This window comes from Haemaphysalis longicornis, unplaced genomic scaffold, assembly GCF_048455015.1.
Source record: "Haemaphysalis longicornis isolate Haplotype H1 unplaced genomic scaffold, Haemaphysalis longicornis Haplotype H1 scaffold_11, whole genome shotgun sequence".
Classification (NCBI taxonomy): domain Eukaryota; kingdom Metazoa; phylum Arthropoda; class Arachnida; order Ixodida; family Ixodidae; genus Haemaphysalis; species Haemaphysalis longicornis.
This window is the reverse complement of record NW_027526214.1, coordinates 13232289-13304377: the sequence shown is the minus strand read 5'-3', so window position 1 is coordinate 13304377 and position 72089 is coordinate 13232289.

Genomic DNA, 72089 nt, shown 5'->3' with positions numbered 1-72089 from the left:
TGCCCTTTTACCTTCGGACCTCAGGACCCTACAAGTAGCCTAGGTTGAGGCTGAGTGCCCGATCTGTCTCGCCTCAGCCATAAAATACAATGGCTGGAATAAATAACAATTATTTCAAGCTATATGATTTCAAGGATCTGACGATGCATAAGATAAATATGAGTTAAGTCTTCACCTGCAACGAAATGCACGACGCGGATATTGTAATGATTCACCCATCATCTATTCTTTCTTGGTGATTTCGTCGTAAGAAGTCAGATCATTTCTGAGCACTGTCCTCAGCGTTGCTTCGAAGCAGCAAAGAACCTGACGCGCTCGAGAGCTTTGTGGAGCGGCCTATTTCGGCTTCGTGGTTGTAGGAAGTGTGAGAGAGTTTGATTTTTACTACTAATAATGGAATGGCTTGAGCAGCTGTTTTATTTTTTGGAGTAAATATTGTTTTCGAAGTGGAAACAGTTTTTAACCGTCGGACTAGTTATGTTTTGTATATACCTTTACTGCATGGCACCAAGGAGCTGTAAAATTTGTGTTTACTAAAGCATCTCGTGATTTCTGCAGGATTCCAGCTTGCCGAGTCAGTGGTGTTGTTTATTTCTGAGTGAGCAGTTTGCATTCATGTATGCTTTTTTTATGTATAATTCCGATGCTTTTTTGCTGGTGGAAAGTGTGCCATGTGGGAAACAAGCACCATGCTCCCAAATATATTGTAGATTTGCAGTACTGTGGCTGAAGCTATGTGACTCTTAACTGGGCTGAATTGTGGCCCGTTCACACTTGCAACGGAGCTAACAAAAGCGACAAACTGATGCGATTTCTTTCGCTCCTGTCGCCCGGCATCGGTTTGATCCCGTGACAAGAGCGACTGCTCACAACCAATACTTTTTATGCCATCACTTTTGACACAGAAAAGAGGAGGCAAGAGTTCCCGATGTCATATGCTGCTGTAGCACTCACGTACAGTGCGTTGTCGAAATCAAAACTTCTGGTGTAGTCTAGTCCTGAGCGAGTGAATAACAGGAAAAGCATAAATATGTCGCCACCATCGGTCGTGTCAAATGATTGTGTGAACACTTGGGGTGGTGGTTGCTCCAGTATCATCACCCGCTTTGAGGCTTCTGTCGCAATTGTGAAGGGGCCTTTGGGCTTAGAGCACTGTACGGATGGTGTTTAGGGGTCTTTAGAGTTAAACAAAGCCACTTGCCGTATTTACTAGAATAAATATTGCACTAGCGTAATGATCGCACACCTGATGCTCGTAGTTTAAAACATGACTTTTTTTGACGTGAAATCTTCGCACTCTGAACTTGCCACGGTCATAATTCGAATGTGCGTCAAGTCTAGCTCACGATAATCGTGCTTACCTATGTTTTCTTCTTTTGAAAGCGGACATGGCTATATTGTGGCCGGAGGCTTGCCGATATTGCGATATCGGCAAGCATGAGTTCATTATTGGGGTAGAAGAAACTCAATAAATGCACATAATGTGCTCACAAGACAAACAAAAACATGCTCAGCTTGCTGCGACGGCAGCCGTGTTATGTTTGATGTACCGCACTTTGACAGCAGCCGACAGTTATTGGTCCACCTCTTCTGACCTCGCAGCGAACTCGTTCTGTTGCGTTCCGTAATTCATAAGAAAACTGCAATTGCGTCACTTTGCGGCGCGGCTTGTGGTGTTCCGTTGAGGTTTTGTTATGTTTCGTTTATTTAGTACTAATTTATTTGTTTATTTGTTTATTTTTTGGTTTTTGTTTAAATATTTATTTATTTATCTCTTTATTTATTCTTTTTTATTTATTTATTTATTTTTTTATTTTTTATTCATTTTTTGTTTCGTTATTTATTATGATCATGAGACCCATCTTAAAAATTCTCGCCTGAAACTTGCTTGCATTTTCTGCTCTGCAACGTTTCTTGCGAAAAATGTACCTGGCATAATAAACGCACACCTAAATATTCAAAATATTTTTGAGAAAAAAGTTGTCATCATTACAGCAGTAAACACAGTACGTGTGGGCCCTCCAAAGCTTTATTGAGACATTTGCCGCTCGTTGTCAGTAGCCGGATTTATTTGTCTAGAACAGGCCTGCGCGTAGACGAGGTACCCCTCTAGGTGCCACAGTCCCTGTATCATGGTGCCTCTCTACAGGAAACATTGCGAGCGGTGAAAAGTATGTTGTTGTTTTGACTCCCAAAATTCGCATTTAGAATTTGGGGGCAAAGATAAGAACGGTTGAAACACTTCAAAAATAGGAAGGGGGGATGTAAACGAAATATTTTGTGTAATATACACAACACCCTTACCTTAAAAGCAACCATATATGTCCGAAAACAAGCTCTGTGCCAGAGGCACCGAGGAGCTCGTGTTCATAGATGACCAAACGCTGTTTTCGATACACAGGACGCTACTACTACTACAACTAAACATCTTATTGCTAGATGTAACAAAAAGTGCTCCCGCTAAACAAAGTTCTCATCAAAACAATTTTTGCAAGTACTGGGTCTCGCAGGCTAGCCTGCGTGAGTTAAAGACCGTTTACAGTATTTACGAACGCACCTGTTATGTATGTATGCTTTGCGCCCCATTGGCGTGCAGTCGCTGAAGAACTGAAGCAGCGAAGCGCGCATTTTTGTTGTCAGATAGTATTGCTAACTTGACGAAAAATTATTTGCATACTTGGTTCAAGAAAATGGTATAAAAAGTTTGCTCTTGTCACGCCGTTAAACAGTGACCAGATGTGAGAACGTCCCTCGGCGTTTTGGGTGTGTGACATGTTTTCACTTAACTGTGGCTGTTTGGAATTCCTCAATGCGTGGCAGTGGGAAACGTTCCCTCTCATTTCTTGTTGGCACCGTGTGATAGGGTAACACATTTGGTTCATTTACGTGACTATGGCTACAAAACTGGTTATTATTGGTTGCTGCCCTAATCGGTCGCTCAGCTAAAAAAGCTAGTTGGCTTGTATTGTTGACTAGAGTGTCACGAGTGCAAGTACATCATCTGCACTCGCAGCAGTTGCCTTTCAACACAGCGTGCTGAAAGCATGAATACAGGCATTAACCCGCTCATTCACTTCTCTGCCATAAGATTTGTGACATCGCCAATCGTGAACCATGAAAAAAGTTCGGTGGACTCGCCTCAGCGTTTTCCTAAAATTATCACTGAGGCAATGACATGTAAATATAAAAGTTATGCGAGACTGTTGCTCCGCCCGTTCTTTTTAAAAGGCAGGAATTTCATCTAGCAAACATCCAATTCAGTTGCAACTTAAAATATTCAAATTTCTGTATTCCATTGGTCTTTCTGCTCAGATTACATCGATGCGGAGGCCACCTTTCCTCCAAGCGAGAGGCGTTGCTCCCCAACCAGATGTTTGAGCAGTTGAAGACCGTAGAATTATAAAATGGCCAGCAAGGAAACAGCCAGGGAATTTCAACAAAAAGCGGCCCTTCCTTTGTATGCAGGTATGCAGGCAGTTCTTGGGGAGTTTTAGTATTGTGGGTAGCGCAGACAATGAAGTAAAACATATTCATTGTGTTGTTTTATAGAGCAAATGGTTATCAGGATATTCTCGAAAACAGTGGCTCCGATCCACGCGGGTAAACTGGTTGCAAAGCAAAGCTTTAAACAACAGCAAGAACAATTTCTCATGGGCCGTCAATTGAATTCACATACGTGGCTCTACAAAGAATGAAGTCAGAGGTTCGGCCAGCTGTTACTTGGAATTCGTTGGGGCGCCGTCTCTAACGTAGAAGCTGTGTCGGGAAGGCCGGGCTAGAGTGGTGGTAGCCACCACTTAAGCACGGCCGTGCGTCGGGAGGACAAAATGTGGGAGGAGTGTCTTTGTAAGGGTGAGAGAGTGAAATCTAGCTATTCTGATATTCTAGGCTGGGGCTACACCACCACGCGGCACAAGCGCAGGCATCAAAAATATTCGGCATGTGAGCGTGTTGATTCCCATTTAAATAAGATTAAACTAGTCAGTTTTGTAAGTTAGAGAATTGCGACACAGATGAGAGAACACTAATAATAGCTATTTATAAGAACCAGATGCTTTTTTCATCTTTTGCAATTGCTGTTGAAACATTCACGAATTTAGAAAACGGAGTTCCATTTATGGCAAGCAGTGCACGAAAGGCAGTGTCTTTAGCGGCCAAATGTCTGTTTGTGGTCTTTACATTTTGTTTTTGGTACTGAAAACCCGTCTGTGGCGTATTTGTGCCACACGACCACCTATTTTTTTCGGGTGCGGGTTACGCTGGAAATGCTCTCGAACAAGTTAATCAAGCCGTGCGAAGGCACGGCACAATGGACGCGAAGCAGCACCAAAATAGGCCCAAAACAACTGTCACTAAAGCAGACGACAAAGCCGCAGCGCCGGCGCCGCAACCGGAGATCAGGCACTTCCGCGCGGGGAACACTTAGTAAATTTACTGCACCTTCTCTACTGTGCTTTGTGAGTAAAACATTTCCATCCACATTTTAATTCTCGTGCTAAATTGTGTTTTATGACGTCGGTGAGGACGTACGCTATAAGTATTAATATCGGTCGAGCCGAAATAAAGGATGACTCCCTTTCCTTGCTGCCAAGAATTGGAAAAATAACATACACCGCGTCGTCCTTTTAAATCTGCAAGTACTTTTTTTGTGGATTTACTCGTCTGAGCTGTCCGAAAACTTGTACGTGATCATTTGCGTCTGCTCCACACAGTTAGTCATCCTCGGTGCCGTAAGGACAACTGCATATAAAGCACCTTTTAAACACTCCCACACTTCTCTTGAGCGACAACAAAATAGTACCATAGCACACGCTCACTGACAGCGACAGAACACCACAATGAGAGTATTTCACTTCATCGTCTCCGCTACCCACCGTGGTGAAATTCCCCTTGAGCTTCCTGCATATCTGCGTCTAAACTAAAACCGCTTCTTGTTTAAATCACCTCGCTGTTTCCTGGGTGGCCATGCCAGTTTACCAGTCTTCCACTGCTCCAACACATGCTTGGGGAAAAACGCCTCGCGCTTGGTATAAGGGTGTACTCTGAGCAAAAGAATTAGAAAGACCAATGGAATGCAGAAATCTGAATAATTTTATGCCGAAGCTGGAAGAACGAGGGGGGGGGCGGGGGTGGTGGTTCGATGGAAAAGGAAAAGAAATGGACTGGGGATATTATTGAGCCCATCTGGGGGCTCACCGGCATACAACCCAGTCCGGGAGGTAGGGAATATAAAAGGGGATGAATAAAATAGGGTAGAGAAAAAGGAGATAGCTAAAGTGAAAAGTTGAGGCGCCGCGAGGAGAAGAAGCGTTGCCACAGTCACTGGGGGCCACCGAGCAAAGTACACATCACAAACACAGGTCCTGGCGTCATGCTGCGTCCGGGAGAAGTTCTCGACGGGAGCGGTGGAGCGTAGAGGTGAGGCTGTGCTGCAATGAGTCGTGCGCGGAGGTCCGAAGTTAGGGGAGCTTGCTGAGTGAAGTTCCAGGCAGACGAGCGGTTACTGGCGAGCGGGAGCAGGCGCTCGACGGCCCCACGCAGCAGAGCGCGCGCCGGCCGAAAAAACACTCCTGGCTCGCGACGCGTGGCCGGCATATTCGCGATACCGCCCCGGCCGCGCAGGAGCGAACGAAAAACACGTCCGCAACCCACGACGACCAAAGCCAAACCCAAGTTTAACAGCTCTCCCAACTTGTAATAAATGATCAATGATGTCTTGTCTGGTGAAGAAAATAATGCTTCTTCCATTTTTTCTCCCATTTGTTCTCTCATTTTTTCTCCCAACTATTCTCCGATTTTTTTTTACGTAAAGAGCGCATCACTTAGTGCTGTGAGGAAGACGGGATTTCACTCTCGACTTTACGTGATGACAACCATTTTCTTGAAATCCTCTACTGATTGGCTTCTGCTTACATAACATTGAAAAAAAGCCAAGAAAAAGGCATCTTCTGAGGCTGTCTTGGTATACTGGCACATCCAGATGGTACTGTTATCACGCGCTGCCCCTCAAAGCCACGCATAGCCGAGCATTCCTGTGATGTGCAGCCACTTGGGAAGAGGAACAAAAAATACATTTTTCGTAAACAAAGTTACTGGCTGCCTCCTCTAAGCAGATAGACGATAGTGCTCATAACCTTTATTTTCGTTTCCTGTTTTTTTTGGGGTGTCTGCACATTTGTGCTAGTAGTAAGTAGGTATGTTAGGCTTTCAAATTTGCCCGCATGCATATTTTGACAGCACTTCTTTTATACAGGAATGATTTTATTGTAATCAAAACAGAAACAAAGCTGAGCACGTGTTCTAAGGCATCTTATTTGATGTTTGCTAGCTGACATTCCTGTATTTGAAAAAAAAAGACGGACTGAGCAACAGTCTCGCATAACTTTTATATTTACATGTCCCTGCCTCAGTGACCTTTTAAGGAAAACGCTGGGGCGAGCCCACCGATCTTCTTTGATGGTTCACTATGGGCGATGTCACAAATCGCAGTGCACTGAAGTGAATGAACGGGCGTATGCCTTTTTTTATTCTTTAAGCACTGAGTGTTGAAAGGGAACTGCTGCGACTGCAAGTGCTGTACTTGCACTCGTGACACTCTAGTCTACGATACAAGCACACTAGTTTTTTTAGCTAGTTGGCAGCACCCACTAAGAACCAGTTTTGCAAAAATAATTGCCAAAATGAAGAAAATTGTTTCCCTATCACGCGGTGCCACCTGGAGCTGGCAGGAAACATTTCCCAATGCTAGACATTGATGCCTAGCACTAAGCCAAAGCTCAGTGAAACCATGTTACATGCCCAAACAACCAACGAGCTTGCTCACATCTCTTGACTGTTTATCATTTTTGAGGGACTGTACGCAAAGGTGGTGGAATGCATTCAAGCATAACTAGTGCATTCCTAAATACTGTAAAACCCCTTGAGTTCATGCAAATCAGCCTGCGAGACACGAAGCTTCGTACCACACAGTAAGTCGTCGTCCTTGGTGCAGTACAGTGAACCGCTTATGAAGCGCTTTTAAGGCACTCACAAACTTCACTTTTGCAAGAATAAAATAGCTTGTGCATGCATAGCACACGCTCACTTGCAGTGACAGCACCGGAGATGAGCAACGACCCAAGAATGGTGGCGCGTCCAATTGATGCCATTGTCGATGGTGCCTTGAGGTTTCGCTGGGCCCGATGGGCTGTCTGGTTGCGAAATGACAACTAATATTAGGGCAATAACCGGTGAATAGTTCGAAGAGTGACCTTTCGGGAAAAGTATGGCTAAAAAATGTCCACCTATATTCCGACTTATACGGTATTCAGGAAAGGTGCATAAAACGAAAGTGATTATGTCCACTAGGGCTGCTACAAGTGATGAAATGTAGGTTATAGGTGCCTTTTGTACGGTCTACCTACCTAGATGGCATCGCGTCATGGTCAAAGAGTGCTGTCCTTGCCTTGCTTTGTTTTTGACCAAAATTGCACCTTGCTTCCTTTGGCTACTGTTGATAGTGATCGCTCGCACAAGGTTTGATATGCTCAACCAACAACGTCATGCGCGCAGCGATGTGGCTTACGCCATGGAGCCATTGTCTTGCAGACAACCCCAACGCGATTGACGTGCATCGCCGGTGGTACGAGCATATTCGACCCCGTCTGCAAAGTTGGTGCCTGAAAAACAAGCTTTATGAGAGCAAGACGTTTACATATATATATCCAAAACTAGACACAGCGGAGAATATTTTATGGCAACCTATGTTAGTATGCCGAATTCTGGCCTCCATACATGCTTTGGGGAATGGGCAAGGGTGAATGTTCGACACCTCTTTTGAGCGACTATGGTTCGAATCTTGGCAAAATTGACCCGTAGTTTTTTTGGTGAGGGTCTCATCAGTTTCTCTTTTTCACGGTATGTACCTGCTCCTTCTTTTTCAATCTGCGAGTAGCTTGCGCCCTAACGTCAGTACGAAGGTAGCGCTGAAGTTTGCTTTAGTTCATGCGTCGATTTAATGAAGCAAACTGCACATGTCTTCAAGGTAGAAAATCAAATATCAAGGAAAGAAGTTGCTGAGAGGGCGTTTGTGAAGCACATGCCCGCTGTCTTGTTATTTGGTGTCCAGGACATGAAATACAGTTTGCAGTAATTCAATATCCGCCTGAAAAATTCTAGCATTGCATACAGACGGCAAGTGTTTTAAAGATGAATCTCATTTCCCTATACGTCCAGTTAAACAATTGAAAATGATTGCTCATAAACAATCAAAAACTTTTGGAAGGATATTAGAGTTTATACTGATTGTGTCTAGCAATTCAAGTCCACAATGCGGCTGACAAGTCACATGGCCGGTATCACGCGGTTATCTGCCCTCTCCTGCGTGTCAGCGGATTGCCGCTGAACGAAGCCGACCTTCACGCGACTAGAGATTTTGCGTGCATATTGCTGGGCCTTAACACTCAGCTGTCGTCTTTAATGTCTACCTTAACCGTGATGGTCAGCCATTTGCAATGTCAGTGAATCAAACAAAATAATAAACACAATAGAATGCCTTGATATAGTGTTCCCACAGAATCATAAATTTTAAATGTCAAACCATTCATTCTATAACGTGGCTTTTTTCTCCGTTTTTATTCTAAAACATTTTATACCCTTTTCTATTTACATAGGTCTTCCCTTCCCTTTCCCAGAATGAAATGGTGCTCACACCACTGTTGCCACTTCATTATTCATAGGTGTACTCTTAAGGAAAGTGGTCAATTATTGCAAATAAATGAATATAGCACAGGGGGACGAGGGACACACAGAGTAGACAGGACACAATGCTACTAACAACTCTTTGTTTTCAATGAGGGTCAGTCGATTCTATGCAGGTGTGAACACAAAAATGAAAGCGACAGCACAAACAATATGATCCAAAAAGTTGAGCGCAAAAGTGTGTGACATGAAATGCGACTGTAAAACGCGGCCAGTACTTGGTAAATAATGGGAAACAGCGCAAAAACAAAACTTGGACAAGAAAGACAAACGGGACGAAGCGCTACTAGCAACTTCAGTTGCTAGTAGCGCTTCGTCCCGTTTGTCTTTCTTGTCCAAGTTTGTTTTTGCGCTGTTTCCTATTATGAACCTATACCAACAAGCCCAACTCGCAGTTCTTCTAAATGTACTTGGTAAATTTTAGTGATTCGATAACAATTGCAATTCGTTATGTGTTAAAGAATGGAAGCGCTGGTTATGCATTGGTCATTCAGAAAACTAGTCTATGAGCCTTGATGTTTTCACTTGTCGACTGATCTCTACTTCACGCTACTGTTTAGGAGTCCAATTAAAAGTCCCTGGCACGCACAATCCCTTCAATAAATGCCCCAAAAGTCGATTAACTGCCTTTTGTGTGCAAAAGAATAACTCATGATCATCAGTCTATCCATTGCAATGCGTGCCAAGTGTGCATCAAATATATTTTGCACGTTGCAAATAAAAAATGCCATTTTCGTAATGTTGTGCATTGCAGGATTTTTCATTTGTTGCAGGACAGTGCCTGTTAGCCACACAATAGTCGTCTTACTGAAACTAACACAACCATTGTAGCTTGACGCAGTGATCAGTTCACTAAAGAAACCATTAGGACCCACCATCTGCTTTCTTTCGATAACAAATGCATTAGTACTGCTTCCATATCCACCTGCAATTGTTATCCGATCAAAAGGTTTCACCATGCAAGAGCGCGTTTATAACGCCACCTTTTCATATTACCCAACTTCACCCTCATCTTTGTAGATTTTAAGTTGCTCGTCCTTTCTTTGATTGCTCATTCCCTGCATTTGCAACTGTTTGAAGTCAGCTAAATCACATTAGGATAAGGAGCTGTTTCTTTGCGCTGTGCCCTCCCTATTCGATATCCCTTCTCCCTCCTGAAGCTAATTTCGTAATATTTTCCCTGAAAGTAACCTTCAACAGAAAATGAGATCGCGACACTATAACATAGTGGTCAATTATTACTACTGAAAACAAACACGCTTGCTCACTCCCTTCTCTCGTTGCTTCTTTTGATAGAGGGCTATGCTTTCAGTTGAAAGAGTAGCAGTACCAGTAACACAAAGAGCTCTTAAAAAATAAGAAGTGATTTGCACACTCAAGGACTCAACTCGCAGCAGTTTGACCAGTTGGAAACCATGGTCGAGTCTTTTCAACGCATGAAGCATGGGCAGTTAGCGATGCATGCATGGGTACTTTCTTTTCAGAAGGGGACATCCGAATTACAGTGAGGACTTCTCTTTTACTTATATGTGTCAATGAACATGCTCGTTCGATACAGACACTAACTTTTTTTCTATACGAGGAATGTAGGAGACGAGATGTGTATGAGGATTATTTAAAAGATGAAGGTCTGTCACTGGGCTCTCTGTAACTGTCAGCATATCAGGCTTGAAGTGAACACCTTGCTCGCTAGAAAATTTACATATTGTTACGTGCCAAAGACGCATAAGTTTGAGCTATTTATAAGTCAGAAGAAGCTGGGAAGCACTAGATAAGCCAGCAGCGTGAGTCCGGGCCCAAGCGTTGTCGTTCTCGTCGTCTTCTATCAGCGGCGCAGCGCCCACCGCATGTTTGGCGCGAACAGGGATTGCCCTGTCACATTACGCCCGGCAGAAGAGGCACCGTCTCGGTTCTGTCTAAGGAGAATCGGTCGGCGGGGGCTGATATGGCTTGAGGTGGGCGAGATGGACAACACTGGTAGGCGGGACACTGGAGGACGAGGCCCAAGCAGAGACGGTAGGAGCAGCCTCATACGTCACATCTGTGACGCTACGCAACACTTTGTATGAACGAGAATAGGGTTGGAGCAGTTTTTCGGAGAGGCCAACACGACGTGCAGGGGACCAGAGCAGGACGAGGGAACCCGGAGGGAAGTGGAGCGCACGGTGACGTTCGTCGTACCGTGTGTTTTGTGAGACTTGCGAAACAAGTAGGGTGGTCACGAGCCAGTTGACGAGCTTGATGGGCGCGAGTGATAGCATCGCGAGCGTATTCAGAGGAGCTTGCAGGAAGGATTGAGTACAAAGGCAAAGGCGGTTCACGGCCAAACAATAGATAAAATGGGGAGAAACCGTACGTGTCATGGCGGAAGGTGTTGTACGCGAAAGTTACGAATGATAATGCAAGGTTCCAGTCTCGGTGGTCAGAAGACAAGTACATAGACAACATGTCGGTCAGCGTCCGGTTAAAGCGTTCGGTGAGGCCATTAGTTTGCGGGTGATAGGCCGTGGCAAGCTTGTGTTTCGTCGACAGATAGCGGAGGATGTTGTCGATAACTTTGGACAGAAAGTTTTTCCCGCGGTCAGTTAGAAGCTGGCGGGGAGCGCCGTAGTGCAGAAGGACGTCGTAGAGAAGAAAGCCAGAGACGTCAGTCGCACAGCTGTGTGTAAGAGCGCGGGTGATGGCCTACCGCGTCGTGTAATCTGTCGCAATGGCGAAGAACCACCGGTTTCCCGCTGACGACAGTGGGAAGGAACCAAGTAAATCGAGACCCACACGGAAGAACGGCTCATGAGGAATATCGATGGGTTAAAGTTCTCCAGAAGGGAGTGTGGAAGGCTTTTTCCGACGCTGGCAGCTGTCACATGAGGCAACGTAGCGGCGTACAGATCGGTAAAGGCAAGTTTTTCCCGCGGTCAGTTAGAAGCTGGGGGGGAGCACTGTGGTGCAGAAGGACGTTGTAGAGAAGAAAGTCAGCGAGGTCAGTCGCGCAGCTGGTTGTAAGAGCGAGGGTGATGGCCTACCGTGTCGTGCAACCTGTCGCAATGGCGACCCACCAGTTTCCCGCTGACGACAGTGGGAAGGAACCAAGTAAATCGAGACCCACCCGGAAGAACGGCTCATGGGGAATATCAGTGGGTTAAAGTTCTCCAGAAGGAAGTGTGGAAGGCAATGTAGCGGCGTACAGATCGGTAAAAGCCAGGCCAGAAGAGCATACGCCGCACTAGATCATAAGTTCTGGTTATCCCTAGGTGGCCTGCGGTGGGTACGTCGTGTAGCTGTTACAGGGCGATCGAACGCAGGTGGCTGGGCGCAATGAGGAGGAGGTCCGCACCGTTAGCACGGAAGTTATTGCGGTATAAGACGCCATTTTATAGGGTGAAGTTGCGCGTGGAAAAAAGGGGTGATGAAGAGGTAAGTCGTTGAATGAGGGAACGGAGCGACGGGTCACGCGCTGCTTGTCACCGAGGTGGAGAAAGTGAGATATTGCGAACACGCAAGCGACATCACTAGGTAAGGTGGCCTCAGGGGTCTCAACAGGGTGACGTGAGAGGCTGTCAGCGTCTTTATGGGAGCGACCCAAGTTATAGATGACGGAAAACATATACTCCTGCAGACGTAATGCCCAGTGACCAAGCCTTCCGGTGGGGTCTTTCAAGTTGGTAATCCAACACAGCGCATGGTGATATGTGATGACTTTAAAATGTGTGCCGTAAAAGTAGGGACGAATTTTTGCGAGGGCCCAGACAAGAGCAAGGCACTCGCGCTATGTAATGGAAAAATCGGTCGGACTTTGACAGCAAAGGTTGGCGTTCGCAATCACGCGGTTTTGGCCGGCTTGCAATTGGGCCAATACGGCGCCGATCCCATGGCCGCTTGCGTCGGTACGAACTTCGGTGGGAGCGGAAGCGTCGAAGTTACCCAAAATTGGCGGTGACGATAAGAGGGAAATCAAAGTGCTGAATGCTTGGGCTTGATCGGGACCTCAAGTAAAAGTGGCACCGTTCTTCAAAATGTCCGTGAGAGGACGAGCGACGTGGCAATATGTTCTATAAAACGGCAAAGATAGGAGCCAAGTCCGACAAAGCTGCGGACATCGTTAGTCGAGTGCGGCCTAGGGAAATCGGTGAGGGCTCGACCTTTGTCGGGGTCGGGCTGAACTCCAGAGGCGTCGACCAGGTGCCCAAGAATTGTTATCCTGTGGTGGCTAAAGCGAAACTTCTTGGAATTCATTTGGAGACCAGCGCGTCGAAATATTTCAATGATATCAGACATGCACTCCAGGTGTGTGTCAAATGGGGGCGAGAAGATGATAACGTCTTCTAGATAACATAAGCACGTGGTGCATTTAAAACCGCACAAAAGGGAGTTCATAATTCTCTAGAATGTGGCCGGAGCATTGCACAGACCAAACGGCATAACCCGGAATTTGTAAAGGCCATCAGGGGTCACGAATGCTGTCTTTTCGCGGTCTTGCTCGTCAACGGCTATCTGCCAGTAAACAGATCTCAGGTCAATCGACAAAAAGTATCGGGCACCATGCAGGCAATCGAGGCCGTCGTCTATGCGCGGAAGCAGATAGACATCTTTTCTCGTGATCTTGTTTAAATGCTGATAATCCATGCAAAAACGCCACGTGCCGTCTTTCTTCTTGACTAAAACGACAAGGGATGCCCACGAATTAGAAGACGGTTCAATGATGTCCTTGCTCAGCATTTTCTCGACCTCTTGTTGGATCACGAGGCGCTCAGAATGAGATGCGCGATATGGCCGTCTTCGCACCGGTGCTGCATCGCCAGTGATGATGACGTGCGTCACAGCGTGTGTCGTACTCAGTGGACGGGGACGGCTGCCTAAATCGAAGATGTGTTTATAGGACGTCAAGAGAGAACGAAGAACGTCGGCGTCTATTTGCGAAAGATGGGGTGCGATCATCGCTGCGACCCTATTCGCCGGGAGTGATGACTACACAGAGGCACCCAAACAAGGTGGCATGGGCTCTAGCAGGGTAGTAGCGGTATATCCTTCCAAAGGGCACAATGATGAAAGTGCCATACCTTTCGGTAAAACTTGAGGGAAGGAACCGGAGTTGAGGAACGGGAGACAGGTCTTGATGTCAAGAATAGTGACTATAGTATGCGGCATACTAACATTGCCTGACAAAAGCACAGCAAGAAGAGGTGAAACGACGTAGTCGCCGTTTGCAAGAGGGGAGGACTGGGATAAGCAGATGTAGCTGACAGCGTTTGCGGGCAAACGAACGTGTTCGGTGTTGCAACAGCGCAGCTGGGGTGCGTCGGAAGAAGGAGGGAAAGGAAATCGGAGGCGGAGGAGTCGAGTAGAACGGTCGATGAGAGCGGAATGCTCAGAGAGAAAATCAAGGCCCAGAATGAGATCATAAGGATAGTGTTGCAGTACGGTAACCAGAACGGCTGTTTTTTGTCAGGATGCGTATGGAAGCGGTGCACATTCCGACAACCGTCGGCTACTCGAACTACACGGGACGTTGGCGGCGTAAGGATTTTGTGGAGACGGCAGCGAAGGCTTGAACTCATGAGAAAAATCTGGGCACCGGTGTCGATAAGAGCTCGTACTACCACTCCATCGATAAGCACTTCAAGTAAATTGTCTGTAGTCGGCAAAGTGAGTAGAGGATTTACGGACCGGGTCGTTTATGCAGCGTCACCTGCTTGAGCTGCATGACTTAGTTTTCCGGAGGTGGTCGAGAGTAATCGGCCATGGGGGAGGGGCGGCGAGGCTGCGGTGATCGGGACTGGCGGCGTTGTTGCGACGGCGATCGGTTCATTCGTGTGTTCGAACTGGTAGAGTTGGGCGGGTTGAAGTCAGTGCGGAAAGAAATGCAGTTTTGCCGGTCATTGGAGTAGCCAAAGGATGGTCAAGTGCTGTAGTTGGCGTAGCCGTTGCCGAAAACGGTGGCTTGTGGTTGTGACAGTACCGGGCATTGTGGCCGACTCCAGAGCAACTGAAACAAATCGGTTTGTCGTGCGGTGTACGCCACTCAGCAGAATGCCGGCGTGGGTAGCAGCGAGGAGGGTGGTCGATGTGGGGACCGGGAGACCTAAATTGTCATTGGAAAGTAGAGCCAATTGCGCACACAGGGTTAAGGCCCGGGTCCACTATTTCGCCGCGGACAGTGGCTTGGATGGTGGAAACGGTGTGGAGCACGCTCCGATCCGGCCCGTATGGCACCGCAGTAGTAGCTGATATAGCCTCCAGTTCTCGGCGCACGATTTTTGTTATATCTACCGACGGCGGAATGGGATCTTGTAGGCGTAAAATACGGGCTGGTGGACGTCCATCTTCACATGAAAATGCAGCTGCTGTGTGCGGAAGCCTTGTGAAGTTGTGGGCGATACGGCGTCCTTTCGCCCCTTCGAATAGGCGACATTCCCTAATGATGGACTCCACTGTGGCTCAGTCTTCGCACATAAGAAGGTGGAATGTGTCATCCGCAATGCCCTTCAGTATGTGGCCTACTTTATTGGTCTCCGTCATGGTGCTATCAGCCTTCGAGCAAAGGCGAAGACGTCCTGAATACAGGCGACGTAAGATTCGTTCGACGTCTGGGTGCGCGATGTGAGCTCCTTTCGGGCAGCAAGCTGACGGCCAAGAGGCTTTCTGAATACCGCTCGCAGCTTCGTTTTGAACACCTCCCAACTGGTCATTTCGGTCTCGTGCGTGTCAAATAACTTGCGCGTAGGACTTTCCTCTTTCAGGTTGAAGATCACATTCGCCAGCATGATGGTAGGGTCCCACCTGTCATGAGCACTGACACGCTCAAAGAGGCTGAGCCACTCGTCGACATCAACGTCGTCTGTTCCGGTAAACAGGCCAGGCTCCCGGGGATGAGACACGATGACGAGGGGTGTCATGGACGCGGTCGCTCGATCGGTCGGCATGGTGACACGAGGAACCGAACGTCCACTACGAAGCTCCGTGTTGGGTGGAGCAGGTGGAACACGCCTGGGTGGGGGTACAAGATGAGTTGTTCACTCGAACTCCACAACCTCAACCAAGGATGTTACATAGAACAGACGCGCAAGTTTATTGTCAGAATAAGTCAGAATATAAGTCAGAATAAGCTGGGAAGCACTGGATTAGCCAGCAGCGTGAGTCTGGGGCCAAGCGTTATCGTTCTCGTCTTCTATCAGTAGCAAAGCACCCACCGCATGTTTGGCGCGAACAGAGATTGCCCCGTTGCAATATCATACAATATATTTTTGGTAGTCAGTCGCAACTCCAAACATGAAGTGGCTGCTTGAATTTCGTGCCTTTCTTTATTCTAGGAAATCCAAACAGGATGCCGTGGGACGCTACGGGAAGTGCAGGAAAGAAGCACATGCCTTTAGAGTAAAATAAAATACTTTCTTCTCATCAACCAACTGCATTCGTTATTGTTGAAGCCAGGAGCTACACACTTAAGTCGACACGGATTGGTTAGTGTGCAATGAAAGCGTACCGTTTTATTAGGAGGTGCACTGGTTTTAAAACAGCTTCGAATTTTCAAGTAAATTTGGAGAAACTTGTTTGTCTTGTTGCTTTTTTTCCAGCTGATTTCAAATATAACAATAATTTGTTTCTTTGGGTAGTTATCTTTCAGATTATGAGAAATAATGAGCAATTTTTATTTATTCAATAGAAAAAACAATGTCTTTCATAAAACTGTAATATTTACATTTTGTTTCAACAATATGCACCCTGCTGAATGCAATATTCAAAGCAGTTTTTTAAGGCACCATCTGAATTATTTTATCACTTGTTAAACTTTGTTTAAAATGCACGCAGGAAATGGCCCATTCACACTGGTGCCATCAATTTGAAAGACCGTTAAATGAGTTCCAAGCAAGGCATAAAAAAAACTGCTTCGATGAGTGGATTGCCCAGGGTTCATAGTATTGAAATATGCAAAGAGTACAGTTTGATGAGCAATACTGTTTAGTCTTGTTTTTACTAAAAATGGCTAATTATCTCTGATTGTCTCGATAAATAACAGATCAGCATACAAAATAAAAGCATGTTTAAAATAAGCGGGGAAAAAGCCGCAAGACTGAGAAGTTTCACAAAGTTTACTTGAAAATTAAAAGTTTTAAGATCAGTCGCCCCCCTTAAGCAAAACGAGGCCAGCCTGTCTAGTGAGGCTAGTGTTTCTAGTGTAACGAGTTTCTCTAGTGACTCTAGTGTTGCACACTGGTCCCGATATGCTATATCAGGTTTCGGACTAGGCCCCACTGCCACTGGTTGTTGCAAGAGGTAGCGTACAAAAACGTTATGAATATGCCCATTGCGCATGCTTTTTCCGGGTCAAAATGCGAGGAAGCGTGATGCACATTGCGGCCAAGTTGGAACGCACCGAGTAAAGTGTTTCCGAGAATTTTACCCAAGCAATACTTGAAAAAAGGCAGATGCTGTTGAACTATGTGAACGAAATAGTGCTGAATAAAGATAGCCGCATCTACCTCAACTACGACAACCGGGTAATTGGCGGCAGAAGTTTTATTTGAGACAGTTCAAAAACGAACCCGTCCCTGTGCGAAAACAGAGGTCGACCATGCTATCAACAGCAAGCGAATTATGCGCTTTGGGCCCAAAAGATAAGACTGGGAGCGGTAAGCCTTGGATTTTGTTGGGCGTTCTATCTAGTCTTCTCGTAAACTTCCACAGTATACAAAATAAACTAGCTGCATTCCCGTCTTTGGTTCCTGAACAGCCAATATTCATGGGGCTGGAGTCATCGTTTGACGACACCGTGCGCAGAGCAGCAGTTTTTTCCTTCGGATATACTATTTACCCCAAGATAGACGTTTCGGGGGAGTGTTTCTCTTAACATCAAGAAGACTAAACAAACGGCCACTTTTTTGACATTGATACGGAGTACGCATGGTGCGGAGATTTTTTTCTTAAATGAAAAACTATATTAAGTGGTACATTTTACCACCACCAATCAGTAGTGAAGACGAATTGACCAACATGCTGACGTGCTATCAGTTATACCTGACAAATCAATTGTGGGAGGCGATTTTAATTTCCCCGACTTTGATAGGATTGAATGAAAATATACTAATATTGCTTCTCAGCTATATTGTAAGTGTAAAGAATTCGTGTCTGCATTTGGCTTCAACCAGTACGATTTAGAACCTACGAGACAGGACGCAACCCTGGATTTCATGTTATGACACGACACAAATATTATATTCAGAGCATCTGTTAATACTGGTATAAACGACCACAAAGTGCTTACAGCTTAATTGTTCTTAATTATTTCTTTGAATAAAATGCAATATGCTCGGCATATTTTTTATATTTTCCAATGGATACTATGAGGGTAGCTATGCCTAATTGGAATTTTAGTGAGAAAAGTTTATTCGGGTGTCCTGATTCCTGATGTGGAAATGACATTGTTGTATCTTTCGCAATAAAGCAACACATTTAACGAGAATATTTATACCAGCAAATAACGTAACGGCAAAAAAAGGTATGTTTAATGCGGAAACTGTCAAAACACTAAGTCCAGCCCCGATAGCCTATAGACGCTTCTGCAGAACTAGAAGAGGACCTAATAACCAGGGCTTAAACGACCCTCATAGTATGGGTAAAATGCAATATAAATTGCGAAAAGACAATTTTTGGAAGGTTGAACCTTGACCTTAAGCGAAACCGGGAAGAAATTTGAAAATGCGTAAAGAAAACCACGAAAGCATTCAATGCATTTTTTTCAATCGGTGTTTTTACAAACCACTACTGCTTCTTTACAGTCGTTCGTTAGTGATGTAATCTAGTCTGTGGATGACAGTATTATAGAGGTTTATGGTATAGATAGCCTCTTACGTGAATTGGACATTTGAAAGGCACCTGGTCCAGATGACGAATCGAAATTTGTACTGAAGAAGTGTAATGATGGCATTGCAAGGTAATAGCTATTATTTACAAAATGCCACTGAAATCGGGCATTCCACCCAAAGACTGCAAATGTGCCAACGTAACACCTTTTTTATGTCCGTGGTTTGTAGTTAAGTAAAATATTGAAGACGGATTTCTATGGCTGAAGTTTGTAATAAACTCTTAAAATCTATCATATATAGTGCAATTTTTCAATACTACCAATCCATCAAAAACTTCACACGTTCTCAGCAAGGCTTATGCAGTGCATGTTTGTCTAATATTAGAGGATTTTAGCACTGCATATCACAGACAGGCGATAACATTACACAAGTCGAAGCAATCTTTCTAGATTTTAAAAAGGCTTTTGATATTTTCCCTCATAACATTCTTTACAATTAACTTGCGTCCCCGAGTATTAACCGTAAAATTTTTAATTGGATGCGTAACTGGCTGAACGGCTACGAACAATGCATGGTTTTTCATAGTCATAAATCTGGCGTATGCCAAGGTAGCGTATTAGGACCATTATTGTGGTTAATTTATACAAGTGATGTTACAGAAAACATTAAGCCCGAAATTGTAATATTCACTGGTGGATTTGTTCAATAAGCGACACACAAGCGCTACAAAGAGACCAGAAAGCGGAAGTTCGGTGGTGTGACGGATGGGCACAAGCCTAAATATTGCAAAATGTAATCACCTGTGGTTTACACGTAAATCAGCTGTAACGCAGGGAAGTAATACAATACAAGATACATAAACAGTAGCGTCCCAGAATTTGTATATCAAGGCATGTACCTAACTCAGTCGCTGAAGTGCCTAAAACATGTAGGGTACATAATTACAATTGCCAGTGGAATGTTAGGTCTTACCTGTAGAAACCTCATCGATTTATTCAGAGATTTAAAAGAAACGTCGTGCCTTAGGCATGTATTATCTATAGTTGATTATGCCTGTGTAGTGTGGGACCCACACCAAGAGTATTTACAGAATGAATAGAAAAGCCGCAAAACTAGGCAACACGTTTTGTTACGAATTATTACACCCTTTTGCTAGCATTGCGGCGAATATTGCAACCTTGAGCTCGAAATCGCTGCAGTCCAGGCGTAAAGATAAATCACACCAGTATCCGCAAAAAACAGTATCTCCTTGACCCAAAGTACATAACACTGCGTCATGGTGAGAAAGTGGTATGGTATTCCCAAACAAAAAATATTTTTCCAAGTGCTTTTTGTCTGTTAACAATACGTGACAGAAATGCAGTGTCAGGGGAGTTTGTTACCCCACAAAACAATGATGTCTTTTACTGGTGTTTATAATCAATGTGGCATGCGTTTTTTTAAACAAATGTGAATAAGTGCTTTTGAAAACGCGTAGGAATGTATAAATTTATTATCTTCTCTGTTCTGTACATGTGGCGTATCGCCCCTACAAAAATGCCTTGATGTCGATGTAGGTATCTTGTAACAAAATTAATATTTTTAATTACGCCTTTATTTCTGCTTTGTACAGGTTATAAACCTTGTGACAGAAATGGGGAATTTATGGAGGAGTGGAAGGAGGGCCGTTGTTCACGTCTTCGAGGTTGGATGGTCCCCAAGTCAGCTCTGCAAAGAAATAGCCAGGTACTCTCTCGTCCTTAAAATATTGAAGAAAAGCCCTCCAGAGCCGGAGTGCGTCCGATGGTCCAACGTGCGATGGTTGATCTATCCACACCTTGAGGGTTCCAGGTAGGCGTACACTGAGAGACTGAAGTGCAGTCTCCTGAACCGCGGTAAAGACAGGGCAATGCCATAAAACATGCTCAGACGTGCCTTTTGCGGGGCATAACGGGAACTATGGGGTTACGTATGAGTGCGGGTTGATGAGGTGTAGCCACGCTGGGGACAGAAATTGGCTAGTCTGTGCTCGTTGAAGAATTCCCGCCTCTATCCTTCGCAGAATGCTGGGTGGTGGCTGATATTTTTCCTCAGGATTCGCAAGTGCCAGAGAATGCTGCGGCGATAGCATTGCGCACGCCGCCATGTCTCGGCTTGATCCATTAAAAGCGATCGTGGGTGTGCAACATCGGCAATGGCCGAAGAAGTTGAAATATGCCAGGCCCGAGACAAGCTGGCGGCTTCGTTGCGCGAGTGGCACAGCAGCTGCCAATCTTGCCTCACGATATTCATCGTATACTGCTCAACCTCTTGAGAAATAGGCTTGAGAGCTGGCCTAAGACGGTGTGTCCGACCAGATCGGGGATAGGCCTTAGAGCACGAAGACTACTATTCCACAATCTCAAAAGGTGGGAGTACGGCTTCGGAGCATCGGATCTGACTGAAAACTTCGATGTAACTTTTTCTTGGCATCGTTGATCTGAGCGATCCGCTCGTCTAATCCCGTGGGGACGTCCACCTCACTGAGTGTCGTACGGAAAACATCCCATGAAACGTGTTCCTCTATCCGATGGTACTGTGGCGGCTGCAATAAATTTCGCCCTCGAGGAGCCCTCGACAACACCACAGGATTGTGATCACTGCCCATGACATCATCGACCCGTGACCATTGGAACTCTCTGTGATGAGAAACAAGAGATGTTTACAAGAAGTATTCAGAACGTTGGATTGGGAACAGGTGGAAGTAAGGGTTAATGGAGAGTACCTCAGTAACATCAGATTTGCTGACGACGTTGCCTTGCTAAGTAACTCGGGCGACTAATTGCAAAGCATGCTTTACGCACTGGATGAACAGACAAGAACTGTGGGCCTGAAAATTAATATGCAGAAAACTAAAGTAAGGATCAATAACCTCGGTAAAGCACGGCGATTTGAGGTAGGTTGCGAAGCAGTGGAAGTGGTAAGCGAATATATCTATTTAGGTCAAGTTGTGACCGCAGATTGCAACCATGAGGCAGAGATAATTAGAAGGATAAGAATGGGGTGGGATGCAGATGGCAGACATTCTCAGATAATATATAGCAGCCTGCCATTTTCGCTGAAAAAGAAAGTGTATGACAGCTGCATCTTTCCCGTACTCACCTACGGGGCAGAAATCTGTAGACTCACTAGGAGGGTTCAGCTTAAAATGATAACGACTCAGCGTGCAATGGAGCGGAAAATAATAGGTGTAACATTAGGGGCAAGAAGAGAGCAGAGTGGGTCAAGGAACAAACACGTGTTAAGAACGTATTAGTAGATATTAAGAAAAAGAAATGGACGTGGGCAGGGCATGTAATGCGAACGCTAAATAACCGCTGGTCAATAAAGGTAACAGAGTTGATGCTTAGAGAAGGCAAGCGTTGCAGGGGGCGGCTGAAAGTTAGATAGGCAATGAGATCAAGACGTTTGCGGGGAAATTGGTCACAGTTGGCACAGGACCGAGGTAATTGGAGAATAATGGTAGAGGCCTTCGCCCTGTTGTGGGCGTAGATATGCTGCTGATGATGATGAGGATGTGATGAGAAACAAGTGTCAGGTCTGGAGATGTCCTGTTAACCTCTGTGCTGACCAAATCGAGTCGGTTGGGCCAGCTCGTTGACGATGGTGAGTTTCGGTTGGACAATTTGTTGCCACAGGTGTCTTCCCTAACTATCTGAGTGTTGATACCCCCAGCAGGCGTGCATGGCGCTAAAATCACCCCCAACCATACCGCGATGCTGGGGATATATTCTTGAGAAGTGTTCCAGAAAAGACATATCCACTCTATTTGTAGTAGTACCTATTGATCTGGCGCAAACTGAAAAGACGAAGACTCGTTGGTCACTATCTAATGTAAGGCACACTCCCGCTACCTCCTCAATCTGTGTGCACCAAGCGGAAGTATCCAGCTCGGTGTGGGCCGCCCGAGAGAGAACAAGGACGCATGCCTGCCCATTAGCTACTGGATCCGCAGTTGGCGGTCCTGTCACGGGACGTCGGTGCTGTATGGCTGGGGCGCAGTAAGGTTTATGTCCTATTAGATTTGGACTATTAGTGCCCGCTTCCTGAAGTAAGACAGCAAGAGGGAGCGTTCGTGTGCTCGACGGTCTTCTTTGAAAGTCAGCTTGTTTGCGACGAATTTCCCGGCAGTTCCATTGCAAGAACCAGATAGGCGAATCCGAAGCAAAGATGTCGTGTGCGTTCGCGCTAATTCTTGCCATTATGGAATTGGAAGGTTGCCAAAAATGAAGATGATGTATGTCCGAGTCCGGTCTCTTGGTTCGGAGAGAGTTGCGGCATTCCTAAGAGAGGCATTTTTTGTTTTATTTCCTCTGAAATAACCAATTCGATAATGGGCTTGAGTTGGTCTTCGTCCAAGTGTACCATGCGTGAGCTATCTGACGAAAAACGTGCTTATGCACCTTGTCGTGTAGCATGAAGAGCATCAGCATAAGCACGATGAAACCGTGCCTGCTTTCGTACCGGCTTAGGTGGCACGAAAGATGCTGGCGGTGATAACAGAGCGGCATTCCTTAAGTACCATCAGATTGTGTGGTATGTTCCTGTGAATCGCCCCGTTTCGCTTTGCCTTTCCTGTCTCTTGCCTTCGGTAATTACCGCCTTTGAATTGGCGGGAATTCCTCAGGAACAACCACAAAAAAGGTTCTGAGGCTGATTGTGTACAAGCAGGGGTGGTATACGCAGTCGCGGTCGACGTTTTTTTTCAACGACGCAGCTGAACTGGTTGTTCACGCTCCTTTCGTCGCGACACTCGAATACGGCGATCAATGCCGTCTCTCAGGCTTTTGGTAGCCTGTTGCCGAGCAGGGCATTTTGAGTATGTGGCTAGGTGGTGACTACCGCAGTTTCGGCATACTGGTTCTGTAGGACGACAGGCCTCCATGTTGCCATGTGAGGGGCGACCACACAAGGAGCACCGGCGCTGATCGACGAGGGTGCGCAAATTTTTTGTGTCCGATGTTGTGACAAGTCTCGCATACGAGGGCTTTCGGGTGATAAGCACTACCGGTAGGAGTGTGCTGTATAAATAAATTTTGCGGGGTAGTCTCGAGCTCTCAAATGTGATTAGAGTGACTCCGTTCAAGCCCATGAGCCTGGCGCTGATTATCTTGCACGAGTAGCAGGGGAGGTTAGCCATAAGCTGTCCACTTGTTAGCCCGATTGCACGATATATAAAACCATGAATCTAGCCGGGGTGAATAGTCTCTTATGCCTGCAGAGGTGTCGCCTTACCGAAAATGGCGAGGACTGTAGTCCAATAAGGTGGTCATGGGCATGCGCATGTGAAACGTCTACTACAAAATGGTTGCTCCGTTTGAAAGGCCTTAACTGAAATCGTGAGTAGAAGTGGATTTTTTGAAGTTCTTCGGCAATAGCCCCGTGAAGCGAACGTGCAGGGAGTGCGGCTAATTTGTAACGGTGATGTAAGCTTAACAATAACATTGTGCTAACAATGAGTGGATCGGTAGCGGAAGCTTTTTTCTTTCGTTTGCCACGCTGCCAATTCTCTTCAAGACGTCCATTGTCAGTAAAAATATCGTTTCTGCCCCGCGAGGTTACCATGGACGCAGGGGCAGAATCCCGCGGTCGAAATTGTGCGTCGACGTAGCTAGCGTTCGAGACGGACAATTGGACTGCCCTTATCTTTGCATGTGCGAGAAGTGCATGCTTTTATTCTGGGTAGCTCGGCACATTTCGAAGATGGGAAAAAAGTGCAAACTCTTACGTGAGAAGCATCATTTCGAGGTGCATTCTCCGTGGACAGCACCGAGAAAGGGTTTGAAATGGGTATCGACGCAATCATGTCACAGGATTCGTCCTCCGTGATGGTGGTTTCGTGGCCTCCAAGCCCAGTGGTAGGTTGCGACGCGTTATCGGTGTCGCTGCAAATCGATGTTGCCGCTGCGTCTGGCTGCGGCGGCCTCGGAGCCATGTTGCAATCGGCGGCGGGCGTAGCCGAACAATCGCGTTGGTTTTCCCGGGTGGTATCCGACGTTGGAGCGCTGATGACGTTGTCCACAGGAGAAGAAGGTCCAGGTGATGGGGGTCCATACATTTTTGGGTGCATAGCCCCAAAATGGCCGGGCAAAAATCTTCTTTGTTAAGCTTGTTGGGAAGCTCCAATAATCGAACAATTAAGCAGCGACCTGTCTGAACAATATACACTTTTCCGCAAGATAAAGGAATATTGTGAACAACAGCCACATAGCCCGGTAGAAAGGGTGATACATTATATATTACACACGCACTTTTCTCCTTTCCCAGCTCATCTTCCGCACGCCGCAGACGGCCTGACAAACGCTATTTATTTACCCGGGGAAAAACACTACGTCCAACCCAAACCGTGCTGCAACCTTTTCAGCCTGTGCGACATCCTATGAACGTAGGGCAAAACAGCAAACTTTTTGCTCCTTTCCCTTGAGGACCCAGCCTCTCCAGCACCTCCCTGCTTTTTTAGCAGCCTTACCAGTTTATCTGCCGTCATCCTGAGTGTGGTGCCAGAAAAACCTCCCTCTTTGAGCCTAGAAACCTGACCATGAAAAGCCTCACAGACTGACTCAGAACAGGAACGTGTCAATGACGCCCGTAAGCACGATTAGGCTATCTCGTTCTTTATGAGCTTCAATTGTCCTGAATTGTAATTCAACAGTGGTTTTTTGACCTTGGCTTATACAGGAAACACACATGATCTGACCTAAAGGGAAGCCGTAAGTCAAGAAACTGGAGTTCATCATTGCTAGGTATTTGCAGGGTGAACTATAGAAATCCTCCGTTTTCAGTGAAAACCTTTAACACATCCATACCACGTTGGCCAAACCATGGTGCCCGGCAGAAACCCCACATTGTCATCAACAAAACGAATTACAACTTCAACCACCACCCCAAAGCACTTTGCACCTTTCTGTCAACAGCGGCAGGAAAAATGTTACTTAAGACAGGAGCTATCTTGGAATCAATACAAACACCGTTACGCTGAATTCGTTGTTTATCTCCCCTGGCTACAATAGTGGCCTTCACGTACATCGACAGGAGTTCTAAAAAGGATTCGACCGAAACCCCGCAGTCATTCCTAAACCGAATTTCATCATTATCATCCTGTATGCATGACTTAACTGCTTTAAGCAACTTATCATGTGGTAAGGAGTAATAAAGATCAACCACGTCGAGGCTAGTAGCCTTGAAACATCCCATCCTTCGTTCCTTCAGGAACCGGGCAATTGCCTCAGACTTGCGCACTGAAAAGGGGTCGTAGAAACACAGCGACAAGTGCTTTTGAAGGAACGAGGCAACAGGCCCCTGCCACGCCCTAGTCTCGGAGACAATAGTGTGGAACGGTATTCCTATTTTGTGGGTTTTTCCTGAAAAAAAGGCTTCAAGTAGCAACCTTTTTTCTTTCTTCACTTGACCAGCTAGCGACACAAAATTCAGGCTGTTAAGCAGGGCCAAGGCCTTCTGCTTTACTTTTACCGATTTCTCTGATACTGGCACAAAATTCTTATCTAGCGCTTCACTAGCCTTGTGAGCAAACATTTCATGAGGGATCACGACGAAACAGACTTCTTTGTCAGAAAAAACAACCCTTAAGTTCTCAGCCACAAGGTCGTCAATCACGCCACGCAAACCTGAAAGCCTACAATGCGTACCTATAGTCCTGACCAGCGTGTCCACACACTCAGTTGTGCACCGAGGTCGCTCCTCTTTAGGTGCCTGTTCGGCGATGCGTCTCGCTGCAGCCAATTTTACGATGGGAGACAACCGAGGTTCGAACCCGAATTTGGGCCCAAGGGACAATAGATCTCTTGAGGAGTCCGCAAGTGACACTTCCCCAAGCACTAGGACCTATCCTACTTGCGTGTGGTGCTTCTTTTTCTTCCGCGGAAGCTGGGTAAATTTACAGGACCATAGCACTTCCGTTACACGCGCTGACGACAGACTCCACGCGCTAAAGTCCCGCTGCTGCGAAGTGAAGTCATGTGCGCAGGACACACGGAGGCAGTCTTTGTAGTACCTTGCCTGTCGATGCCATTCCGCTGATACAATCTTGCAGACCCTTCTGGAATGACCAGGCGATGGGTCAAGGGCACCAAACAACCCACGGGCATCGGGTGGACAAGTTCCCAGTTTTGCGTATCATGAAGCTGTTCTCGCGCGGCAGACGTGTAAGCACCATTGTAAGCAGTGTAAACAGTGTAAGCAGTGCAAGCACACGTGTAAGCACTATTGCTATCCGCTTTTCCGCGAGACTGATATCCTGTTTAAGCATAAAGACAGGCGTACTAGAGAGTTGATGGAATCATACATCAGAAAGTGGGGGAGTGACGGGGGAGAAATCGGGGAAAAAAGTGAAAAGGCAAAGTAATAAATGTACAACTCGTAATAAATGTACAAATGTACAGCTTCGTAATAAATGTACAACTCTCGGCTAGTTCCTGTGAACAAACCAGATAACACATATCGAGTTTGTGAAGATTTCTGTTGCATGATCGACATCATGGTGGCAGACGGGCAAAGTATCTCCAGAGCAGACATTATATTTGAGGAGGCTGGGATAAAGACTTTTTTCGAAAGGTCGACAATACCAAAGGGTGCTGGCAGTAGCTTTGGACGAGAATTCACGATAAAAGACCGCATTCGCGATGTATTTTGGGCACTACAAGTTTACGTACCTGCTTTTCAACATCAGAACATCTTGGGCAGTTTCCATAGTTTTCATACGAGGGGTATTACTGGGCATGAAGGATGTCATTCAATACGTCGATGTCGTCCTCGTCACCACAGAAATACGAACAGCAGCTCTTGACTCTCCAGGGACTGTTCAAAGAATCCGTTCCGATGATCTGAGGACTCAGTCCCAAAAATGGGGATTGGATGCAACTTCAATCACTTTTCAGGGACATATTTTGGGAAAAGGCAAGTTACAACCTGTCGAAGGGGTGGCCACAAAACTTGTCGAGTCCCCAAGTCCCAACACAAAAAAGCTAGTATGGTCGTTTCTGCAACTCGCCGGTTAATATAGAGGCTTCATCCGCAATTACCAAGAGCAAGCCAGGGTTTGATGGAAATGATCTGAAAGAATAAAAAAAAGCTCGAGTGGACTACTCAACGGGTGCGAGCCTTCCAGAGTTTGAAGGATGCATTGTCTTCTATACCCGTCATTAGAGCTCCGGACATCGGAAAGATGTTTGCACTGCGCACCAACGCATCGTAAAGTTGCACAGGAGCTGTGCTTATGCAAAATCAATGCGTAATGCTAAACCGGGTTTCCTACTCAACGGACAACTTCTACCTAGTAAAACCCGGCACTCAGCTATCGAAAGAGAACTCATAGCACTAGTCAGGCCCTTTAGAAACATAACATCTTTTCGCATGGAACCCCTTTTGTGGTACAAAATGATCATTGGCCCTTCCCTTACCTCGCTAGCAGGAAAAATCCTTAAGTGCAGTTATAAGTTGGAGTTCAACTCTACAAAAACATTTATTCAGGGTCGGGGTTCGAGAACGTAGGAGCGTATTACATGAGCAGGTTGTTGCCATTAAACGAAAAGTAACGGTGATAACTATCCAGTCGTGTTTGCTGTTATGTAGGCTGTTGACCCGGCACGAGACATGGGGGAGTGTTCCTTTTAGGACTCATGAGCGGACTCACATAAAATCTTATCTGCGCGGTCATGCATGACAGTGCTCGAGTGCGCGTGATGATGCTCCGCGGGTGTGTGAAGGTGCTGCGGAGTGAGTACGCTGGTACTATCGTCCATGATTGCGTATTCTTTACCTTGATGTGCAGTTTTGTTTTAACAAAACAACTTTTACAAGGGGGTATATGTCAAGTGAGGCTGTCATTGTGACGACGACGACAGTCTGGTGCCAACATACCTACGCAGTACTCGTGGCGCGAACGCGCCCTGCGGGGATTGCCCCTTGGTGTTTTTGTGCCGAGATAAAAGAAGTGGCAAGGTGCCTGGGAGAGTGAAGTCGGCCAACGGGAAGCGGCCACAAGAAAGTAGCTGCCAAAGACTGGGTGGAATGACCGAGAAAGCGGGAAGGAGTGCACGGAGCAGGTTCGACAGAGCGCGACGTCCAGCTGGAGCACTCGAAGCTCGTCAGCTTTTCGGAACCCGAGATTGAGAGTGGTCTACTGGATGAATTCGCATCCTCGGGCAGAAGCGCGGCTCCTGACTCGTTTATGCGCGCAGCGTTGGCGTGCTCTGCCCATGGACGACGAGCCGCCTGATGCCCGTCGTCGAACAGCAGAGGACGTTTGCCTCCTGCCCACTGCTACAGGGCATCCGATCGTGGACCAGTGCCCAGCAGACTGTTGTCTACGAGGACAACGGCTCGTGTTCCTTGTTGACGTTCTGGTACCGCTGACGCCGTCATGGTGTCCCCCAAACGCCTCACATCGCATGGTTGCTAGAACCCACGAAGCCCTGCTGAGAGCGCCTCATCATGGTAAATCTTTGGTTGGGATATCTCTTGGTACTTTCTTTATAGCTGGTAGTCATCAGTGTCGTGTACGTCTGACTGAACTTCTAATTAGCTGCAGTTTGTAATTCACTCTGTGTTCTTTCGCATTTTGATGTGTGTGTATGTTTAAGAATATATGTTTCTTTGTGCCACTCCCACTCGTCCTCGTCTAGTTATTTGCACTGTGCCAACTCCCAGTCACCGGTGAATACCTGAAAAAAACCTGCGGGGGTTTTCACTCACAATGACATATATAGGGAATGCACGGGCAGAACAGCCGTCCCCAATAAAAGTTATAAATTTCGAATCCGACAGAGAGAATCCGAGCAAGTACCATACCGCCAAACCTACTCACATTATGTCTGGAAGGGGTACTTAGATAACCTGACTGGAAAAACATAAGATTGATGACAGGGGAATACCTGACCCATGTGAGGTTTTCGGACGACTTAGTCTCGCTGAATGATAGTACAGAACATAGGCAAGCAATTCCTAAAACACTGGAATTTGAAATTCTCTCCGTGTTGTTTAAAAGAAATAAGAATAAGCCTTAAGTAATCAGGAAAAAACCAGCCAAAAACCCTCTCTTCAGCTTAGAGAACGAAACGCAAAAAGTATAAGATTACAAATAACTTAGACAGATGATTTACGCTTACTCCCACCATAGGAGAGAAAAGCAGCGCAGAATAGGTATAGATTATTGAGCAAGCACTCTTGAATAATGAAAAGTAAGCTACCTCTGTCAGTCAAAAAAAAATTACAATCACTGTATACTCTCTGGTATGACCCATAAAGCTGAAGCTAAACAACAAGAAAGCAAACATATGTCGGATCAAGGGGCCATAGAACAAATAATTATATTACTAACACTCAGGGACTGGAAACGCGTTTCTTGTGTCAGAGAAACAACCAGAGAAGAATATATCATAGTTTAAATAAGGAAAGTTGAATGGACTTGGGCTGTCTATGTGATCATCCGAACCGACAACTGCTTGACATTTCGGGTAATAGTGGATACCAAGAAATGGGTCTAGAAGAAGGGGGAGACCAGTAACCAAAAAAATTGATTAAAAAAGAAATATGGGTGTAAATTGTGGAATCGTACAGCGCAAGACCGGAGCGGTTGGAGGTCGATGGGAGACGCTTTTCTTGAGCAGTGAACCTCAGTTAGGTGATTTTTCAGCCGCCTCTTTCCAATGGTGGAGATTTGCCGCGAAAGCCGAGTGATCTTCCTCTGCGTTCTAGTACACAAAGTGCCGAACGCCGGGGCGGGGAGTCACCTGTACCTTTTTTACCGGAAGGTGCCAGGCACCACCAAGGCACACGAATGCACATCGTGCCTTCAACAGCCACGGTGGACGGTCAACGTGTGAGCGCGTGTTCCAGGTCATGCCGCCATACTCTGTCACCCCCGCAAAATATGGCAACCTGGCATGATAACGGGGGGCGGCGCCTGAAGTACAAGGATAAGGGGCTCATCAGAAGGGTAAAGGCGACTTTCCAGGCGTAGATTCTCCTTTCAAGGGTCTGCTCTTAACCAGCGACGCCTGAACCCATTAGGGACACCAGTGGGTGCCCTAAAGTACGTGGATACAAACCCGGTATCTCTCGCCTAGAAACCTGGTGCTGTGGCTCTGAGCCACTAGTGCGGTTTAAAAGTCCTTGCGCTTTTGCAGCCGCGAGAACTTCCCAAGCATTGTAGTCCCATCTCAGAAACTCGTGTCTGTTCAACTTATCGATCGCAATAGACCCCGTTTCCGAGGACGTGCTCTGTGAGTTCCCAAAGATATCGGATATCAGTATTGGACCAAAAATATCCATGAAACATCCGTCTCACAAGCGGTGTCGAACTTTTGGATGTCTCGCGGATATCCGCACAAACGTTCGTACGGTATTCGTACGAACGTCCATGGGATGGTCTAGGAATTGATCCTCCTACGAACGTACATCCGAGGCGGACTTTCAGAGATCTCGCGGATGTTCACAACCGGACATTTCCGGACAGAAATGCACCAGGGATGAACAGGCGATAATAAATAACAAATTTTGGACGTCCGCCATACGTGTAGTTCTAGTCCCAAATTTTTCTAATCAAGGAGAACCTGTATCGCTGTAAACATCAGTGCTTTCTATATAACATGCTTCGATGCACTTACTCCGGATTTAAGAATTATAGATTCAGAAGCCCCCTCGGTAGCTTGTTTTTGCCCACCCCTAGTTGTATAAGCTTCCGCCACGCAATATCTAGACAGAAAACTCCAAGCCCTATTCACATTTTTTTATGGCAGAGTGTGAGCAGTGATGTTTACGATACAGAATGCAGTGCAAAGTTACAACATTACTATCGTCAACACTTTTCAATAAGGACCATTTATACACATACACAGTAGGCTGTTGCGTCAACGCAAATATAAGTTACATACTTCGGGAACTAGAGTTCTTGAAAGAAAACAAATCTCTCAAGAAAACTAACGAAAAACCCAGCAAAAACAAGTTTTTTACATGTGCAATGCATTACTGCCTCGGAGCAGTATTCAAGGAAGTGCAAGCTTGAAGAGGATGGTTCACCATTTGCTAAGGATAAAAACCTTGTTGACACATTCACGGAGATTGGTGGACTTGTAAACGAGCCCATTTCGGAATCAGATATTGATGTTTGCAACAGTGTAAGATCGAAAAAAAAACGAATTTTGCTCCATACATTGTCATGGCATGCAAATGCCGGTCAAAGCTTGACAACGCGCTGGAGAAGTCGATAAAAATTTGTAACTTTGACTACAAGTCCAGACAATTTGTGTTCATCTACGAGCACCTTCTTACTGTGTTCAAACAGTTTCTGGGTGTGGCGGTTGCGCAAAAAAGTCGAAAAACTGTCGTTTCGCTTGGACATGTGGTTGCAAGGTCTCCGTGTACCCTTTGTGTAAACTGTTCAGGATTTTGTTGTCTGACCAGTTTATTTTGAAACATGAGTGTCACCGCGTGTTTTCAGCAACATAGTTGAAATCAACCCGGATGTATGCTTTGCTTGTCAACACCTTATATTCGTTTGCCGAGATAGAAGGAAAAAGAAATATTAGTATTTCTGGACGAGTTTCCTTTTGAGTTGGGTGCTGTCTAGTTTACAGAAACATGGTTTATGGGTAATGATAAAATTTAAATGGGTGACGCCTATCGAACCTATTTTGTGAATTATTCTACTAGAAATGGAGGTGAGCTGGCTATTTTGTTTTAAAAATATATGTGATTGCGATACTTCTTCAGTACTTTCTTTCACATGTAAAGAATTTCAATGCTTAACCACTATATCAAATGTTCCTATTTATTCTGTCGCGAACCGGCCCCCTTCATGCCCTCTTAAATATGTTTGTTAAATTACTGTCCTGCCTCCTCACCTCCGTGTATGACGAAACATTCAATGTAGTTTATAAGGGTGACTTCAATACAGACCTCCGGAAAAGATGTCATTCTCAGGAAGTTTTTTATTATTAGGTGGAATCAAATAGCAATTTTATTCTGACACAGACTGCTACACGAGTTACGATGCAGACAGCCCAACTTATGTATTGATCTGGAACATAAATATCACTACGTTATTTTAAGATGTAGTGCGCAGTGCAATCAGTGATCACTTTACATTATCTACTTGTGAAATGTGTTTCCGGTAAACAACGCGAATTAACAGCAAAAAATACAGACAAAAAGATAACACCTGGCACCCTAGCGTGATTTTGCTCTGCTCTTTCAGATCAGCACTAGGAATATGTCTTTCTTTCTGAAAATGCTGACGAGGCGTACAAACCATTTAGTATCTCTTTCCCATATGTACCATTCCCACTTTCCACAGAAAATTGTGATGAAGTCTAAAAAAAGTCGAAAGCCATCGATTATTCGAGAATGCCTAAAATGATAAGAAAAACCAGTTAATTCATACATTTGTGAAAGCAAATTCCCCAAATTTATCTGGTAAGGTTGAAACACTGCGGAAATAAAATAACTTCTTTTTCAAAAAATGAAAAAAAAAACGTTAAATATTTAGTTTATGAAAATAAATTTTGACGGTAGTGGTCAAGTTTGGAAAATTAGCAATAAATTTGTAAACAGGGATCGATCTGTATCAGGAGTTACATATCTTGTTTTTAAGGGTGAACATACTGTTGGTGTGTAACTTGCAGATATATTGATACCTTTTTATTCACAAATGCTAAGAATACCGGTTTAAGTCCTGATAAATTGCTTACAATATGTTACGAATATGCAACGTATTGTCAAGAAGCCCCAGATGACGCAGTTGTTTTCAAGGAAAACAGGTTTATTGGGGCAACTTTTACTCCCCTAACAACTCAAACAATACAGAGGTGGCGAAGCAGCAGTCAACAAAGTGACGTATGCATGCGAGCTACGGCGAGTCCAATAACCCGGTTTCTGCTCTGCAGGTTTTTTATCTTTCGGTGCGCGTGTTTCTCGAACCGTCGATTCACATCTAGAAGATTGTTGATCCAAGAAGATTATTCTGGGTTGTTCACGTTAGATTGGAATGCTCTCCTTATCAGAACAGATAACACATGCCGCACAAAAAGAAAGAGTGAAACGCGCGCTTCTCTTGGCACAGAGGTAACACAGGGCGGCAATGCCGGGTGGAAAAAGCAAAACACAAAAAAACACAATCCATGGTTCCCGGCAATATATATTTGGAACCAACTCATCACACTGAGGCATGCACCATTTTTCCTTGTTCTAAGAGCAACTGGTTCTGTGATATAGATGGTGTTGGAACTTGTTTCTCTTCTTCACTGTAGCAGATGACACTCATCATCATCAACCTCACCAGCACCGACCTAGTGGTGGCACGCGCTCGCGCTCCAAGCACTGCAGTTCGATTAAAGCCCTCATTATCACCGGACGTGCGCTCTCCGCTCTCTCTCGACGGCTTGGCAGACGGAGGACCTCGAGGTCCATTACATGGTGCCGGAAGCCCGGGATCTCGCGACAAGGCGTACCTCATCGACGCCCGCTTGCGCGCAAGCCGTTTGAACCGACGCGGCGCCGGCGACATTGGCCACAAAATCCCCGGCCGCCAGCTGACCGCTATAGAACGGCTACTCCGACGTCGCCAGAGCCTCCGCTGACTACTCGACGGCATAATTACCGAAGCGGAAATGGCACCGCGAGGGCAACGTGGGCTTTCGGCGTCCGAGGTGAGCATTGTGCTTGAACGAATCGAAGCGCTCCACCAGAAATAAAGAAACAGGACGACCTCATATCTGACTAGACACCAGACAGCCTACTCGAAAGCGAGACGTAGGACGCGGGCAAATATGCGGACAAGGTCGTGAACACGGCAGCGGCCATGCGCTTGGGGTTGCAAGACGCTCTCGCATCCAGACCTACACGATTGCCGAATTACCAGACTCCGACCACCAGCAAGGCTAGGTTGCCTCAGCTTGACCTTCTACACTTTGACGGGAACCGGAAGAACAGGCAGCGCTTTTGGATGCAGTTCACGTCGGCCATGCATAATAACGACGACCGGAGCACTGCAGACAAATTCAACTATTTGAACACCCTAGTGACTGGAGCTGCCGCATACAAAGACGCCATCAATATTTTAATAAAGCGCTTCGGTGACGAAAGGCTCATTGTACAAGATCACCTCAGAAGCCTTCTGGACATGAGACCAGTTTCGTCGTCCTCGAACGTGCATCAACTTCGACTGCTATACGACGAGGTCCAAGTACACGTGCGAAGTTTGAAGGCACTTGGAATTAGTTCTGGTAATCACTGCCTAATGCTACAGAAGATCCTCCTCAGAGTACTACCATGCGACATGGTTCTGAAGTTTCACGAGCGCTTCAGCCCAACGACACCTTCAACAACGGCATCCACCTCCACTGAAGTAATAAGGGACCGTCAAAACCAGATGGCACCGCCCGAACAAGAGCTTCAGGAGCTTCTCCAGTTCATCGACCACCAAGTTTAGTGTCGAGAAGCCGTGGAGCACTATACAGGAGTAAGGACCTCAGACGTCGCTGTGACCCCAGAAGAGCCACCTAGAAAGCAGCAACGCTGTGACGTACACACCATGCCGGCTCTGCATCTTTCAACGGTGCCTGTCCTGCCAGTCCAGAAAGCATCGTTCAGAGTTCTGCGACTTCGATGAATGGAACCTCACGCGAAAAAAACAGTTGCTCACAAAGGCAAGTTGATGCTTCCGATGCCTGAAGAAAGGCCACTTATCCAATGACTGCCGAGGTCGACTATGTTGCGGCAAGTGTGCACGAAAGCATGCAACGAACATGTGCACGTAAGACGACATAAGCAGCACAACCGTGACCTATGCACCCGTCAGCCTGTTTTCCCTACAAACTGGCTCTATGGTACTGCTCCAAACTTTAACCGCAACAGTAGCAGGCTCCGCATCCTCGGGACGCAACCGAATTCTTTTCGACGGCGGAAGTCAACGCAGTTTCATCACTGAAGCGGCGTCCAAGAAACTAGGATGCGAGTTTTTAGATGAGGAAACCTTGACTGTGGTTGTCTTCGGAGGAGAGAAACTGATGCCAACCTTTCGAAAAGTACGACTGGTCATCTTTGTTGAAAATACAGAAACATCCGTGTAGATCGAAGCCCTTGAAATTGGGGCGCTATGCAACGAGCATATTCCTATACCGAATTACCAAATCATCAAGATGACGAGAGAAAAGCACCTGGACGTACGGGCCATCAGCGCACAACGACTCGCCGAAATGAAAACATCGATTGTTATTGGAGCAGACAACTACTGGAGTCTAGTAACCGGTAATGTAAATTTAGTCACCACGACGCTAAAAGCAGCAGAAACATTGCTAGGCGGGACGGTTCAAGGACTAATGCCATTAGGAGGCAACAGTACTCCCTGTGGAAGCGTTATCATGCTTAAAGCGACGGTGAAAGACAACGAGGAGTTTAAAGTTCTAAACCGTGACTCAGTCTTTAAAAGCATCGGCATAAAGAACCAGGATGAACAAAGCTCGGACACCGAACCGGTATTGGCACGGTTTGGAAAAGCACTCCCAAACATGAACGAAGGACATGAGATTGCGCTCCCGCGGAAAGCAGCGGTTTGCCCGACGGATCACCTTCGCGTTACGAAGATGGGGCTCCAGACCCTAACAAATCATCGGAGCAGAGATGCCAAGCCCACAAAGATTGATGAAGAAACGACCCTAACATGCTGAGATAAAAGAACCACTGAAGTGCATCGGGCTGAGCATCATCTCTTTGAGGCGGAAAAGGATCACTTTGACGTAAAAGCGAACTCTATAAGCAAGAAGCATCTCTTCTCGCATTCTCCAATCGAGAAGTTGCCACTCTTGGTTGACGGCGACGATTTATTGCGAGTTCGGCGAAAGGCGTCCACCTACGACCCATAGGGAGCACAGTTCCCGATACGCCTACCGAAGAACGCGCACTTTGCGACAATCGTGACCCAGTACGCCCACGAACATATTGGACATGAAGGAGTACCAGACTTTTTCGCCCATGCTCACCGCAAGTTTCGAACGACACGCACCCAACAACTAGTTAACAAAAAGACTCGACGAGACTTTCCTTCCGAACGTTTGGGTTCAAAGTCATGAGTGAAAGAAACGCCTCGGCTCTACAAAGAACGTTCAACTGTGGCCCACTTACGTCATCTGTCCGCCGGGGAGAGTGTTGGAATTTCTTTCTCTTCTGCGCTGTAGCAGATGACACTCATCATCATCAATCTCACCAGCGCCGACCGAGCGGTTGCAGGCGCACGCGCTCCACGCACTGGTGTTCGAATAAAGCCCTCATTATCACCAGACGTTCACTCTCCACTCCCTCTCGACGGCTTGGCAGCCGGAGGACCTCGTGTTCCATTACAGATGGCATTCGTAATCGCACAAGTACAGTTATACCTCACTCTTATAGCTCTTGCAATACGTATATTTATCTTTTTACCTTAACACTCGAATCTTTCGAATGCAATTGCGGACATCTAAGCTAATTTTAATATATAAAGGCGGGGAATAAACAGTTTCTCAAGTTGTAGATGTGTGTTATTAGTTTTTTAAAGGTATTTAGAATATTAAAAATACTTGTTAAATTTTGCAACCGGTATAATTTCTATACTCATCCCAACATTAGGTTTTGCTAGATAAATCTTTTAAACCAGCATCACTGTCTATGAAATAAATTATTCATAGCGCTTTAGAAGTAAAACCAGTATATGTTTACACCTTCCTAGATTTTTAAGGATTTTCATCAACTTAACGATAACACTTTACTTACATAATTTCAACCCAATGGCATACGAGGCATTCCACTTGAATACCTCACATCTTGCCTAGGTTATCATCTACAATGCGTCAAAATAGGGCAACACACGTCCTCATTTCAAAATATTACTCCTGGTGTGCAACAAGGTAGTATTTCACGGCCACGTTTTCTTTTTTGTATAAATCACCTGGTTTCGACTGATAGCAAGCCGATGTCTGCAATTTATGCAGGCGATGCAGGTGTATTTTTCGTAGGCATTTCCACTTATTTTTTGCTTACTCTTACCAGAAACGTTCCTGCTAAAGTTAAGGGTTGGAGTGAAGCTAACTCAATACTTGTAAACACAAAAAAAAACGAACGCTATACTTTTCAGTACAAGACAGTTCCCATTCATCGCGATATATTTGTATACATAGGTAATTTACCAGAACAGTTTGTAGATACCTTCCAGATGTCTGCAGTATTTTTGAATACGCCATGAGTTGGTAGAATGAGCTTTGGTTCATAATGGGAGATTTTCATGCACTTTTTGTAGCGCACCTAAATGACGGTTCCTTGTAATCGGGTACCAGCAGAAACATATTGCCGCGAACCATGTATGGGTTTGTATATTTATTGTTTGTTCTAACTGCCGGGCCACGCCCGGCTGTGTCATCTGCGTTCCCAACGAAGCGCGTCTTACATGCTGTACTTTTATGTCGCCCGGGCTACCACATTCAAATAAGCCGACTGTTTCGCCCTAAATTCGCGTGCCCAGAATAATATTCTGTGATCTACAATGTTCTGGATGTGAATACACGTTTTCAGAAACACTTGCGCCGAAAGATAAAAGCCTGCAGAGCAGACGCCATGGCAATAATTCGACGACACTCGCCAGTGCTAGTCACTTTGTTCACTGCTGCTTCGCCACGTCTGTATTCTTTTGAGTTGTTGGCGGAGCACAAGTTTGCTCCAATAAACTTGTTTCTCCTTCCAGACAACCGCGTCGTCCTTGGCTTCGTGACATCTGGTGGAGGTGCGGGGTACTGAGTCTTTATGCTCTCTATGACATCTGGAAGCCGCCAAGCCAGTCCAGACAGAGAAAGCCGCCGACAGCAAGGATTGCTACCTGAGTTCGGTCTTATGCCATAAGGGTCCAAGAGAAGGAACGCTGCAACCATCACCATGGTGCAAGAGACAACATCGCCAATCATCCTCCAGCAGCCCCGAGAACCGCCATCGTTCCGGGGAGCCCCCGCTGAAGACCCCGAAGAATGGTTGGAAAAGCTAGAGTGCATCCGCATCTTCAACAGGTGGGACGACGAAGAAACATTCCGGCATGTCTTCTTTTACTTAGAAGATGGTGTTTGAAATTGGTTCGAGAACCATGAGAGCTCTTTGACCGACTGGACTCGATTCGAAAGGGAGCTTTTTAGACCTTCACTAACGTGGTGAGAAAAGAGCGATCTGCACTTTTGCTTTAAATTCCAACGCAGCACCCGAACGAAAGGGTCGTGAGTTTCGTTGAGGAGGTGAAGCGACTTTTTCGCCCTGCGGACCCTGAAATGACCGAAGAAAAGAAGCTCAGGTTCCTAAGGCGAGGATTGAAGCAAGAGCTTTTTGATTGTCTAGTCCGTAACCCTCTGAAGACAGTGGTGGAATTTTCAGGCCCACGGTGGCTGTCGGGTGGATCGGGCTCCATCTTCAGTTATAATTCGGTGCTTCGCTAGGGGTGTCTGACGTAATTTTGAGTTTGACGAAAAACACTCGCTGTAGCGATGCAAAAAATCCAATAAATTATTTCGTTCTTTTTGCGGCAATGCCGGAATCACGTCGAAGTGATTTGGAAGCATGAAGATATTTTCGGGTGGACGTTCAAAGTCGGCAACCGCGATCGCTTCACGTAATTCTTGCGTGTTTTCGACGAACGCAATGGCAGCGCCCCTGTTTAAATTCTGTACTCCTCAATAAAATTAGTGACCAAAATTTGGGATTGCGTTGCCTAAAGCGATCAATGCTTCTTGTGTCGAGACACCGCGGTCGAGGAGCAACGTTTGTTCACCCTCTACGATAGCTTCGACGTCAGGAACGGCATCTTTACAATACACGCTGATCATCAAGCTTGCGTGGGGTGGCAGGGTGACGTTATCGTCGGCGATCCTCACAGCAACAGGTTTTCGGGGTTAGGCTCCGGCGTTATACAGTGATCACAGGAAAATGTTATGGACTTGTCTGTAGATCAATTATTCCACCGTTGTTTATCAAAAAGCTCATTCCAAGAATTACGTCGCGGGAGCAGTTAGTCAAAATGACGAACGTCGCAGGGTACGTTGTGCTGTCTATGGTGACGCGAGATGTGCAAGTTCCACTTGGCGTCACGATCTGGCCTCTTGCTGTGCATACGTGGGGACCATCCCATCAGGTCATAACATTCTTCCTTTTATACGGAAATTGCCCGCTCATGACTGAGTAGTCGGCTCCCGTGTCTATGAGGGTGACTACGTCAAAGCCGTCGATGGACAAGGGGACGTCGGACGCCACCTTCCTCGAGTTCCGTGTGCATCGGGGCGTAGCATCTCGGCTTGTTCGTGTTGACGGTCGGGAACTGTGCGTCGTTGTTGTCGTCGTCTTCTCAGCGGACGTCTCCGTCATTTTAGATACGCGTCGCGCCGTGTAGCTGTCATCCTGGTGTCAGGGTTCCGTCACGTCGTCTTGATGAGGGCATGTCGTGAATCACGGTCTTCGGTGCGCCTTTTCGTCCTTGGAGGGTTTTCATTTTTCCGCCATCATGCAACTTTACCTCCAGACGTTTCTGCTTTTAGTTTCTCCGCGTGGGCTGTGGGACCATCCACTTGCGAAATCAGCATTGCTACTGCGGTTGGGCGATTTGTATGAGTAGGGCGACGGCGATTGTTTGAGCGGGCTGGTACTCGGTTGGTGTTGGACAGGTATTCGTCGATATCAGTAGGGCGCTGCCCGGTCGGGGGTGCGGGGCCTCGACGGAAAACCACGCAGTCCGAGTCTCCTTTACGGGCAGCGACGATTGCTGTGATCGGCTTCCCCTCAGGGCTAGCACCGCGGACGATTATCGGCGGTTCGCCAAACGTCCGTCTTCCACGGCACCTGGTTTTGGCCTCCAGGGGGTCGGAGGGGCGACAGAGGCCGGCGGTACGGAGGGACTTCTTGATGACGGGTGGGAGCAGGGCGGGGTCGTCGAACAGCCGCGGAGTAGGTCATAGCTTGAGGCTCACTTGGTGGTTCGGAAGGCGTAGAAGTCTCCAAAGCGAGTTGAATTTCTTCCCGGATCACATCGCTCATAAAGGTGACTTGGGGTTGCGGCATTGTTGGTAAGCGCTTCTGCAATTCTTCCCTGAAGACGGCGCGGATTGCCGCCCTGGCATCGACTAGCGCATTGATGAGACGGTCCTACTGCCTCGTGCGAATTTCCAACGCCTTCTCTATGGCGGGTGCCTCATCCGGAATTCGGCCACTAATATGGCGGGGTTGCGGACAAGGCAAGCAAAAGGCTCTTTCTTTAGTTCTCGGATCAGAAACTTCAGTTTCTTTTCTTCCTTCATATCCGGGTCCGTGCGACGAGATAGTCACTTCATTTCCTCAAGGAAGATTTACGATTCCTTCGTTGGGGCGTTGTATTCGAGTTTCCAGTAATAGCACAGCTTGTTCTTTTCTCACCACGGTCGTGATGGTATTAGGGAACTCCCTTTTGAATTGCGTCCAGTCTGTGAAGGCCCTCTCGTGGTTCTCGAACCAATTTCGAACTGAATCCTCCAAGTAAAAGAAATCATACTGGAAGGTTTCTTCATCGTCCGACCTGTTGAAGATCCGCGCGTGCTCCAGCGACTCCAACCATTCTTCGGGGTCTTCCGCGGGGGCTCGTCGGCAGGCTGGCGGTTTCGGGGGCTGCTGCAGCACGATCGGCGACGTTAGTTCTTGCACCTTGCTGGTGGTTGCAGCATACATTGTTTTGGGTATTTCTGATGGGAAGCCGAACTCGGGCGGCAATCCTTCAAGTCTGCGGCTGGCTCTAGTCGGCGGCTGGCTCTAGTCGGACTGGCCTAGGGGCTTCCAGAGGTCGTAGTGAGCATAGAGGGTGCGTACCACCCACCTCTATCAGATTTCACGAAGTCAAAGACGACCCCTTGTCTTGAAGGAAAACACGCTTATTGGAGTGAACATGTGCTCCCCTAACAACTCAAAGAATACACAGGCGGCGAAGCAGCAGTCAACGAAGTGACGTGCTCGAGCGAGCGTCGACGATCGGAATGCCGTGGCGCCATCCCTGCAGGCTTTTATCTTTCGACGCGAGTGTTTCAAGAACCGTCGATTTACATCCAGAACAATGAAGAATATTCTAGGCTGTTTACGTTAGTTCGGAACGCTCTCCCTAGCAGAAGAGGTAACACATGCGGCATAGAAAGAAAGAATGGAACACGTGCTTCCCTTGGCACATAGATAATACAGACCGGCGCAGCCAGGCGGTAAAACCAAACAATAATTAAAGAAACGCATACATATTTCACGGCAGTATCGTGTACGTAACACCAGTGAACATATCCTGTGTTGCAATTCCGGCAACGAAACAAAGATAAATTTAACATTGACAGCCGTGCCCTCTCTTTCTTTATCAGGTTATGGTAGAGACATAACAAGTTCTTTGTGCAAGCTAAACCCAATAAAATTGTGTAAGCATACATCATTACTTTGCTTTTCATATGTGCTGCACAAATATTGCATTACTTTTTGGATAAGAGAACAAGCAAAAAGAAACACAAAAAAGCCAACCTGCCCATATCAATGAGCAATTCTCATCAAACAAATTGATTTAACCACCACTACTCCTAAGAGGCCTTTAGGGAAGATTGTAATGCTGAAAGCAAGTCTAAGATAACCCAGTATGCGGGGTGAAAGAAAGGAAGAAAAACTTGAAGCAAGGTAGGGAGTAGAAAAAAACTTCGCGTAAAAGACAGGACCGTGACAAGAACACAGGACAAGCGCAGACACACAACTAACTTTATTGAAACAACGAAAAAGAATATATGTCATGTCTGGCACATGCGCACACAGAAGCCAGTTCGTTTATCTTTTCCTGTCAGTGCACCATCCTCTTTAAAAATTCAAATTCATTGCCGTACAAAACAACGGATTGCACGCTAACACAATTTTTGTCATTCCTGCGTATAAAAAATGCCTCCATCAACTCTCGGGCGATTCGATCACGGCCTTTGCCCAGCACTGTAGATGGTGTTGTTAGCGGTGGCTAAGTCACTGCTGAAAAAGATCAAGTGTAACCGGACTTGTGAGGCTGACGCTCCTAAGCGAAAAACCCCTGTAGTTTTGCCATATGTCCACAAAGTTGCGCACAACCTGAAAAATGTGGCCAACAGGCACGGAGTGCCGGTAGTCTTTTCTGCCCCTCGTAAGTTGGCTGGCTTATGCCCCAAGATTCTAAAAGGATCCGACAAGCCCGCAGCATGCCAAACGAAGCATGCTACACCGTTTGTGCGTTGCGCAAAGGGGGTTGTGTCTTTTATACCACTCACTTGCGGGAAGGTATATATTGGGCAGACGGGGCGCTGCATCAATGACCGCCTGAGGGAACACCAGCTTTAAATAAAAAACAAAACAGGGTCCCACCTTCCGCACCATTGTCTTGCCTGTGAAGATAAACCTTGTCTGCCGTTGATAAATGAAACTACAGTGCTGGGAAAAGGCCGTGATCGAATCGCCCGAGAGTTGATGGAGGCATTTTTTATACGCAGGAATGACAAAGATTGTGTTAGCGTGCCATCCGTTGTTTTGTACGGCAATGAATTTGAATTTTTAAAGAGGATGGTGCACTGATAGGAAAAGATAAACGAACTGGCTTCTGTGTGCGCACGTGCCAGAAATGACATATATTCTTCTTCGTTGTTTCAATAAAGTTCGTTGTGAGTCTGCGCTTGTCCTGTCTACTTGTCACGGTCCTGTCTTTTACGCGCAGTTTTTTTCTACTTTCATGATGCGGCACCAACTAGCCCAACAACATGCTGTACCAAGGTACGGAGGTTACTCAAGCAAATAATTGAGAGTAACTGTACGTTTGGCTGCGCTGCACATAGAAATGGGTATAAGGGGCTTGAAGGGGAAAGGAAGCATTGGTATAAAATTAAAACATTTACATTTATGATAAAATAAAACAACTGGACGTAGATAATGGCAATCACAAAAACCACCATGGACAAAAGAAGAACGGCGTAAAAATACCCAGGAAAAACGGACAGCAAACGAAGGTCGCTATCGCGGATAATGCCCTGCGAATCTGTATGTGTTTTTCCGTCTTATGCACTTCAGTATCCTTCTTCAAGACGAGAATTCATTTCTCTGCTTCCACTCCCCATTGTCTACAACTGAAATACGACTTATTTGCTGTGTATATGATCACAAATGTGTACATTTATTTTATATTTTTTGAACTTGAGCAGCTACTTTCTCTCAGGCTCTTGTGTCAAACTGTCTCTTAGAAAATTGACTTGTTTTGTTCAGGATGGATTTGTATTTATATTTATGCTGCCTCTATTTGTACTCAATTCGTTAACTCTTCGGCACTTTTCCACTGCAAAATGTTTTGTATATTCAAATTGGTTTTCGTTCCAAAATATTTTGGCTACCAGCCCTGTCTGTCTATTGGTTTTAGAGCTATAAACCAGCTGTGGCTTCGAGGGAAGAAATCAGTTCCCCCTAATATTTACCTCTTTACTTATTGCGAAAAAGCGGGACATGAAAATTTAAAGGACAAAGAGATCTGCAGGTACAATAAAGAACACTTGCACTACTTTTTTGTGTTTGTAAGTTCTGAAAACTATAGTCACCACCAACCCATAAAGGCACCGCATGTTTTGAGTGATACCCTTCTAGTCTCTTGTTTGCTTTTGTTGAGATTTTGTTTGCCGTGCAAATAAATAAACTAATTGCGACCTAATGCAACCTGGCAACTTTATAGTATATCTTGGAAGACGTTCCCAAGCATACAACCAATGCCCAATATTATATGCTCCTCTAGAAAAAGAAAAAAATTCTCTTGAGTGAGTTTCTTGGTACACATAACACAGTAATATCAGGCTTGTATCTTCCCTGGTTATTGAATTTAAGCTATTGTAAGGGCCACTACCTAAAGCCACTTCATATGGAGACAAAAAGTTGACACACGTACAGTGCCCGCACAGACCGGCACACACACGATCTCAAAAATTATGTTTATTAAGCATAAAGTGCCATAGCGAATCCGATTTGCAGTTACATGCTATTGTTGGAAGCATTGTCCACTTCGAACTTCGTTTCACTACAAAAGCAAGTAGTTGTAACGAGCACATGAACAGATTGCGAAGACACTCAGCTGATTCATCCTGGGGTTGAAATTGAGGTGTGTGAAACGTGGTAAAATAGCGCTGTAGACACGGGACAGAAATGAAAGACTACAGAGGACTGGCGCTGGATACTAACTGAATAATTTTCCCCCACACAAAAAGATATACAGGATCAGCGCATGCGCGAACGCGAGGAAAACCAGGAGGAGAAAAATCAGGGGAAAAACGCAAGCAGAGGGAACGTCAAGCACGTGACTGAAACGTTCGGCTGAAAAACAGACGTCCTACGATATCTGTTGCCGAATGATGACATAATTTATCAACTCTGCAAGAACCGCAGTGGAGGTCGAATCTGTAAACAGCTTACGGAAACAAGTACCAAGGCCACGACAGACATTTTTCAGGCTTAATCTGTCTTTTCAGGAAGAATTTTGTACGGTCTTCGCTTCAGCATGCTAAGAATGCAATGCAAAAAAGCTAATCCCCACTTCCTTGCAAAGTAGCCATCTGGTCCTACTGCCGAAAACACCGAACTTTGGTTGATCCACGAGCACATCTTATTTTCGCCCGATTTCCTTTCTGTCTTCAGATCATGAAATCCTGGCTGGAATGCTTGCTCGACTCAAAGAGCCCTTAGTACGCTGGTATGTCCACACCAGCCTTGCTGTTTTAAAGGTCGAACAATCAAGTCAAATCTGCTCTGAATGAGGGCCGCTAGCAAAAGGGGGCGCTAGGATTAGCTACAATAGTTGTGGTTCAGTTCGACCTTCGGATGGCACCTCCCAGTGATAGCATATGCTGACGACGTCGCCCTTGTCTGCAACAGCTATCAAAGCCAGGGAAGTACTCAGGCTGTCATAGCTATTCGGCCGTTTCTGTGGGGCCAAGCGGCTACGACCGCACGTTTCCCCTTTATTGCACTCAGCTACGACTGCCAGTTAGTGCCCGAGATTCAAAAAGACGAATCATGCCACCTGTAACCTGCTCGACACAGAAGACGTGATAGAGTACACGTTGCACCTGCGGGCACCTAGATACAGCATGCACAATGTTTCATCCTGCTGCTTCTTCTATTTGCTTCTTCTCCGCCATTACAGCGACAAATCAGAAGTAAACGTAGTGAATAAGTTGGTTAGTAAGCTTGCTACATTTTCCCTTTTGTGCAGTAATTGTCGGTAAGCAAAACTGCAATATCATGGCTGATATGCCTAAAATTCCAACAGTTGCATCAAACAGGCCGATAATGACAAAGAACACTTCATTAAAAACAGGTGTTGCTGCCGCACTTTTTCCGGATGATTATACAGCTGCAGAGATGTACATGACTAGTAGAATGTTATGATTTAGGACGGTAGTTTGATGCGACGTCTTTTCTATTTCAATTTCTATATACACAGTTTCTTGACGTATCAAACACACTACCTGAGCTGTTTTGATTCCTTTAATAAATTTTCACGCCATTCGTGTAAATTTGACGTGTCAGATTTGAAACGCAAGCTTCAGCAAAAAAGCATCGTTTTTGTTTTCTTTCAGTAAGTCAAACGCTCTGTGATTAGCGCAGTTTATTTATGGCTACAGGTGGTTGGCTAATAATGCTTGTATGATGCATCTGTCCTGAGTATCGTCTGCCTGATTGACCCTAATATTCCCACGGTGGGGCACAGAAGCCTTCCGCTGTGATAGTAAAAACTATATAAATACACAAACTGTGCACTGACGGCACAATTTGTACAGTTAAAATATATTTTGATTTCTTGTTTTAGAGTGGAAAATAACAATAGAATACATCCACACCAAGAGATTCAATCCAATCTACTACTGGGTGTAGTGCTCAGGCAAGCTGGAAGACAAGTGTGATACAGTTACAGTTTAAACGCCTAACTGAAGGCGAGCATCGAATTGTATTGAAAGTCAGCTGTTTCAATTGTGAATGAATAAAGACGGTGGGCGGACATGTAAGTTGTTTGTGAGAACAAACTCAATTCTTCTGCAAGAGTTAGCGACTCGACGCGGTTACAGTTGTCACCTGCAGTCATCTCCTTTATCACGTGAGCATTGTGAAGTCAAGCGGTGTTATACATGAAGCACTAGTTTTAATAGCTTTGTCAGTATATGTGTGCAAAGTCATAAACGGTTTACGTCGTTGCCCTTGTAGAGTAAAACGCACCCTCGAAAGAAAGCAGTACCGCAATGGCAGGACCGAGGCGAGAAATAAACAGACACAGACGTTTTATCTCTCTTCTAGTCCCGCTTGTCGCGAGCGCTGATGCTTTTTTTTCAAAGTTATTTACCAAACAGATTATGATAAAGCATTTGACTCCATCGACACCTCAGCAGCCATCAAGGCATTCCGCGACAAGGGTGCAGACGGCAATTATGTAAAAATAGTAGATGATATTTACCACGGGTCCACAGCTAGTATTATCCTCCATAAGAGGAGCAGTAAAATACCTATAAGAAAGGGCAACAAACAAGGAAACACAGTCTATTCAATGTAATTCGCAGAATGTTAACAAGAAGTGTTCACAAAATTAGATAGAGAATTCCTCAAGAACCTTATATCTGCTGACGACCTTGCCTTGCTAAGTATCTCGGGGAACGATTCGCAAAGCATGCGTACTGCACTTGACTAACAGAATAGAACCATGGGCCTGAAAATATTATGCAAAAAACCAAAATAATGATCACAACCTCGGGACAGCTTAGCGATTTAAGATAGGTGGCGAGGCAGTAGAAGTGGTAAGCGAATATATCTACGTAGGCCAAGATGTGACGGCGTATTTCAACCATAGGCCAGAAATAATGAGAAGGATAAGAATAGGGTACACTGCTTTCGGCAGCATTCTCATATCATGAATGGCAGGCTACCATTGTCCATGGAGAAGAAAGTGCATGCCAGCTGCATCTTACCGGTACTCACCTACAGGGCAGAAACTTGGAGACTCACTAAAGGGTTCAACTTAAATTGAGGTCGACTGAGCGAGCAATGTAACGCAAGATGATAGGTGTAACGTTAAGGGACACGAAAATAGCGGAGTGGATCAGGGAACAAAGACGTGTTAAGGACATCTTAGTAGAAAGTAAGAAAAACTGGATGTGGGCAGGGCATGTATTGCAGAGGCAAGATAGCCGTTCGTCAGTAACAGTAACAGAGTAAATCCCTACAGAACGCAAGCGTGGCAGATGGTTGCAGAAAGTTAGATTGGTAGGTGAGATCACGAAGTTTGGGGAATAAATTGGTCACAGTTAGCGCAGGACCGGGGTAGTTGGAGAATAATGGGAGAGGCACTTGCCCTAGAGTCGGCATAGAAGGTTGTAATATTGTTGATAACACCATCGGTATACTATCGGTGCCTCCTTTGTTGTCGAATCAAAACATATAGATTTTGTGGTATAGCTGAATAGGTGTGTTGTCCTTTTCGAGATATCTTGCATGCGGCCCAGCTTAAAAGGGGGGAAGGTGGGGTAAAATTCGGGTGTTCAGTTTTGCGGAGATAAAATTGCCGCTTTTGGCCAATTTATTATCTGAATGGTCCAATCGTTGTACACTTGAATGCACCAGCAAAATGAACTGTTTTTACAAAATTTTCCCGAGGACCTTAGTTGTATACAAAACTGGCATGCATGCCTTTTTAATAGTGTTTTGGCCCTCCACGGGGCACTCAGACACATTCTATACACTTTGCATAGACACAAAAAGTATGTGCACTTTTTGGCCAAATTTCGCAAAGAAATTTACACTCGATCAACTTCATGTGTTTTAACACGCCGGTTTCAAGGCGAGATCGAAGAACGAAGATTATTTTCAAAATATTTTGGTGTCCTTTTTAGTGGTTACGTGTGCACCAGCTGAAGCCCAATATACCTGTTTTTTTCCTTATTGTCGTGTCTTGTTCAAAAACAATTGCAGACGTATAGCGACCTATGCCCTTGTTGTGACGGCGGCCGTTCTCTCCAGCTTTGCGATTACGCAACGAAAATATGATTAGTAGTCTTCAATAATTCGATTCATACCTAAACCTAGCAACGCAAGTTTCTGTACAGGAAACTTTGCATTATGCAAAGTATAAAACAAAATCTACTGGTTGAGTATGGATGCATAAGGCTCTCTACCCCACTCATGCGAGCTTGCGGTTGAGCCTTCGGTATACACACCTCCATCGAACAGCTGCGTCTTACCGGTACTCACCTACGGGGCAGAAACTTGAAGGGTCACTTAGAGGGTTCAACTTAAACTGAGAACGACTCAGCGGGAAACGGAGCGGAAAATAACAGTTTTAACATTAAGGGACAAGGAGACAGCGGAGTGGGTTCGGGAACAAACGCGTGCTACGGACATATTAGTAGAGATTAGTAAGAAGAAATGGACAGAGGCAGGCCTTGTAATGCGAAGGCAAGATAACTGCTAATCGTTAAGGGTAACAGAGGGGATACCTAGAGAAGGGAACGGTTGCATGGGACGGCAGAAAGTTAGATGGGCAGATGAGATCAAGAAGTTTGCGGGATAAATTGGTCACAGTTGGCACTGGGCCGGGGTAATTGGAAAATAATGGGAGAGGCCTTTGCCCTGCAATGGGCGTGGATAGGCTGGTGATGATGATGATACACACCTCCCTCCAGCTTTATATTGTAACATTTCAATTCCACCATGCCCCCTAAGGTAGTGCCAGCTGTGCTTTGCACTCTAACCATGTCAGCGGCTATGTTTTTTTTACTTTTAGAGGGGTCAGTGTCTGTGTCACTTCTTTTTTATTACTGCAAATAACGCTCTGCGTAACAATTTCCATACTCTGTTTTTACCATTTGATAAAGGAAGGCGCATAAAGTATCACTTTTCAGTGACTCTTGGCTTCAAAGGTAGCTGAGGAAACTTTCAAACACCTCAAATAAATTTAAAATATAGCTTTGTCATTTAAATGGCTTTGTTGTTAACTCTACTTTGAAAAACCACCGCTTTTCATTGAGGCAGTCATGAAAGCAGATGAAGAAACAGTGCACGGCACGAAGTTGAGTCTACAAATGCACGAGCAAGACTTCTCTTCTAAGTGTTGTACCAACAAAATATTGCAACATCTTTTTTCACAGTAATACTGTTCAGGAATTGCCGGATACTTGCGCTTTTATGCATCCTTGCATTTTTATGCCGAGTCAATTGCATACCGCCGTGTGAGCTTCTGCGTGGTGGACGCTAGCTCTACTCCCTTAAAGGAAGTTATTTTGGGCAAACGGCCACCTCTCTTAGGACGTCTGTACCGAGTATATGCCCTACAATGCTCTCCATTGATTGAGGGATTGAAGAACGTCGAGGGCCTCGGTCCACAAGACCGGTGGGTGATGGAGGTAGCCCTATGACTGGCGAGGCTTATATCACCCGTCGGCATTGCACAGCGTTCTTGTGGCTATAAAATGGTAATCCGATGGTCTAAGGGGTCCACTGGTGATGTGCAGTGAGTACTTTCTTCTTGTCAGTTCACTTGGATCCACTCGTTGCTGCTTCACAAAGGAAGTTATTTCATTAAAAGCGTAGAAACACCACGCCCATGTAAGAGGTGTCTGCATCGTTCGGCTCCCTAGGGGTCGTTTTGTCAACGAAAATCCAGCTGGTTGGGATACCTGCCGGTCCTCTTCCAAGCACCAGTTGCTACAAGTACATGAGTTCTCGGCACGAATACGCTTGCCGTTCCCCTGTACGCCACATACCGAAGCAAAGAGTGATAATCTGGGACCTTACAGTAAGTATCTTCTTCTAAACAGCGGTTGCTAAAAGAAAACGTCTTCTGCAGCAGGTCATTTGCCGTGATTTTATTGAAGATCAGTCTCCTAATCAAAAACGTACGCTCATGGGCCGTACGTCCGCCAGCCTCCGTTACAACACCGGTTGCTCGAAGAACACGAATATACAATGACCACGTGGTTGCTGTTCAACGCTGGAAAACGAATGCACGGAGCCATACTTCGGCGAGTCTCTTTCCTAACACCAACATACACAAGAAAACGTATGCTCTGCGGCCAGTCGGCTCTCGTGCTCCGCCTCAACACCGCTTACAGACGAACAAACATCGGTCCTTGTGCCATGCTCGGTTGTTTTTCTCTCAATATCGGTCGCTGAAAGTTAATAACTAATTGCGAGCCGAGCACCTTCCGTTCTATGTATTAACAGAAGCCACCCGAAAAATGCCGAAAAGCGGGGGGCCGAATGTTGGCAGCTGATTTTTTTTTGTTAACGACTGGTGTGTTATTAACTTTAGGGTGTTATGAGTAGGATTGTGTCCCCACAGAACCATACACCCGCACCCGTATGTCAATGTAAACAGAGGTTATTATTGGTCATATCATCAAGTTGTGATTGCCTAAAATTATTTTCCTAGTTGAACCTGCGCTCTATATTTTACAGAAAATTAAACCAAACTTGGCTCGAAGCTGCGCAAGACTTAGTGGCCGGAAAGGTGCTATCTTTCTTGGTGCCATGACAAGCAATGGTTTCTTGGGTGTGGTGTTTAACTTGTGACACAAGCTGGAAGAAGTGGGTACGCGAACTTCGTCCTAGAAAATAGAAATATTGTCACAAAGCCAAGGAAGACGCAGTTGTCTTGAATTAGAAACAAGTTTATTCGAGCGAACTTGTGCTCCCCTAACAACTCAAAAGAATACAGAGGCGGCGAAGCAGCGGTCAACAAAGTGACTAGCAAAGGCGAGCGTCATCGAATGAATGCCGCGGCGTTTGCTCTGCAGGCTTTTATCTTTCGACGCAAGTGTTTCTGGAACCGTCGATTCACATCCAGAACATTGTAGATCCCAGAGGATTATTCTGGGCCAGTTAGGGGGAAACAGTCTGCCTATCTGAATGTGATAGCCCGTGCAGCATAAAAGTAAAGAATGTAAGCCGGGTGTGGCCCAGCAGTAAAAAGAAACAATAAAGATACAACCCCTTACTTGGTTCGCGGCATTACCCCCTCTAAGAGTGCATCGACCCGATGGTAAAATAAAACACAGTCCGAAAGAACAACAAAAAAAGTCCGTCATCTTGCATAGTAAGGTTTCAAGCGAACCACGTGGACGACTTCGGGCCGCGTGCGTCGTCGTGATGTTCCGGAATCACCATCGGGGATCACCTCATAGGTAAGTTGGCCGGCAGGTCGTAGAATCTGATAGGGTGCCTAATACCGTCGCAGAAGCTTCTCACTTAGTCCGCGTCGACGGATGGGAGTCTCCCTCGGAAGAGCGGCCGTCTCTGCATAGCGCGTCATGTAGTCAGTCGCTGAGACAATCCACTTGTTCTCGGATCGTGACGTAGGAAACGGGCCCAGAAGATTCATTCCAATCTGTTGGAAGGGCCTCGATGGGACGGCGATTGGTTTTAGAAGTCCGGCGGGTCTCATCCGTAGCGTTTTTCGTCGCTGGCAGTCACGGCAGCTGCGGACGTAGTGGGTGACGTCAGAGGTAAGACGGGGCCAGTAGTATCGTGCCTTGATTTTTCCAATAGTGCGAGCTGTGCCGGGATGTCCGGAAGACGGGTCGACGTGGCGCGCTTCCAAACTTTCGTCACGAAGGTCCGCGGGGATGACAAAAATATAATTCGTTCTTGTTCCGGTGCTGAAATTCTTCTTCACGAGGACGGAGTTTCGCAGGCTGGATGCTGGTAAGTTGCGTTTGAAGGTTCTTGGAACTGCGTTGCATTCCTAGAGGTAGTCGATTAATACGCGGAAGTCGGGGTGGGCACACTGCTGAGCGGCTAGGTCGCTCTCCGTCACTATTCCGAAGAACGCGCTGTCTTCATTGGAGTCTTGTGGTGGTGGGTCGATGGTGGCGCGGGGCAGGCAGTCGGCGTCGGAGTGTTTCCAGCCAGATTTATAGACGACTGTAACGTCGAATTCTTGCAGGCGCAAGCTCCACCGCCCAAGACGGCCAGAGGGGTCCTTCAAATTGGCGAGCCAACACAGCGCACGGGGGTCTGTCAAGACCTTGAATGGTCTTCCATACACGTATGCGCGAAATTTTGAAATCGCTCATATAATCGCCAGGCACTCTTTCTCAGAGGCAGAGTAGTTTTTCTCCTCCTTCGACAGACCACGGCTGGCATAGGCGATTACCTTTTCGCAACCGCTTTGCTTTTGGGCGAGGACAGCACCCAAGCCTATATTACTGGCGTCCGTGTGCATTTCAGTTTCGGCGTTTTCGTCGAATTGAGAGAACACGGGCGGGTTATCCAGGCGTTTTTGCAGCTCGCAGAATGCTTTTTCTTGGCCGTTTTTTAATCTGAAAGGGGTGCTATTTTTGTTCAAGTGCGTGAGTTTCTCTGCAATGCGTGCGAAATTTCCGACAAAGCGCCGGTAGTATGCGTGCAGTCCGAGAAGCCTTCGCACGCCTTTCTTGTCTATCGGCCTTGGGAAGTTCGCAATGGCTGAAGTTTTTGCCGGGTCCGGTAGGACTCCTGCGGCGTTGACGACGTGGCCCAAGAACATGAGTTTCCTCGTATGCGAAACGGCACTTGTGAGGCCTCAGGATTAACCCCGACGTACGAATGGCCTCGAGTACAGACTCCAACCTTGCGAGGTGTTCGTCGAAAGTTCGGGCGAAAACCACAACGTCATCGAGGTATACGAGGCAAGTGTGCCACTTCAGCCTGGCTAGCACAGTGCCCATGACTCTTTGGAACGTTGCTGGCGCTGTGCACGTCCCAAAAGGCATCACCTTGAACTCGTATAGGCCATCCGGGGTTATTGATGCAGTCTTCTCTCGGTCTCTTTCGTCCACTTCAATTTGCCAGTAGCCGGTCTTCAAATCCACTGATGAGACGTACTCCGCATGGCAGAGGTGATTGAGGGCGTCGTCGATTCGTGGCAGGGGGTACACGTTCTTTTTGGTGATTTTGTTCAATCGCCGGTAACCAACGCAGAACATTATTGTGCCGTCTTTTTTCTTCACCAGTACGACCGGCGCAGCCCAGGGACTCTTCGATGGCTGTATAATGTCGTCGCTGAGCATGTCGTCCACTTGAGTCTGGATGGCTTCCCTATCGTGCGCAGAGACGCGGCACGGTGATTGTCGGGTAGGTCTGCCTCCATCTTCGGTTATTATTCGGTGTTTCGCTAGAGGTATCTGACGTAGTTTTGAGTTCGACGAAAAACACTCGCTTTAGCAACGCAGTAAAGCCAATAATTTGTTTCGTTGTTTTTGGGGTTGCGCTAGATTCACGTCAAAGGGCTGTGGAAGCTTGAAGGTGTCTGTGTGTGCGTTCAAAGTCGGCGAGCCCGATCACTTGGCTTAATTCTTGCGCTTCTTCGTGGAACGCAATGGCACTGCCCTTGTTTAGATGCTGGTACTCCTCGGTGAAATTAGTGACCAAAACGTGGGATTTGCTTTCCTTAAAGCGCGCGATGTCTCTTACGGCGGAGACCCCGCGGTTGAGAAGTAACCTTAGGTGACTCTCTACGATAGCGTCGATGTCAGGAGCAGCATCCTTACAGTAGACCGCGATCATCAAGCTTGCGCGGGGTGGCAGGGTGACGTGATCGTCAGCGATCCTTACAGCAGCACGATGGTCGGGGTTCGGTGGCGGCATCGTGGAGTGATCCCAAGAAAAAGTTATGGACTTTTTCTGGAGATCAATTATTGCGCCGTTGTCCGTAATAAAGTCCATTCTGAGAATTACGTCTCGGGAGCAGTTAGGTAAAATGACGAAAGCAGCAGGGTACTTAGTGCCGTCCTTGGTGACGCGTGATGTGCACGTTCAACTTGGCGTTACGAAATGGCCTCCTGCTGTTGGTATGTGCGGACCGTCCCATCTTGACGTAACGTTCTTCAGTTTAGACGCGAATGACCCACTCATTACCGAGTAGTCGGCTCCCATGTTAATGAGGGCGACTACGTCCAAGCCGTCGATGCACAACTGGACGTCGGACGCTGCCTTCCTCGAGTTCCGGGTTCGTCGGGGCGTCGCATCTCGGCTTGTGCGAGTAGAGATGCGACGGCCCGTCATCGTTGTCGTCGTCTTCTCAGCGGCAGTCTCGCTCATGTCGGGTACGCGTCCCACCGTTTAGTTGTCGTCGTGGTCGGGAGTCTCGTCAAGGTCCTGTCGGGTCGTCGGGATGAGGGCATGTCGTGAATCACGGTTTTCGGTGCGTCCTTGCGTCGTTGGAGGGTTTTCGTTTTTCCGCCGTTGTGCAACTTCACCTCCAGAAGTTGCTGCCTTTAGTTGCCCCCGCGTGGGTTGGGTGACCTTCCACGTGCGAACTCAGCATTGCTAAGGCGGCTCGGCGACTGAAATGGGTAGGGCGACGACAAACGGTTTAAACTAGCGGGTCCATGGCTGGTGTTGGAAAGGTATTCGTCGATCTCACATGGGCGCTGTCTGGGTAGGGGCGTGGTGCGTCGAAGGAGAACCCTCGCAAACCGAGCCTCTTCTAGGGGCAGCGATGGTAGACGTGGTTAGCCTCTCCGCAGTGGTAGCACAGCGTACGATTGTCGGGCGTTCGCCAGAGGTCGGTCTTCCTTGGGGCGGGGGGGTGCACCGCAGGTGGTCGGGCCGGCGACAGGGGACGACAGTACGAAGCCTCGCGACGATATGGTGCAGGTGGGAGAGGGCGACGGACACCAGCCGCGAAGGCCATGTCTTGCGGCTTGCGAGGTGCTTCTGGCGTCGTTGAAGTTCCCAGAGCTTGCTGCACTTCTTGTCTAATGACGTCGGTAAGGGAAGCGACTTCTGGCTGCGGCGGCGTTGGGAGCAGCTTCCGCAGCTCCTCTCTCACTATTTCGCGGATATTCTCGCATAGGCTATTTGCGGGAGTCCGCATCCTCTCGACGCAATTCGCATTGGTCGTGTCAACAAAGTTGCGGTCATACTGCTTAGCGCGCATTTCTAGGGCTTTCTCAATGATACTGGCTTCGGTTACGTATTTGGCGACCGTTTTCGGCGGAATCCGGACAAGTCCAGCAAAAAGTTCCTCCTTCACACCGCGCATTAGGAAGCGTAGCTTCTTTTCTTCGTTATTTTGGGGTCCGCGGGGCGAAATAGTTGCTTCATCTCCTCAACGAAGATCACAACCCCTTCGTTGGGGTGCTGCGTTCGAATTTCAAGCAAAAGCGAAGCGCGTTCTTTTCTGACCAAGGTAGTGAAGGTCCTAATGAACTCGCTTTTGAAGTGAGCCCAGTTGGTCAATGCGCTCTCGTTGTTCTCGAACCAAGTGCGAACTGAATCTTCCAGGCAAAAGAAAAAAATGCCGGAACTTTTCTGCGTCGTCCCACCTGTTGAAGTTACGGACGCGCCCCAGTTTCTCCAACCATACTTCTGGGTCTTCTGTGGGCACTCCTCGGAATGTTGGAGGTTCCCGTGGCTGCTGCAGGACGATTGTTGATGTTGCTTCTTGCACCATGGTGTTGGTTGCAGCGTTCGTTCTCTTGGGCCCTTCTGGCAGAAGACCAAACTCTAGTAGTAATCCTTGCAGTCGGCAGCTTTCCCAGGTTGGACTGGCTTGGCGGCTTCGAGATGTCGTAGAGAGCATGAAGTGTGCATACCCAGCACCTCCACCAGATTTCACGAAGCCAAGGACGACGCAGTTGTATTGAATTAGAAACACGTTTATTGGAACGAACTTGTGCTCCCCTAAGTATTCAAAAGAATACAGAGGCGGCGAAGCAGTGGTGAATAAAGTTACTACCAAAGGCGAGTTTTTTCGAATGAATGCCGTGGCGTCTGCTCTGCAGGCTTTTACCTTTCGGGGCAAGTGTTTCTGGAACCGTCGATTCATATCCAGAACATTCTGGATCCCAGAGGACTATTCTGGGCTGGTTAGGGGGAAACAGTCACTCATCTGAATGTTATAGACCGTGCGGCATATAAAGTAAAGAATGTAAGACGCGCTTCGTTTGGAACGCAGATAACACAGCCGGGCCTGGCCCGGCAGTAAAAACAAACAATAAATAAACAAACCCATACATGGTTCGCGGCAGTATCACTCAATATTACGAATGGTTAGAATGGCATTAGAAATAAGCACTGTTGTGTCCTCTGACAAGCAGAAGTACCAGCAGTGGTGATCAGTGCTCAGATTGCCGCTCTTGACATCAAGGTCACGCCCCACAACAGCCTCAACAGCTCGCAGGCATGATCTCGGAGCCAGATCTCGCAAACGAGCCAGAAGCCGGTTTTATTGAGGGCTTAAAAATTCAAGGTATAACGGCTGTCAGGCGCATAACCATAAGAAGAGACGATAAGGTAGTACCGATTTCACATATCCGGACATTTGACTGTTACGCCCTTTAAGATAACTTATATGCTGGTGTCATCCGGTGCTCCTTCCACGGGTACATTCCGAACGCGCGGCCAAGGGGTTCGCGCAAGGTACTAACTCGTAACGGGGTCAAACGACCTGTTCAATGTGCGCCCAAGATGACCCTCCAAGAGATGATTGTAGTCCACAACAACTGCTATGCATTAACTGTCAGGGCCCACATGTGGCCTACTCAAGTAAATGTGAAAGTTGCAACCTGGAAAGAAAATAATAAACATTAAGGTCACACAAAACATCACCTTCTCAGAGGAGCGAAAGAGGCTCGCCTCTTCCCCCCAGGGGGGTATGGTTACGGGGCTCGCCAGGGGGCTGAGTGGCGTCTGGTTCTGTTGCGGGCGCACTACAGCGAGTGGGGCCTGGTCCCGTTCCCACTCACCATCGGGTTGTCTCTGGCACGCCAACCTAACACCATAACGCCTCCTCAGTCAGCATTGGCTGTGGTGTCAACCACATCCGTTGGGCATGCTGCTGCATCCACTGTTTTCTATCCAGCGTCCCCAAGTACACTGGAGGCAACGTAGGGGATGGAGAGGGACGCACCCGTGGCATTTTCAACACCCGCAGCACCGCCTCTGCCACCTGGGGCGCCGCTGACGCCCTCGGCGGCCGCGGATAGAACTAAGGGCACAGCGAAGGGGGCTAGTTCCAAGGGTCCGTTCCGCCGGGTACTCCCCACAAGTTTGATGACGAGATGGATGTGCGACCTTTGCTGTCTGCTTTCGAGCAGCAGCAGCAGCAGGATCGGGTCCCTTCATCCAAACCTCCCGAGGAGGTACCAAAACCTTTCCAGAGGCCAAGTCCTGAAAGCCCTTGCAATATTTGTCAACCTCTAGAAACTCATAACACCTAATAAGAGTAAGAGAAAATATTGTTCAATAAAACTACAGATACCTTCGGAATAATTTCGACGATGTGCACCAGATCCTTCATGCTCATCAGCCAAGTGTTTTGTGTTTCCAAAAAACACATTTAAAATGTAACCACAGGAATCTCATAAGTTTTTATATGGTATTCAGAAAGAATAGGGATGGCTGCAAACACTCTTAAGGCGTTGTGGAAATAATCGCCCGGAAATATTTACATGCCAACCCATTACTCTAAACACTGCGCTTGATACTGTGGCAATCGCACAATAATATTTAAGTGGTTCATAATGGTAAGCTCCCTTTATATTCCTCCTAATTTCGCACTTTCGAGCTCCGACTTGAAGGCACTGGTTGACCAGCTACCCGAACCATTCATCCTCACAGGCGACCTCAATGCGCACACCTCTCTTTGGGGCTTCTCCCGATGGGATGCCTGAGGTCACCTTATAGATAAGTTCTTAACAAGCTCCGGAGCATGCCATTTAAACAACACTCTACATTCCACAACATAGGACACAACACACACTCATTTCTTTATTTGGCTTTTGCTTCCGGAGTTCTTTTTCCTTGTCTCGAATGAGGTGTGGACACTGACCCATACGGCACTGACCACTTCCACCTAATGAATGCCCATGCACTCCATCTCCCCAAAAACAGGTGGAAGAGCTAACTAGAATAATTTACAAAGGTATCCAAAGAGCGCTACCCAACCAAAACAAAACTACGCATTTAAGAAGGTTCCCAACTGCTCAAGGCGCACGTCCTTGACGACGCCTCAGAGTCGATTCCCCACGTTTCTCGTGACGTGCGCAACCAGACAAGGCCGTGGTAGAATGAGGACTGTAGGCGGCCGCTGATCGGCCTGTAGGTTTTCAAATCCTTCATGCCACCTTTCTTATGGATTACGGTGATGTTCGCGTTCTTCCATTCACTTACACAAGTAGACCTGTCATTCACGCAACAAGAAAAACTAGGGTACCCATTAGTGCGATTCGGCAGCACTTCCTCTTCCTGCAAGAAAAGTACGGGTGCGCACAATTCTCCAGCGACGTGTCGAAAACTCATTTTACTGTCTCTTCTGCAGCGCACAGACCAAAATTTAGTGTTACTAAAACGGCGAATTATCACGGCAGTAATTACACAGCAGAAGCGTGTGGCATCTTACTCATTTCAAATTACATCATCAAACATAACATTCCCAAGTCCATCGTGTACACAGTTTCTGTAAGCGTTGTACAGGAAATGTCATAAGGAAGGTCATCTAAAAACTATACGATCAATGTTCTTTTTAAGGTAGCAATGACTGCGTAAGGCTCAAATCTTCAAATAACTGGATGCTGGGTACCAGGGCAGTGTGGAATCCCTGGCAATGAGGCCACCGGTCAAATTACTGGTGCTGCTGCTCTCATGACTACAGCTGACTTAAAACAGTACCTTACACCGACCTAAAGACACACATCAGACGACAGCTTCGTAAAACATCGCAGTTACAGTGGAGCCAACAAACACGCCACAAACTATACGTATTAAATCCTCAACTGGGACCCTGCACAACTGACTCACACAACAGGTGCACTAAAGGCGAACTGGCTATGCTGCCGATAGGCCAAACTCATGTACCACTCTCCCCCTGCTCGCTTGGTCATCTTTGCCCAACTGTAGCAGGCGTGGAAAGGGCCTATCCGTAACCCACATACTAATAACATACAAGACACTCGATACAACACGACACAATCATTTCTCTGAATTATACCGACGACACATTCAACTGCACTCATCATACTTTTTAGCCGACAAACCAATGTTTTTTAGTTAGCGTGTCCTTAGATTTTAGCTGACGTAAAAATTCTGCAGCTCTTGCCAGGTCACATGTAATCATCCTGGTCCGATGCATCAGCCATTCACATTGTGCTTTGCATTCCGGTATTTTTGCTTCTACTCACAGGTTTTAGTATCTACACTATCATCAACCAATAAATAACTTCTTCTCCGGCGCACTTTGTCCTTAGTCGGCCTTTCCCCGTAATAACCGAACCATTATCATCATCATGGCGTTTTTTTACAAATGTGATAGTGCAAATAGACAAAGAACAACACACAACGCTCCCGCGGCCGTCGAGCGCACAACTTTCCTCTTTCTCAATTCTAGCAACTTTTAACATTGTAGTACGTTTTCTTAACTCTGACCTATCCCAGAAAAAAAAAATTCTGTTCTGACAGATCTTGCCAGGTTGTCGCTAGCGTAGTCTACCAATTAAAAAACATTGGCTTCATTCTCAGTACTCTTTATAGGGGAGGCTATTCTAGGGGGCCAGGAGGGTTTATTTACGTAGAGGGTAATTTTCTTGTCGAACTTTCTACAGAGCAAGACTAGATGACTAGGGTTGTGTTGAAGGGTGAGCTGGTAAAATTATAAGCGCTCCAGAGGATGAATCTAATAATTTCTTTTGCAGTTTTCCTTAGGGTAAGCTGGTCGCCATTTCCAACCAAAGGTAACAGATAGTTGCTGCAACAGATATTAGCAGTTGCTTTCGGTGACCAAAGACGCGTCCACATTAAAGCACGTACGCTGACACGCTCAACAGTCCGGGATGACTGCTACACCATTTACTTCTCCCGAATAGAGACATAATAGGCCAGAACATCCAGCTCAATCGGAGACCGTTTGGGAGTGTCAAGTGGCGCCTGCCGGTGATTTGTTGAATTCTCAGCAGGTGGATTAGTGCGTTTCAAGTAGTCACATTAACGATCGCCGCATGTGCTGAGTGATTGAGGCCTTGCCTGAAAGCATAAAGTTCTGTTCTAGGAAGGCGTTGATTTCAGATCACCAGGCATAGGAGGATTTACCAAAAAACGAAAGATATCCAACCGCAGGAGCATGGTTACGGAGAGAATCAGGTCAATAACATGCGTGCGAGAGGTATGGAAACATAGTACTCATTTCTTAACGACAAGAAAACGAGACGACAGCTTAAGTGAAGTCGACTTCCTGCTTTAAATGGCAATTCTTCAAGAATGTTCGCTCCAATGTTTATCGGTAATTTTTGAGAATAGATGAACTTGGCCCATGTAGTGCATTCAGCAACAGGGTTTATAAATTTCGGAAACATGAAAAACAAACTATTCTTACAGTTTGTTCCAAGCAGAAGTAATGAAACGTATTGATATAGTGTGGCAGCCGTTTTACCTGGTACGAGGTCGTAAACAGCAAAGAGAACATTTACAAAAACTGACAATAAGTGACACTAGAATGTTCAGGGAAGCCCTACCCAAATCTTTCAACAACTGGTTGTTTACTCAAACAGCGCGAATTGCGTTACAAAAATATGCATTAATGGAGCTAAAAATTCCCAGAGGGCATTTTTAACTTCAATAAGCCGAGAGAATGGTTCTACTTTCCACAGTGGTAAATTGTGCGATAATGATGATTATAAATGTGGGTTCCCGAAAGGTATGCAGGTGGAAAAATATTTGTATACACAAAGGCGGTGATAGCAACAATCTCTTTATCAACAGGCCAATTGGAATCCCCCATCTTTTCAGATTGTCCATAAAAATATATAATAGGCAATTTAACACTTCTGTGCAAATTGTTATATATACCCTCAAATGAATTTGATTTCAGCAAAGTCTGTTCCATGGAGTCAGCCCTCTTCAAGCAATATGAGCTCATTTTACGAGCAATAAAAAAAGAAACTCTTTGCACAAGAAATTATTGTCAATTCTTTAAATGTTTGGACCGCTTTAACCATCAGACATAATTAAATTTCAGGACGATGGTTTTTGATAATTATGTTTAGCACTGATGGAATCCTATCCTAAATATCGGCAACAACCAGTGTTAACAATGATAAAAAGTACAGTTTAAACGCCATAAATGTGGGTACCACAACGACGCATCCTGGGGCACTTTTTTACCTTCTTATAACGACATTATAAACAATAACGAAAATCCAAAATATGTCATTGATCTGTAAGACAGTACCAAACTTTTGAATCAAATAATTCTACACATATAATTCTCTTTGCTACCTCTATTTGTATAAATAAATACATCGAATGAATACAATGCACTGGCAATTCGTACCTACAAATAGAATAAAGTGCTTTTTTTAGCGAAAAACAGAACCCTGTTTTTTATGACTACCTTCAAAATGGGAATTCCGCCATCGAAATAGTCTGTGCAGTAAACATGGAGTCACAGAGAAAAAACACATGAAGTGGAAAAAGCACATTCAGAGTATTTGTAACAAGATTTCAGAAGTTGTTTGCAGTATGAGAAGACTTCCAACTTTTCTACCAACCAAACAAAGATGATATACAACGCACTTTTTCTCTCTAGTTACCTGCTGTCACATGAATTCGGGATACACAACTCTTTCAAACACCAAGAAGCTACTGCTATTGCACAAAAAAGCTCTGCGCACAATCTGTAGTAAACTCTTAAATTCCAACCTGGAACCACTTTTTGCAAATTATGGCATTTTTCAAATTGGATTGTTTTGCAATAATTATATAGTTGAGCGTCGTTATGCCAGTTAAAGAAGACGACCAAGTTAGACGCACAGCTGTACAACCTACATCCCGAATAACAAGTTGGTCACGCACCATAAAGAACACTGCAAAATGCTTGTTGCGCGCACAAACAACGGACTTTTTTACTGTATCATTTGTAACACCACGTAAGTTGTAAAATGAACGAATGATTTTACCGATTATCTTACTGCACAAGTTTTGGTTAGTATTTGTTCTTCGTGAATATTTTCAATGTATGATTATTCACCGCGGTCACCGCTGATGCACAGTCAACCTTCGTCGGCTTTATAGGATTGTTAGTTTCATGAGGGGGAACGAACGCAGTTTAGTCGATCCTGTGAAACCTTTCCCCTTACTCCCAACATCGTGGAAAACGATGTTGAATAAGAAGGTTGCATTTGGTTTGATTTGCATTCATGCAAATAAATTGTAATTTCTAGATTATTCTCCCCGTGGGTTTGGAAAATATATAAGAATACAGGAGAGCACGAACGATTCGAATGCTAGGTTAAAACAATGTTGAAAGAAGAATATAAACCAAAAACGCAACATAGTGTGACTAAACCTTTTTTCGGTCTTCATGAACACATCCCACAAAAAGCGTTATTTTGTTTCCTCCGTGGCACACTGCCTAAAGTATATTGGAGGGCGGAACTTCCCTGTTGACCTTGGAGCGATACAACTTTCGCGCGCATTTGTTCAGTCATTGTGCATTGGTAAAGTGGTTGGAAAGCAAAGCTTTAAACAACACCAACAACAATTTCCCATGCGCCGTCAATTGAATTCACATACGTGGCTCTACAAAGAGTGAAGCCAGAGGTTCTGCAAGCTGTTACTTGGAATTCGTTGGGGCGCCGTCTCTAACTTAGAAGCAGTGTCGGCAAGGCCGGGCTAGAGTGGTGGCTACCACCACTCTAGCCCGGCCGTGCGTCGGAGGGATTAAATGTGGGAAGAGTGTTTTTCTAAGGGTGAGAGAGTGAAATCTAGCTATTCTGGTATTCTAGGTTGGGGCTACACCACCGCGCGGCACAAGCGCAGGCCCCAAAAAAATTCGGCGTGTGAGCGTATTTATTCCCATTTAAATAAATTTAAACAAGTCAGTTTTGTAAGTTAGAGATTTGCGACATAGATGAGGGGACACTAATAATAGCCATTTATAAGAACCAGTTGCTTTTTTCATCTTTTGGAATTGCTGTTGAAACGTTGACAAATTTAGAAAACGGAGATCCATTTATGGCAAGCAGTGCGCAAAAGGCAGTGTCTTTAGCGGCGAAATGTCTGTTTGTGGTCTTTACATTTTGTTTTTGGTACTTAAAACCGGTCTGTGGCGTATTTGTGCCACACTACCACCTATTTCTTTCGTGTGCGGGTTACGCCGGAGGTGCTCTCGAACAAGTTAACCAAGCAGTGCGAAGGCACGGCACAATGGACGCGAAGCTGCACCAAAACAGGCCCAAAACAACTGTCGCTAAAGCAGACGACAAAGCCGCAGCGCCGACGCCGCAACCGGAGATCAGGCACTTCCACGCGGAGAACACTTGGTAAATTTACCGCGCCTTCTCTAGTGTGCGTTGTGAGTAAAACATTTCAGTCCACATTTTGATTCTCGTGCTAAATTGTGTTTCATGACGTCGGTGATGACGTACGAAATAAGTATTAATATTGGTCGAGCCGAAATAAAGGATGACTTCTTTCTTTGCTGCCGAGATGACCCCCTTTCTTTGCTGCAGAATTTCTCCAACATTATATTTCAGTCAACCTAACGAACAAGCACGGTACCGTGAAGGTTATTCAACAATAAACCATATTCACGCGATCAATCAGGTGATAGAGAAGTGCGCTGAGTATACTGAACCTAAGTATACTGAGTATACTGAGATTATGAGAAAGCATTTGACTCGGTCAAAACCTTAGCAGAAATTCAGTAAAACGGAACAAGGAGGAAGATGAGCATTATGTAAAAATAGTGGAGAATAGCTCCATTGGGTCAAGAGCTATTATATTCCTCCTTAGGAAGAGCAGTAAAATGCCTATAAGGAAGGGCATCAAATGAGGAGACAGAATCTTTCCAATGTTATTCACACGATATTACAAACTCGGGGGACGAATGACAAAGCATGCTTTCTGCACTGGACGAAAGGAGTAGAACTGTGGGCCTGAAAGATATTAATCAGAAAACTAATGATCAATAACCTCGGGACAACGAAGCAGTTTGGGATAGTTGCGGGGTAGTGGAAGGGGCAAATGAATATATCTACTTAGGCTAAGTTGTGACACCTAATCCCAACCATGAGGCAGGGATAATTAGAAGGATCAGAGTGGGGTGAAGCGCATATGGCAGACATTCTATGAAAATAAACAGCAGCCTGCCATTGTCCCTGAAGAAGAAAGTGTGGGACAGCTGCATCTCACGGGTACTCACCTACGGGGCAGAAACTTGGAGGCTCACAAAGAGGGTTCAACTTAAATTGACAACGACTCAGCGGGCAATGGAGTGGAAAATGATAGGTGTAACAATAAGGGACAAGAAGAGAGCGGAGCGGGTCAGGGAACAAACGCGTGCTTAGAACCTACTAGTAGATATTACGAAGAATAAATGGACTTGGGCCGGTCATGTAACGTGAAGGCAACATAACCGTTGGTCATTAAGTGTAATGAAGTGGATCCCTAGAGAAGGCAAGCGTTGAAAGGAGGCGGCACAAAGTTAGATGCGCAGATTGGATCAACACGTTTGCAGCGATAATTTGGTCAAAGTTGTCACAGGACCGGGGTAATTGAAGAATATTGGGAGATGCACTTTCCCTGCAGTGGGCGTATATGGGCTGGTGATGATGACCCAAATTCTGGCTTACCGATTTTGTTAAATATTTTATTCATTCTTTTTAAGGCACTTTGTGCTAACGGCCTTGTGCAATAAAACTCCCCCCATCATTATTAAAGAAATACCAATCTGCCATCTATACAAGTCCATGTGACATGGAAGGATAGTGAAACGAGGCTGTCTTTTGGTTTACAGGAACTTCGCAGAAACAAAAGATAGACAAATTAGCCACTTAGATGACTTTTCCATAACGCACCAACACTTCGCTTCCGGTCATCGACCTTGAAAGTGTAAAGCAGAGAATAGCTGTAGTAGCGGTCGTAACCGGATGCATTGTTCTTTCGCCTTTTGCTAAAGTGGAATATCTACAAATTGTATGGAGATTTTCACACAAGTATATATTGTACACAATGGTTACACTTGACTGACATAACAAAAAGCCTATGTTAAAAATTTGATAGTGCAGAAGAACAATTGAAATGAATTATCTGAATTTTTTTAATGGCTTGTGTTAAAAGAAATAGCGACGACGACGGGAAGAGCCTTGTAACAGCAAACCCAACCTATGTACTTACACTACAGGGTTGCTTATTTGTCTGGCGGAGTCGAATTTGTGAGTCTCGCAGATAGAAACGTAACAATTGTATTTGTTTTTTTTGACCGTAATGGTTATAGTTTGAGACTTCCCCCTGTGGAAAATACCACCCATTGTTTTTAATAAAATTACGACTTATCGTGGAGCCGCTTCACGCATTATTAACTAAGAACCAAACAAGTGTTTAAAACAAAGAAATTTCACATTTCACTTACTTCCCAATGCTAAACAGAAACAAATACAATCGTCACTGTTCTGCTAAATGTTACAGCCTAAATGCAAAGAGGAGGTGGAGTGTAGAAATATTGCACGAAATATGAGGTTAAATACCTCATTGAAGCAGAAACAGCAAGCACAGACATCGTGTTTTTTGCTCACAAGCAGCGAATAAAAATAGAGAGTTTTAGCAAACCGTTTTCTACGGTCCGCTCCTGTATGGGCGGCACGGTCAGCACTTCGGGAGCCAATTCCGTTCGCGGCCCACCGCGCCACGCATGCGAACTGGTGCTCCCGCTTGCTATCGGAGCGAAGTGGACCGTGAAAAACGCTCAGCTAAACCTCGCTAAGATTTAGGTCAAACCTTGTGAAGAAAACCGTAGCAAAACATTTACGTTTAAAAACTTCTTATAAAGCGAGGAGTATGAACGCGTATGCCTGTGCCTATTTAAAGGCTGGGCAATCGTAAATGTAAGGTTAAAGACATTTACATTTACAAGCCCTTTACAACGGCGCGCCACATAGCTCAGGTGTTTTAGTTTTCGGGATTGTCGACTGTTGCCTAACTACAAGGTGATTTTTCTTCATTTAAAAATTGTAAGAATAAATGTACTTTTAATGTGTTACGAAACTTTGGGCGACTTTTCGTTCTAATTTGGCGTGATATTTCTTTTTGCGTAGGGCGATTTTTGTCCGAGTTTGACTCGATGATTGGGCGGTTTTTGGTTAGAGCATCTGGTACTACTGGTCACCCGTCGCAGTTTTTTCCTGGCGTACTACGATTTTCAGACTGCAGCGTTCATTTGCATTTTTTTCGAGAGAAATAGCGCTATATTTTAACCGACGACATTATCTTGGTTGGGGTCCAAAATCGGAGAGAAGAGATGAAAACGACGAGATGAAAACGACTGCATCACATTTCGCTCAAAATGACCTACCTCTCTGGGGAGCCAAAGATCGTGGAAGGGCGGTGCCCATGCGCCAGAGAAGTGCAAAATCCTTGCTGCGATTCTTTTCAACTGCTATAATTAGGTCGTGCAGTTTAACTACCAGTGTTCGGGCTGTGATATACCTTTGTCTTACCACAATGCATATAGCTCTAGTGACAGTGCCAACTGCAGAAAAATTGTACCTCGGACGGAAGAGTCCAGTAAGAACCCTTTTGGTTTATTGTTTCTTGCCTTTGCGCTGGCATTCATTGCAATAGAGCGCTTATAAGCGGAGGACCTGCATCTGGCTACATACGGGACCCCTGTTTTCCTAAATCTGGGCACTTGTTTAGATTGTGCGCTGTACTGTGAGCTGTCGAACTGCGTCAGTTATGTAGCGAGCTCGCTCGTTCTGCTGGCGGCTGTATTACGGGTTTTGTCGGAACACCGAAACGCCGTATAGTCCAGGTATCGGCGTTAGGCATGCCAATTTTTTTACTTTCGGTACCTGGTGGGCAGCGGCAGTGAATGGCGATCGGCATCAAGTTTGAAGAGTCTTCTATGTCATATTGCATTAGTTTTGACTTCAGTTAGTTTGGTACATGGTTTGTCAATTTGTGTAGTTTGTTCTGCAATGCTGCCCCGATGCTTTTTTTCTAAGTGCTGTGTACCTGCCTTCGGTTTGTTAGATATCACCGTTCGAATTTATGTTACATACTCGTCATTTTGAATGCTTTGAAACAAATATGTTGACAGTTGATAATTGTGTTGCAGTCATGTGTAAAACAATGAGTAAGATTTATTTACCTGGTTTATCCACCTAAAGTGAACTTTTTTTACTTTTATGCGTTGCATAGTTCAGCCACACATAATTATCGCAGCCCGCAGTCCCACATTGCTGTGAAAAACAGTTGGTATGTTTAACCGCATGTCATCGGATGATTTTACCAGTACCTGGCTGGTAAGGCATGTTGTTACCTATCCACGTTGCACAGCAGTGATAAGAATAATGAGTCTGGGAAAATTCACCGAGAAAGGTGAGCGATTGCTTAGCTTGGGGCATTTGGCCGTAAGATTTTCACTGACCACTTGTTCCCGGTGTTTCATTGTAGTCTGAAGCTGCCGCAACGTTTAAAAATTGGTGAGTTTGCCGGATAAGTTATGCGTGCTTCAATGCCAAAAGCAAGTGAAATATTTCCAGCAAATATTAAAAATTTGAGTTAGTTCTTTCAACGAGCGCTTCCAGTCCTGCAAATGTGCAAAAGCTGATATAACACGAGTCGAGTGACGACAATCAAGGTATTCAAGGGAGTATTTTTTTTAGAATAACGCGCACCTAAGTACCTCTTGTTATGTAGTATTTCTTGTTTCTGTTGTTTTTGGGGGATAGACTGCCCCGACACGAACTGCTCAAGGGAAACTGGGTGTATTCATTATCTGGCTGTAACCACACACCCTAGCAACTACAGTGGGAGTAATCTAGTGAATAATTAAAACTCGAACCATCTAGGTTGTGAACAATATAGGTGACATGGGCTCTCAATAAATGGGAACAGCCCAGCCTTGTCAATTTTCACACGATATTGAAACGCCAGTTATGCTAGGCTAGTAGCAGTTCTTTGCTTTTGAGGCATAAAACTGGGCTCCAGGGCACATCCTACAAAAAATAAATATAAAACAAGAAGTTGCAGTGCCAGCTGAGGAATAATGTGTTTTCTTTATTACTAGCAAGATGATCTTTTGCGCTTTTGTGTGGCCATTAGAAGAGATAGAGCATCATTTTTTCGAACGTATTTGGAGCCGACATTTTGCCGCAATTTTGGTCGATCGGGGACGTTGCGACCACGGAGGAGCAATTGTTTTCTTCAGCAGGTTTCAATTGCCGGCGTACCTCACCAAAATTTCATGTGGCAAGTTCTGTGATAATGTGATGTAGCAACCAAATATTAGCAGTGAACGTAGTGACTCTACACACCATAAAAACTAAACTCGAAGATAGGAACTACTGATCACGCCTAAAGAAACTGCAGAGCATTTCACGTGTAGCTGCGCAATAGGCTTTGTTTGATAGACGATGAAGTTGAATTAACAGAGCTTCTGTGAACCTCAGTACCCTTTTAAGACAGCAGGCGCAATTTCCCCATTCTTTTTTCACATTTTTTGGGACACAATGGCATAGACGTTAGCTATGTAACGCGAGGAACGCAGGTGTGATGCGGTCAAGGGGAAGGGGTTTTGTTGTCAAGCGTCCCTACGTATGCGTAATGCCCAGACAGCAGACGAGCTTCGAAGATCAGCCGGGCCCGTATGAACTCGCCCCAGGAGGGGAGCGGGCTCTATGGCAACATATTTTTTCAAAATTTAATTTATTGATACATTCCAAGCATAATAACAAGACAGCTTGGATAGCCAAAGTGTGCATGATTGCTGCTCTGGTTATTTTAGTGATCACTGTCGGAAATGTTTAGAACGGGGTCTTTTGCTCACGGCTTTTCTGTGCGTATCACAATACGTCTGCTGCCAGTATTATATAATTGGTCACACTTGGCCGAGCTTATTAAAAGAGAATGTGTTTCTGGCAGTTCGAAAACTTGTGGTTTCAGTTCCAGATCCCTCTGCTTATCAGGAGAAAACGTGACCCCTCCCAAAGGCTTTTGCCAATAACCAGTGAAAGCTGCCATTCTTTTGCGAAAGTGTTGCCTGTTTTAGCGCAAAGCTGGCTAAGTAAACACTCTTTGTTCCTGGTACATGTCAGTAGGAGTGAAGCCAGTATTGCAAAAATACACACGGTTGCTGCGTGCAACCTATCCTGGCACACGCGCGACATATCCACAAACAAAATATAATGGTACCGTCCTACTAGTACGTCTAAACGTTCATGTGCCCAAAGCAATGTCCACATATTTCGGCGTTGCACACGTCCGTGCCTTGGTTTTTTTTCTTCTTTACAGTGTTAACTTTAAGGTGTTATGAATAGGATTGTGTCCCCACAGAAACATACACCCGCACCCGTATGTCAATGTAAACAGAGGTTATTGTTGGTCATATCACCAAGGTGTGATTGCCTAAAATTATTTTCCTAGTTGAATCTGCGCTGTATATTTTTCATAGAATTAAACCAAACTTGGCTCGAAGCTGCGCAATACTTAGTGGCCGGAAGGGTGCTGTCTCTCTTGGTGCCATGACACGCAATGGTTTCTTGGGTGTGGTGTTTAACTTGTGACACAAGCAGGAAGAAGTGGGTACCCGAACTTCGTTCTAGAAAATAGTAATATTGTCACGAAGCCAAGGACGACGCAGTTGTCTTGAATTAGAAACAAGTTTATTGGAGCGAACTTGTGCTCCCCTAACAACACAAAAGAACACAGAGGCGGCGAAGCAGCGGTCAATAAAGTGACTAGCAAAGGCGAGTGTCGTCAAATGAATGCCGTGGCGTTTGCTCTGCAGGCTTTTATCTTTCGGCGCAAGTGTTTCTGGAACTGTCGATTCACAGCCGGAACATTGTAGATCTCAGAGAAATACTCTGGGCTAGTTAGGGGGAAACAGTCTGCTTATCTGATTGCGATATCCCGTGCGGCATAAAAGTAAAGAATGTAAGACGCGGTCCGTTTGGAACGCAGATAACACAGGTGGGCGTGGCCTGGCAGTAAAAACAAACAATAAATAAACAAACCCATACTTGGTTAGCGGCATTACCACCCTCTAAGAGTGCATCGACCCGATGCTAAAATAAAACACAGTCCGAACGAACAACAAAAAAGTCCGTCATCTTGCATAGTAAGGTTTCAAGCGAACCACGTGGACGACTTCGGGCCGCGTGCGTTGTCGTGATGTTCCGGAATCACCATCGGAGATCACCTCATAGGTAAATTGGCCGGCAGGTCGTAGAATCTGGTAGGGTCCGAAATACCGTCGCAGAAGCTTCTCACTTATTCCGCGTCGACGAATGGGAGTTCAAACTCCCACACGATCCCCAGGGTGGTTCTCGGCGTCTCGGCGTCGGAGGTTGTAGCACCCAGCATACACCAGCTGCTGGTCCGTTGAACGAACTCGAGCCAGCTGGCGGGCCACCTCCGCACGCTGAAGGTATCCTTGAACGACGGCGTTGAGGTCATCGTCTTCTACATGCGGAGGCATGGCGTCAAGCATCGTAGTCAGCCGTCTTCTGCGTCAGCTGCGTCATCTGCGTAGTTTCCAAAGGTGTCATCTGCGTAGTTTCCTGGGTCGCCATGTTGTAGGCAAACGTGACATACGGGAGGACTTCATCCCAAGTCTAATATTCAACGTCGACGTACATAGACAGCATATCCGCGATCGCCTTGTTTACACGTTCCGTAAGTCCGTTCGTTTGAGGGTGGTACGCCGTCGTTCTTCGGTGATCGGTGTTGCTGTAGCGTAAAATTTTCTGCGTAAGATCTGCAGTGAAGGCCGTTCCGCGGTCCGTGATTAGGACTTCAGGGGCTCCATGTCGCAGCACAACTTTGTTAATAAATAATTTCGCGACATCTTGAGCAGTTCCCCTCGGAAGAGCGGCCGTCTCTGCATAGCGCGTCATGTAGCCAGTCGCTGAGACAATCTACTTGTTCTCGGATCGTGAAGTAGGAAAAGGGCCCAGAAGATCCATTCCAATCTGTTAGAAGGGGCTCGATAGGACAGCGTTTGGCAGCAGAAGTCCGGCGGGTCTCATCGGCGGCGTTTTTCGTCGCTGGCAGTCACGGCAGCTGCGGACGTAGTGGGTGACGTCAGAGGTAAGACGGGGCCAGTAGTACCGTGCCTTGATTTTTCCAATAGTGCGAGCTGTGCCGAGATGTCCGGAAGACGGGTCGTCGTGGCGCGCTGCCAAAATTTTGTCACGAGGGTCTGCGGGGACGACAAGAAGGTAATTCGTTCTCATTCGGCGCTGAAATTTTTCTTAACGAGGACGGGGTTTCTCAGGCTGAATGCTGGTAAGTTGCGTTTGAAGGTTCTAGTAACTGCGTTGCATTCCTCGAGGTAGTCGATTATTACGCTGCTGGGTGGCTAGGTCGCTCTCCGTAACGATTCCGAAGAACGCGCTGTCTTCATTGGAGTCTTGTGGTGGTGGGTCGATGGTGGCGTGGGACAGGCATTCGGCGTCGGAGTGTTTCCAGCCAGATTAATAGACGACTGTAACGTCGAATTCTTGCAGGCGCAAGCTCCACCGCCCAAGA